The 72,089-nt window shown below is 35.5% G+C and overlaps 1 pseudogene; it reads left to right on the top strand.

Annotated features, from left to right (window-relative positions):
• Positions 1-29,178: 29,178 nt before the first annotated feature.
• LOC123586554 lies at positions 29,179-54,319 on the top strand (annotated as a pseudogene).
• The last annotated feature ends 17,770 nt before the right edge of the window (positions 54,320-72,089 follow it).

Genomic DNA, 72,089 nt, shown 5'->3' with positions numbered 1-72,089 from the left:
CAGATCTTAGAATTTGGGGACAGTGATATTAATCTTTTACCAAGTCACCCTGTTTCCATTCAGAAGTGGGAGTTAGGTGCCAGTCTCACTCTTGGCTGACCTGGCTTTCTAATCCTGCTTATGGGGCATTGTGAGAATGGAATAAAAAACTATGGCAGAGGTGAGGCTGGGCTACAGCAGATTTATTCTCCAAATACATTATTGCAGCTTCTTTAATTGGCTGAACAACTAACCTAGAGAGATGCTTATCGTTTAGCAATAAACTGAGATGATAAAAAGCAGCAAGAAAACCTCAGAGTTTCTTCACCAACCCCATCCATACCACTGTCAGGCATTATTATCCTCAGCTGTGTTTGGGTATTAAAGGGTAATAGAAACAGCCTATGACTAACAACCACCTGGCTTAGAGCCACCTGTGATATGCTCTGAACTGTGTCTGATAGGTCTAATACATGCTTGTGATTTGTCAAAACTAATAAATAGTCATCAAGTTATAACCATCGAATGTAGTCATTAGGTGAATATTCTTTTTTGTTCAAACTTCTCCATAACCCTGCCCCCAACCCCAGCTGTAGTCCACATTGCCTGCCCTGCTGGCATCTCCCTCTGCTTGTAACGCTCGGCTCTTGTGGAGTGTCTCCCATAGAGGGTTTAGTGTCTTGTCCTAACTGCCTAAATCTGCCTGTTTATTAGCTCTACCAAGAAAACTAGGCTCAGGTCTTCCATCGTTTATGAACTATCTTTGTCACTTTATACACTTGGCCTTCGTATCATTTTCAAAGTGTATGAACTCAACTATACAAGTTGTTTCAGATACAAGTTATAGAAAATCAAAATCATGCACTCTTAAACCACAAATATGATTTATAGGAATTGACTGATGCTAAAAAATCAAGCATGAGTTTCACTTGAAGGCACAATTTGATAAGGTAGATATGACACCATCTGATCTCAGTCTCCATGTTTCGCTTTTTGGTTTTGTTTTGTTTTGTTTTGTTTTTACCCCTTCCTCTTCCTCGAGAGAGCTTTTTTTCTATCCAAGCTGAAGGAAACAACTTTTTGAGATTCATTCCAATTGGACAGATTTAGATCATTCCTAACATGACGGCCAAGAGGAAGGAATACATAGGATCAAAAGTTCTGCTCCTTAGGGTGCCTGGGTGGCTCAGTCTGTTAAGGATCAGACTCCTGGTTTTGGCTCAGGTCATGATCTCACAGTTTCAAGAGTCTGAGCCCTGAATTGGGCTCTGTGCTGACAGCAAGGAGCCTTCTTGGGATTCATTCTCTACCTCTCCCTCTCTGCCCCTCCCCTACTCACACTGTCTCTGTCTCTATCAAATAAATAAACTTTAGGGGAAAATAAAAGTTCCTCTCCTTAAATTCAAGGTTCATAGATTCTCCACACAAAAACTCAAATATATATACTTGTGATTTGTGAGATATACACACGCACACACACAGAGATATAAATCTATGTATGTATGTGTGTATGTATACATATATATATGGGAATGTATATGTATAAATATATTCCTATATATATATATTCCTATATTATATATATATAATATATATATTATATATATAATATATATAATAGGAATATAATAATATATATAATAGGAATATATATAATATATATAATAGGAATATAATAATATATTATTATATATATATTAGGAATATATTCCTAATATATATATATAATATAGGAATATATATATTCATATATATATATATATATATATATATAAATTCCTATATCTATATAGGAATGTGTGTGTGTGTGTGTGTGTGTGTGTGTGTGTGTGTGTGTAATACTGTGTTTCTTTTTCTTAGGGCCTAAATTTCCTTTTTCCCATATATATATATATATATATATATATATATATATATACATACACACACACATATATATATGTAAGGTGTTCCCAGTCTTGAAAGAACATGAGTTAGGCATGACAATTTCAAACACATTGATGACAAATAAACAGCATACCTATTATATTATAAATGTGAACACTCACAGATGACAGATTATGGAAATTTATAAGAATTATGCTGTCTACCTAAGCTTTTACTTAAAATGTTTTGAAAATCAATCATAGAACACATGTCACTTTAAATATATGTCACAATTTTGTACTTAACACAATGCATTAAAATATTTTTAGCTATTTATATGGTTCTGAGTCCGTCATAGTGACACATTATTGACAAATTCTGCTCATAGCTTCTCAAACCTATGTTTGTTCTCAAGAGTTTGCTCAGTGAATTAGTTCAATCGCTGACATGATAGCAAATATTAAATATATTTAAAATAAATATTTTATTTAATAAAACATACTACTCAGTCACTAATTACTAAGAACTTTTTGAACTGTACTGTTATGTTTGAAAAACTGTTTAATCTTGTATTTCAATTTTTTATGATTCTTCATTTGTCACACAAGATAAAGTTGAGTCATTTTCACCAGTTTTAAATGAAATCTAGTGGAGAACACATTGTATCTTCATACTGATTTATGATGTTCTGTTGTCTATACTATATTATTTTCAGTTTGTTAAACTCCGAGTAAATGTTATAATATTCATGTAAGCCCTGCACAATTCATGCTAAATTTATTCAAATCTAATTTAAGAATTATGTTCCTTTTGTGAACAGTTGCATTTGTTCATTACATATTCTAACATATATATATGTGTGTGTGTGTGTGTGCATAATATAATACCTAATATATACACACATATATGTACATGTTTATACATATATTTATACATAAAAAATACTAACTTTGTGTTTATATCTGGCTACTTTATTGATATACTATTTTATTGAGGAATTCTAGTCAACTGCTATTAAGAGGTATGAGAATAACAGTGAATTAAACAAAAGATGTCTGCTTCCTCATGCCAAACAAGTCTAGAGATTGGAGTTCAGGGTTGATAAAGTAGCTCAATGGTTTTATCACGAACTAGGCTTCTCTCTTTCTCTTACAGTTCTACGGTTATATCTTCATAGCCCAGGACAAGTTGCTGCGTTCTAGGCATCAGTGTGAGGGTAAACGTGATTGCCCCAGTTGTCTTCCCCTGCCCCCCATTTTATAGAGTCACCTACCAAGTGTCTACCAGGTGCAGTTTATATCTCACGTGCCAGATAACAGTCACATAACCAAACCAAACTGCAGTAGATGTTGAGAAATGTCTTTTACTTAGATACATTGTGTTCTAACGTGGAAGAGTGGCCAGGCAGGCAATCAGGTGACTTTTCCACAAATAAGTTTTCAAGTATTTTTGTGTCACTTCTATATTTAATCTCTAATGTTTACTGATTTATTTTATTTTTAATATTACCAACTTACATATCTTTGTAATTCTAAAGAGATCATAAAAGGGTATTAAGAATGATGAAAAAAATGATAGAAATCATGGTATTTTTTAGTATCTGCCATACTATGATGAGTTATATTCACATTTTAATTTGCTTGATTGTTTTAAGGAACCAACTAGAGAATCTATTTAACAGTTTTCACTTTATATTTAGTGACATGTAATTTGCCACTTAAATCTTTCCAAGTATTATTTTCAACTAACCGCAAATTTTATAATTTCCTTTACTTTCCTTCACTTTGTCTAAAATTAATAATGTTATGCTAGTTTTCATTTTAATCATAAACACTGTGTTGGAACTTTTCTAATCAGTATGATAGCATCCTTTCGTTTGTATTTATTGTCTCCTAATAGCTAAATCTTTTGTAAGTGGAAAATAGATTTTTTCACTCAGCAACTATTTACTGAGGGCCTAGTATATGCCAGGTATGATTCATTCTGTAGTTTCCACTCAGAAGCAACTTCTAATTAAACCTAATGTTACTTTTCTTCTGAGTGGTGACTTAAAAAGTTTTTTTTTAAATAACTTGTATGATTTGTTTCTATTATTTTGTTTTATGCTTTTAGGTTTTTTTTAACTCTTCATTTTCTGATGTGTGTTCTTTGTTACTTTCCACTGATTTGAAAGTAATGCCTCCCATTTTGTAATTGTGCCAGCAATTATTACACTGATCAAAAAAAAAAAAAAAAACAACATGGATTCTACATTTTCTAAGTAACAAATTCAAGAATGAAAGAATAGGATTTTTCTCAGTCAAACCATCCCTTCTGTATTTCTGAATGTGAAAACCAAGGGGCTAAGTAATGATAAGATGCTGTGACGCTACTTAGGTTGAGGACACAGTGGCTTCATATAAAAGGAGCTTCTACCCTCTAGAGAATGCTTTTCCTGGAGATAGGAAAATAAAAGGCACAGATTGAGAACCGAGTCAGAACTAGATAAAGAAGGTAAATGGAAATATCTTCCAAACTTGCTAGTGAAGATTTTTTTTTTTCATTTTTGCTAACCAGTATCTAAACTCCCAACTTGAGGGGAATCTGAAAATTGATGGGAAGCAGAGTGCTCCCTCCCACTAAGGACGGCAAGATGGTCAGAAATCCCCTCTCCCTGTGCCTGTTGCAGAGGTCACACATCAGTCAGGTAGGGCAATATAGCATAATGAGAGGCTGTGCCACTTTCTGGCTATGTGACCTTGGAAAAGTTCCCTATACTTTCTGTCTCAGCTTCCTCAAATCTAAAATGAAAAAAAAAAATGGACATCATAACACTGTCCAGCTTCCTGGGTTAGGATGAGTTTTCAGTGAGTCAAAATACATAAAGAACTTAGCATAGCCAGTAACACGTGGTGAGCATTGTATTTGCCAAATAGATAAAAGCATATGTATTGCAGGACTTTGAATCCTAATGGAGTGATTCAGTGCTGTAGGATCCTTTAGACAACGTAAAATGACACCTTCAGGGTCAAGACAATGACAACATGGACATCCTGGGACAACAGTGCCTGGGCCAGGATGTTGGCCATGTCTTCTCTCCCTTGGTTCCTATTTGAGCCTGGCCCTCCATCTTTCCTGGGACTCTCTGAGCTGCTAGACAATCTTCCAAAAAGATTCCTTTGCTGCTTAAGTTACAATGTTTCTGGTTTTGCAAACAAGAACCCAGAGATTTATATTAAGTACTCTATTACATGCTTCATAATACATTCTGTATACAATCTCAAGTAAAATCTCACGTTTCAAATTCATCAGCTAGATTCTAAACCCAATGAAAGTATCTGCTGCCAGTTATCCCCTCTGTGGTATTGTCAATGTTCACCACGGTGACTGACACACGTTCCCTGCAAGTGCATGTTCAAATAAGTGGGAGAAAGGGACAGGGGAATGAATGAATCTAGGTTTTGTTGGACAAAATGAAGGAAAAACAATCTATCGCCAGTTATCCCCTGTGGAAAATATGGAGAGCTGAGAGTATTTTACCTTTACCGTAATGGTAAACTAGTGGACTTGGTGAAACACTTGAACAGGGCTTCCATTTTTAAAAGATCCTACAAGCATTTCAAAATGCTCACCAGCATACAAAGGAAGCCTGGAAAGTAAAAATGCAAATGAAATGTCACTTAACCTTACCGTATGAATCTGAATGTCCTTTGTGAATTGTGATAGCTTCTCAAAACTGATATTTTAAGAGGACAAATTGCACCCTTTCTGCAGATACCATGAGGGAATACTTTCTACAGCTTGAACACACAGTTGTCTGTGGTGCATTGGGAAATTAATTATTGTCGCACACACACATAAAAAATAAACATAACAATATATGGCCCATGGGATTCCTATTGATTTTAGTTCAATTTTTCAAAATTCAAAAACCCAACCTGAATACAATATCAGAAAGAGAAGTTTGGCTGATGAGTTTATCCTCTGTGCCATTTAGGAGTTCTGCAATTCTTAAAGTGCTTTGAATAGGCCAATGTAATTGAACTATTCGCCTTGACACTGGAGTAAAATGATTGACTCCCATTTTTCTCCAAATCCTTTAAACTCCAAAGGAATCCTTTGAAACCCCCTCCCCCCAAAGAAAGAGAACATAAAGTTAGAAAATTGGTGGGCTTTTACCAAAAATAAGAGTTTTGCTGTACTGCTAAAATAATGTGGTCATTACAATTTCATTCTCAACACGTGGATAGAGCTGAATTTCCATCTTTTTCTTCCCTTGTGGCTGGGTCGGGGGAGGAAGAGGGAAGGTATATTTAGGAACTAATTACTAATTTCCCCTTTTCTCACTTTCCCCCTTTGTTTGTATCTTCAAAGATTCCCTCTTTCTGATGTATCTTCAGTCTTTATTCCTGTTTCTTTCAATTGCTTAACCCTTTTGCCACTCTCCATTGCTTATTAGGCAGGTTTCCCCCCCCCTCATATTACTGTCATAATACATTTCTACAACATCTACTCAAGTTTCATGAATCCATATTACTATAATAAGGTCCCAGAAGTCATTACCTCTGATTGTCTTCAATGGCTTACTAAATGCTAAATCCAAGATCATCTTTTGTGATTTCTTGGTGGTATTTTATTCTCACCCTCATTTCTTAAAAATATTCCTCCGCTTGGATAGTAAGATTGTGTACTATTCTGAGTTTGCTAGTGCTAATATTTTTTCTCTCTTATTTTAATATGTTCCTCCTTCTGCACCCTAAAATGTGATCCTCAATGTGTCAATTTTTGTTGCTGTTTTGTTGTTTTTTTTATTCTTCTATCTCACCTCTGATATGCCAAAATGATAAAAGTATGGATAGATGAATATGTGACACACTTATATTTGACTCTTTTTTTTTTTTTTTAAGGTCTGAATTATCACTTTTCTCTGGCTCCCACTCAATGATAATGATGACCTCTTTGTAACAGGTGCCCATATGCCTGTATTCTCCGAAGTGTCCTGAGGGGTAATACTACATTACAGAGCTTCTTGAATTGGAATAATTAGCTTGAGGCCAACACCTTTCAATCAAGTTCAGCTCTACTCCTATTGGTGTGCCTCACTCCTAAGGCATATACTAAATCATTGGAACGGAGATTTAGAAAAGAAACAAACAAACACACAGACAAAGGGAAGCATCAAGCAAAACAGTAGATTTAAGTTTAACCATCTTAATCATATTAAACACAAAAGTTCTAGAACACACCAATACAAGGAGAATGACAGACATATAAAGTATAAAGTATATAGTATAAAGACATGCATAAGTTAAGAGTAAATAATGGAAAATATAGTTTTTGACTAAGTAAAAGAATTCTGGAGTGACTAAAATATTAGACAAAAAAGAAAAAAAAAGACTTCAGAACAAAGAATAGCAGCAGGGGTAAGAGGAACACTGCATCATAAAAAATTGGTCAACTTTTCCTACCAAAAAACCTCACACTGATAATAATGTCTATGTGTCTTAACAACAAAATTTCAAAATGCATAAAATAAAAAGTCATAGAACTAAAAGGGGGAGTTGGAACAAATCCAAAATTATAGTTGAGGTTTTCAACTTTCTTTTATTAACCAGTACAGAAAGCTTAAAAATTCAGTAAAAGTATGAAATATTTGAAGAACACTAGCCAATGGGAACTAATGGATAACTATAGAGTGAATAGATATTTATAGGACACTCCACCCAATATGAGCAGAAGACAGGCTCTTGGCAAGAACATAAGGAACGTCCATCAAAGTACCATATTCTGGACCACAAACAAGCTTAGGAATATTTAAAAGAATTGAAATCATATGAAGCCTATTTTACAATCATGACTGAATCAGAATAGAAATTAACTCTCTCTCTCCTCTCTCTCCCCCTCTCAAAATATATAAATAAGTTTAAATAAATTTTTTTAAAGAGAATAATTTGTAGAGGTATGTAAACAAAGAAAAGGAACAATTTTGGCAATTTTAATAGATACTTCTAAGCAGTAAGTTATAAAAATAACTGTTCAACCACAGTTTAAGATATGCTTTTCAAATGTTAATTATTTTATCCTCAAATCTGTAGAACTGAAAAGTTTCTTCCACTCCAAAGGTTTATTTACCTTTGGGAAGGTAAATAAATGAAAAATATTTATTAATTTTTGACCAACAACAAAAATATTTCTGGGGTGTATCTGGTTTATATACTTGAGGAAGTTGACTTATCTAGGCATGAACATTAATGTTGCTACAATTAAAAATTAGTATGTTAGTGTGATTTCATATTTAATTAAAATTCATCATAAAGAAATTATAATGTAGATCAGGAGTTCTTATCTCTAAAATCTCTCCCCAAATGCACTGAGCTATTCCCTAAACTTAAAATACATAAAATATATTATATAATATACAATATAATATATATGAAAAAATATATACATATATGATTTTTAAACTATAGGAACTGAAAAATCTATTCTTTTAAATATTTCCCTGGTAAATATTATATAGTATACATATATGCATATATATGTGCATATATATATACACATATAGATATATATCAATAAATTTACTGGGAGAGGGTTCAGAATATTCCTGTTTTTCATAGCATTTTATGACCGAGACATTTTAAGAGACACATCATTTTTGGAAAAAGAAAAAGTGGTTTAAAGGAGAAATGCCGGGGCGCCTGGGTGGTTAAGTCGCGCCTGGGCACGTCAGCTGGTTAAGTGTGCAACTTTGGCTCAGGTCATGATCTCACAGTTCATGGGTTCGAGCCCCGCATCGGGCTCTGTGCTGACAGCTCAGTGCCTGGAGCCTGCTTCGATGATGTGTCTCCCTCTCTCTCTGCCCCTCGCCTGCTCACACTCTGTCTCCCTCTCTCTCAAAAATAAATAAACATAAAAAAATTAAATTAAATTAAAAAAAAGAGAAATGCCTCTCATGTTTTTCACATATAAACATGTAGTGTAAATGCCTGACAATAAGCCTTTTTGATTATAATTTTTAGTGCATGCGACATTAAGCTTTTGATTGCTGAGGCATCCATTTCAAAGACATCCATGTTGAATAGACACATTGTTACCTGTATTACAGGCTACTAGCAAAATAACTAGATAAGGAGCCAGGCCTTTCTTACCCATGAAATTCCCCTTTTAGAACATCCAGGGTGATCTAGATAACTTATAGCTTCAGTGACACACTTTTCCCTTTCCTTGCACTAATTCCTGCTCACATTATTAATTCACCAGTAAAGAGTCAACCCAAGGATCCCCACTCTAGGAACCCCACTCTTGACATCCCAATAAAGGCACGTGGTCTTCGGGCCTACCATGTAGCCTCCAGAATTTGTCAGTAAAAACATTTTTTTTTTCAAAGTTATCAGATGGTTGTTGCTGAGGTGCAACTTGCAATCATAGTAAGAATGACAAGGGCCTGTCCAGACACAGCACCGTCTCTGATTGGAGAAATGTCTATAGGGACTCACCACAAATAATACCTGCTTGAGGGCTTCAGGCATTCCAAGCTGAAAGCATCACTATCAATATGCTGAGACCAACATACAAGGGGATCTCTTTTTTGTAGCTAAATTTCTAGGTTGCATTCTGGGAAAATTTGTCCATTGGGAATGGAAGAGCTGATGTGATAGTGGAAGCTCAATTCTTTGCCACGTGATTACACAGTATAGCACCACCATCATTCTGTTGATTGAATGGAAAAATACATTTACTTTATCATGTTTTTATTAACTATGTTTTTTTTTTTTATTTTTAATGTTTATTTACTTTTGAGAGAGAGATAGAGCACAAGCAGGGAAGGGGCAGAGAGAGAGGGAGACACAGAATCCGAAGCAGGCTCCAGGCTCTGGGCTGTCAGCACAGAGCCCGATGCAGGGCTCGAACTCACGGACCGTGAGGTCATGACCTGAGCCGAAGTTGGATGCTCAACTGACTGAACCACATAGGCACCCCTATGTTTTAAATAACACAAGGATTAAGACTATATATTTAACTTCCCCATATCTCCATATCTGTTTTTTGCACAGTTGATTCATCTTTATCACACGATGTGTTAATTAGCTACTGCCACAATAATGCTTTACAACAAAGCATCAGAAAACACTGTTGTGTGCCTATGGGTCAGACAGTTGAAAGATTTTGAGTCAGACTGGGCTCAGCCTGGCTCCAGGCTTCACATAGTCCTCGGTCTGCTCTAGTCGTCTCTCTGACTCCTTTGGCTGATGGGCAACTTCTCACGGCAGTGTCACAAGTGCAAGAGAGCCATCATGAGCACACAAGTGCATTCAAGCCTCACCACCATCACATCTACTCACTTCCTATTAACGCAAGTCACATGGGTGATAGTATCAGGGAAGTGTACTCCATCCATCAGGTGGCTGTGGCAGATGTATATGAGTAAAAGGAGAACAAAGGGTTGTAACCAGTGATTTCATTTACCATATATAACATGGCCTCGGCATCACTGGGTTTACAGTAACAAGATCCAATTCTAAGTACTGAGTCCGTACATTTCTAATAGGTTATATAGGACAATATTTGTCACCTATGACATGAAAATAATGACTATTTTTAGAAGTTTCATGTGTGCTATGATATAAAGGTAGCGTTTTATAAACTGTAAAGAATAACACAAACATAAGAGAGGTACTTAGAAATATTAGATCATTTGGTGTATGATGAGGACTATGAAAACAAGGTGGATCATGGTCTGAAACGAACAAAAAATCCATATAAAAATCCCTATATTCTACAATATAGGATTTTCCAAATATCCAAATGTATGAGTGATTTCAAAGTCAGAAAGGCATATCAAATTTAAAACCTCTTAGCAAATTGGAAGATTCACTTCCCATTAACCTCAGATGTTTATATAACACACAATTTACACACGGTGTGCTCCCCCCAATTTTTTTTTCTTCATGGCACAGAGAGAAAATAGAATCTTTTAAAGAAGCATCTTCCATTATAAGAAGCTAAAGAAATACATTATGTCAAGATTACTGTTGATGTTTTCTTTCCCTAAAACTCATATATAAGTGATAATAAAAACCATAAGCTAGCTAATGTTCTCATTACCATGTAAAATCAACAACAACAAAAAAGCCACAGATCTTTATTTTACAACAATAAAAGAATTACATGTAAAAATTGACCTATTAGAAAGATGAAAAAAAATCTTCATTTTGAGCCTGGGACAGTTCCCAGAGTAGCCTTTGGAAATATAAAATACTAAATCATTAACAGAAGTCTTAGGAGAAATTGTACTATGGATAGATTGTACAAGTAGTATGAGGTCGATGTAGGTAGTTTATACTATTTATAATAATATATAATATTATTGAATACTTAATTATACAAAGTATCACTCTAAGTACTCATATTAAGCATTATTAATAGTAACAGAAAATAATGAATAAAAATTATGCAAAGAAAACATGATACCAGCAAGTTCATCAGTTATAAACTATTACTGTTAATACATAAGAGAAAATTCAGCGGCTTAAGAGAAATATAGAAAAATGTGGAAATTAATAGAGAATTGAAAGTAACTTGTCCATGATTTCAAATACAGATAAGTGACAGAGTTAGGTGTCAAACACACTAAGTCTGTTATGTGCTTACCTACCACACTATATTTCTGCTTAGTATATATAGTCTTAATATCCTAGTGAAATATAATTGTATTTATACATCCCACCATGCTAGATTCTCCTGGAGAAGTATCAGACAATAACATTTAATATAACATGCTATTTTTAAGTTTGATGATCCTATACTATGCAGATGGTCAATTTAATACATGCTAGATTCTTTTACAAAACTTAGATACAATTGTTTAGAAATTAATATGATGCTGTTTCTGTTTCCAAAGGAGACCATCATAGCAGTGCCTTTTTGATGTGATTTAAATTAATTCATTATAATGAGCAATCCCAAATGAGTACTGTAATTTTCAAAGAAATAGTATTGCTCAAAAAATCAGTTTTAGGAATCTATGTAATTCTGTTTTTTAACTATCAAATAGTAAGTACTACCAAAATTTTTCCAATAATCCCAGTAAGAATCTTGTTCCAGTTCCTAAACATGCCACTAAAATACAAAAATAATCTATAAGGAAAAGAAAGCATCTAAAATTCAAAGGAGCAGATGGATGAAGACGTAAGGTGCGTTTTCACCACGTTACGTCCAAACTCATACTTCACCGTAATTCAGTAATGATATAGCATGACACTATGATTCCTTCTCCATTTGTTTTTAGAGTGAAACCCTTAGTTAAAAATAAATAATGTACTTCTAAGAAGTTAATCATTTATATTTTAGAATGTTTCACTTAATGCAGTTATTTGACAATCTGCCTAAAATGATCATACTACAAATACGTATTTTAATATTCCAATATAATTTGCCTCAGAGAGATACTTTTTATTAGGGGCAGTACAGCCAGCCTATATCCATTTCTTTCATCTTCACATGTCATATATTAGAAACCATTAGTAGGCAAAATGATGCCTTGGAAAAAGCACTATTCTTGAATCAAAGGCCTGGCACTAAGACACCTGCTGTGTGACTCTGGGAACATAATATTTAAAAGCTCTGAGCCTTTTTCCCCCTTCCTAAAGTAGAAAAATAAGATTAATGTACCTTTCGGCATTATTGAACATTTAAACATGGTAATGTAATGATGAAGTGATTGTAAACTCGACATAATATGCCAACATAAAATTCAATTTTATTATTGCCACAGCTCAAAATCTAAAGTTTTGCAGATCCTTGAACACAAAAAGTTAGGATAGTAGAAGAGGTAATTGGCTGTAATATTTAAATGTAATAACACAATTCCACAGAATCTATTCCCATAATGAGAATAATTTTATCAAAACAAATAGGTGAAAAAAAAACATTAAACATGGTATGTTAGTTATCAATTGCTGCATGACAAATTGCCACAAAAATTAGCAGCTTAAAACAAACTTTATCTCATGGTTTCTGTGGGTCAGAATTCTGGGAGTAGCTCTCTGGTGGCCTGAGCTATATTCCTCTGACATGGGATTCTGACAAGGGTGCAGTCAAGATACTGGAGGTGACTGCAAGGGTTTGAAGGCGTGAATGCACTTGAGGATCCACTGCCAAGATGGCTCACTCATACTGCTGTTTGCAGGTGACCTCAGCTCCCTGCCATGTGCATCTTTCTGAAAATGGACTACTTTCTTTCACCATACACAAAAATAAACTCAAAAAGGATTAAAGACCTAAATTTCAGACTGAAACCATAAAACTCCTAAAAGAAAACATAGTACTCTCTTGGACATCAGCCTTAGCAATATTTTTCTGGATCTATCTCTTCAGGCAAGGGAAACAAAAGCAATTGGGACTATATCAAACTAAAAAGTTTTTGCACAGTTAAAGAAACCAACAACAAAATGAAAAGGAAACTCACCGAATAGTAGAAGATATTTGCAAGTGATATCTCCAATAAGGGGTAATATCCAAATATATAAGGAATTTATACAACTCAACATCAAAAAACAAAACAGAATAAAAAACCATCTGATTAAAAAAATGGGCAAAGGACCTATGTTTTTAATTTTCCAAAGAAATAATACAGATAATCAACAGACAAATGAAAAGATGCTCAACATCATTAATCATCGGGGAAATGCAAATCAAATCACAATGAGATAACACTTCACACCTGTCCAAATAGCTAATATCAAAAAGACAAGAAATAACCTGAAATTAATATGACACTGTATGTTAAGTATACTAGAATTCATTTTTTGTGTTTAAAAAATACGTGAAATAAATGTTGGTGAGGATGTGGAGGGAAAAGGAACCTTCATGCACTGTTGTTGTGAATATAAATTGGTGCGGCCGCTACAGAAAACAGTCTGGAGGTTCCTAAAACATTAAAAATAAAAATGCCATACAACCTGGTAATTCTACTTCTTTGTATTTATCTGCAGAATAAAAACAATAATTTGTAAAGATATATTCACAAATATATGTATTCAAATATATACTTGTAAAGAAATATCGAGCCCACACTTAAGAAAAGGATTAGGCTTCACTTCCTGAAGGCAGTAGTAGCAAAAACTTTGTGCACATATTTTATAAGCAGTTCAAAGTTAAGTTTCACTATTGTAATTAAGTAATGAAGTAAGCCTTATTGAATCTGCATCAAGTCATTTATTTTTATTATCATGAATTCTTACTGATGACACTATACAAATGATCATTTATGTCCTGCATTCTCATGAGAGGTATCACCACCAAGGACAATAAATCTGATCTGTGTAGTGGGAATAAATATATATATATATAAATTTATATATTTATAAATAAATATTTTTATAAATTTATGCATAAATAATATATATTTATATATAATATATATTTATATATAATATATAAATATAATATATAAATATATATTATATAAATATAAATATATATAAAAATATATTTTATATATTATAAATATATATAAATATATATAAATATATTTATAAATATAAATTCATAAATAAATTTATAAATTTATATATATATTTATATAAATATATATAAATATATATTTTTTAATTTATAAAGCACAGACATACATAAAATACATAAACAAATATACAGTATATATGTGGTATTAAAATTTCATGGGAGAGTGATTAGGAAAATAACATCTAAAAAAGCTCCTTAGGGGGACAATAAGAGAAAAAAGAATGATTGAGAAGAACTGATTTCTCTTATTTCAATTTTAGCAAGACAGTCAGAATAAAGATTTAATTTTGTCAATACTGATATCTTTTTCTATATATGTCACATAGTTGCTCAACAGTTGTTAAATATATGAGTATATGTATAAATACTTTAAGATTCAATTATCCGATTATCTGGTGAGTTCAACCAATACCTCTTTCACACTTTCACCGATAAATATTATATCAGTGCACACAGACAGACAGATACGCGTAATTACAATGGTATTTAGAGCACAAATTGGATATGCTGTTTCCATATGCATTATCACAATAGACCATCAGAGTCAGTTTGGAGAAACAGAAAAGGCAGAGTAAGCACACTTCTGAGTTACTATTATCTCTACTGCTTTTATTATTAAGTGAAAATCAATAAATATTATATTAAATCATAATCCTAGCATTTCAGTAAAAGGTTTAGGCTTAATGAAAAATATCTATGAGTCCATCCCTGCACAGATCCTGCATTAGCAGATGCTCCTGGCAAAGAAATAAAATAGAGAAAAGGGAGAAACACAAGTTTTAAATTAATCTTAATATTTACACTCTTTCAATTAGTTTAGAAAAATAACAAAAATACATATATAAATAATTTGCTTTATATAAGCTTGGCATTAAAATCCCTAGTTTTGTTCTAATTGTCAAGGGTTCTTCCTCAATAAGTATTATATAAACATAATAACTACTGTGGAGCACCCAGGTGGCTCAGTTGGTTAAGCTTCCGACTCTTGATTTCGGTTCAGGTCATAATCCCACCGTCGTGGGATCAAGCCCCATGTTGGGCTCTGTGCTGACAGCAATGGAGCCTGCTTGGGATTTTCTCTCTCTCTCTCTCTTTCTCTCTCTCTCTGCCCTTCCCCTACGTCTCTCCCTCAAAATAAACAAACATTAAAAAAGTAATTAACAATTGTACCTGTATCTATTTATTTTTGAACTGTCTCTTCAGATTTGTATTTTCAGAATAGAATTTTTAACTTTCCAAATAAAACAATGCTGCATAGTGATATAAAGTACCACTGTGGAGTTAAACAAGGCAAGGTTTCTTAGACCTACCTTTTTCCCTTCCCAGATGTCTGATTTTTATTCACAGACAATACTATTGAGTATCTACTATGGGAAAGGTACTGTTTTAAGAGAAACAATACAACATGAAATAAGATACTGTTCCTACTCTCATGGAGTCTGTGTTTCAATATGCCAAATTATCTAGTATTTCTTTACTTTTCCACCTCTCTATGAAGTGGGGTAAGTAAGTATTGCACTTTAGCATAATATTGTTGCTTGAATTAAATATGATAATTTATATACTGAGCTTAACATATACTTCAGCAGATAGTGTTTACTCAATAAGTTAATTGATATCTCTGATATCTCAATAAATTAATTGATAGGACCCAGGTCATTCATTAATTACCACAGAGGATTTTCTAGAATTTTGACTCTTTATTACCAGCATTATTTTGACCCTTTATTATATCATCATTGTTTCCTTTATAATCTTGAGATGAATTTCACTTTCCTATTTTGATTCATAGATTATTAATGGTAAGCCTGTTAGAAGAAACAACTTTCTTCTCCTTATCTATTACTAACTTCTTTCCTTGAAGCACAAAGTTTAAAACCAACAACAAGAAATGTTTGTTAAGCCAGATAATTAAATAATACATTAATTAATTAAATGTTGAATAAAATTGCAGACAATTGTCACCTTATTACCAGGTTTAGAGCTAGCTCTCTTTAGCCAACAAAATATTCTTCCACAAACTCCATTTTGGGGCACTATTTCAGGCACAGATCTAAAGTAATCTAGAAGGCAGAAAGAGTTGTCAGTTAAGAATGTGGCCTCTGGGTATTTACACAAATATAGAAAAATACAGATTTGAAGGGGTGCAGGCATCCCAATATTTATAGCAGCATTATCAACAAAAGCCAAACTATGGAAGGAGCCCAAATGTCCATCAACTGATGAGTGATAAAGAAGATGTGGTGTATATATACACAATGGAATATTACTCGGCCATCAAAAGAACAAAATCTTGTCATTTGCAACCATTTGGATGGAGCTAGAGAGTATTATGCTAAGTGAAATAAGTCAGAGAAAGATAAATACCATATGATTTCACTCATTTGTGGAATTTAAGAAAAAAAAGAGACAAATATATGGGAATTGGAAAAAGAGAGAGAGGGAAACAAACCATAAAAGACTCTTTAATATAAAGTACAAATTGAGGGTTGCTGGACAGAGGTGGGAGGGGGATGGGCTAAATAGGTCATGAACGTTAAGGAGGGCACTTGTTATGATGAGCACTGGGTATTATCTGCAAATGATGAATCACTAAATTCTACTCCTAAAATGGATATTGTACTATATGTTAACTAACTAGAATTTAAATAAACATTTGGAAAAAAGAAAAGGAATGTGGCCTCTGGGTCAGGCTGGGTAGACTGAAATACCAACAGAACTCAGAAGCCATGTGACCTTGGTAAAAGCCCTTACCCATTCTAGTATTTATTTCTCTCATCAGATAAGGGAGATAACAATATACTCCACAGAGTTGTTGTGAAGGTTAAATGAAAGATTCATATCAGCTCATAAAGAACAAGCAAAGTAAACCTCAGAGAGAATTATGAATATTGGTAGCAGATACTGAATCCCAAAATGTGTACATTAAACAAGTGACTTTGTTATGTAAGGTAAATGAGTCAGGTAGTATGTCTGACAACATATAACAGAAAATCTAGCGACCTAGCCAATGCTTTTTTTATTCTATATAACGTGAAATCCACAGGTAGGTAATACAGGAGGCTCCAGAATGACATAAAAACTACAATCCTTTTTTCTTTTTCCTTCCCTCTTCTCTTCTCTTCTCTTCTCTTCTCTTCTCTTCTCTTCTCTTCTCCTCTCTACTCTACTCTACTCTTAAAATATTTCTACCTAGCCATCCTTAGCTCAAAGCTCCTATACCCAAAGTACTTTAGGGCCCAATATGGCCTCTGAAGCAATAAGCCATAACTTCTAGAAAGTATGTAGGAAAAAAAGGGAAAATAGAAAATCTTGCAGTTCAGTTAGAACCTTTTAAAAAGCTTTCCCAGAAGCCCTACAGACTAGCATACTTTTTATATACACCTCTATAGCAATCTTTACCTGATAAAAAAGCATGGGTATTGCCACCCTCAATAAAAATCAAGTTTCACTGGTTTAAGAGGAAAATAGACATTGCAAAGTTAAGTAGCAGTTCTCTCCTATACAAGGTTTTCTCAGAAAAGGGGATTTAAAGTTTAGCTTAAATAGGCAGTTGACTCAGATAAAACAAAAAACACACATAAGGAAACCCATTTTAAAGTTTAGACTTGCAGACATAGCACATTACACAGCTCAAGTCTTAAATATTATTTTAGAAATAGTTCCACTTCTACTATAAGCTTTGCCAATAATTTATGTAACCACTCATTATGTAGCATGATTCAAAGTCTCTAACTCACACAGGGAGTTAATTTTCATGCCACACAACTGTAACAGTAGGACAACTGTTGCTTAAGTGGTAAAATCAGGTAGCCAATTACTATTTACATTACAGCAAAATGAAGCAAAAAGACCTAAGACATGCTACAAACTCTCCAGCAAGTTGGCATTTATATATTCAAAACTTTAAAACTGTCACCACTTTATGTTATCCTAATAATAAGGAAAAAGATACGGAAAGGTTGGGAAACTACATTTCTCAACCTTTCTGTCTAAAATGACATGGCTCCTTTTTTGAGGCAAATATTAAGTTACCGCTATGATTACCATGGCAACTACATTAAAAATAAAAAGAAAATGTGGAATGTTTTCAAGTGATAAATACATTTAACATGCTTATTGAAGACTCAAATATATCTTGAAGCTTAATACTGCAAGATATGTGTTATGGGATAATCAGTTGTAAACACTAAATGTTCTCATTTTAAAAGAAATAGTTTCAGTACAGGACAAGTTTTGAAAAGTGTTCTTATAATAGGAAAAAAAAAGAGTTCAAATATGCTAATAGTTGGATATCTTTTACTAGAAATGAACAGAAAGGATTATGTCCAAGATGTGAAAATAATCATATAAACTGCAAGTTGTGTAAACATACCCTAATAATCAGTAGGGCATACACAAAACTAGACTACCTCTTTTCTACTTACATGTATTTGTTTCTAGGGGATAATTCTGAATGTATTTGCTCTAGACAAGTCTGACCTCACGGTTTCAATAACAAACACCACTTCTGATGCCTCCAATTCCAGTTTTCCCATCTTGCTTCCTGGTACTATAAATTCCTCCAAATCGGGAGACCCTCATGTGAGCCAACACTGGATGTTCTTCGAAAAAAGAGAATATTCTAAATGATCTTCCTGCTTCTGTTCTTCCCCTCTCAATTAGCTGCAAAGTAGCTTGAGTAATCCGTATAACTTTAAATCATGCCGTTCTTTCTCTCATGGTTTCCTGCTGCACTTAGAATACGATCCGAATTTCTTATTTTGATCTGCAAAATTCTATGTGATCCAGCACTCATCTAGCTTATGGACTTTAGTAACCCTTACTCTTGCCACCTTGATCTGGCAAACTCAGTTTTTTTCTTCCTTTGAGCACCTGAGTGAGTTCCACACATAGACCTTTGCACTGTGGTTCACTCTGACTTGAAAGTTTTCCTCTCTTTCAACTGCTTCTTTTATTATTATTTTTTAATGCTTATTTAATTTTGAGTGAGAGAGAGACAAAGGGCGAGCTAGGGAGGGGCAGAGAGAAAGGGAGACACAATCCGAAGCAGGCCCCAGGCTCTGGTCGTCGGAACAGAGACCAAAGCAGGGCTCAAACTCCGGAACTGCGAGATCATGAACTGAGTCAAAGTCTGACACATAACAGACTGAGCACCCATGCACACCTTCAACTGTTCCTTTTAATGTTTACTTTTCAGTTCAAATTCCTTAGAAGACTTTTCTCTCCTGTCTATAAAAGAACAACTAAACTGTCATTTGGTCCACATTCCTTCTCTGGCTTACGTTCATAATAATCCTTATTACTGTGTGTAAGGATTCTATTTTTTAAATTTTTAATTAATTTGCTTAGTGATATTTGTCTATGCTTCTCTGAATGTAAGGTCTTTGAAAACAGAGACCATATCTGCCTTTTTACTACTGTTTTTCCAATGCTTAATCAGTATCTGGCATTCAATAAGAACTCTATGTATTTTAATTAGATACCCTTTAATAAAAATTTTACAAAAATAAGTATAATTTAAAGAATCCTCCATGAATAAAAAATGTGATTAATACTAATTATAAAGTCATCCAAAAATTCATATCCATTTCAGAAATGTATATTACCTAAAATATGCATTAAAAATGTATATGTCTTTAGGAGGTAGAAATCATATCATTGCTTTTCTTTAACAAATTATTAATAGCAAGTTATGAGTCACCAAACTAAGACAGAACAATATCGAGACAATGGAACATATTTTTAAAGTCATTTTTAAAGAATAATGTTGAAAAAGAGGAGAAGGAATTTAAAATTTCTTATATGTCTGCTCTAGTGAGCCCTCAAAAAAATTAGAGCACTGTGTGTCGGAAGAAGAGTGCTTTAATGAAACATAAATTGATGACAGAGAAGAAAAGAGAAACAGAAAAAAAAAAGACTATAATTTCCTGAAGGCATCATTACTTTCAAACAAATGAATATTTTACTTTAGCCTATCTTCTCTCAATGAAACCCAAAAGTCAATACCAAAACAACAATAACAAAATATCCTAGCAATTTCAGTAGAATTAGTTTTAGAAAGTACAAATATTTACTGAAAGCACACTAGACTTCAAAAATAGGGTCTAATAATGACATGAACTCAAACCCTTCTTCTCCCTCAGGATCAGATTTCCATGCACCATTTTCTTTTTTTTTAATCTATTTTTCCTTTTCCCTTATTCGTCATATTTTTCTTTACTTTCCATAACCATTCTTAAATCAAAGCCTGGGTCAGATTCTAAGCTTTCCTTGACTTAGCTGACAATTTCCTTATGTATAGAAGGGAAATAATGACATCTATTCATATATTTTTCATATATGTCTTAAGTTAGGGTTACTTAAACTTTTTGGTCTTAGGATTCTTTACACAGTAATTTAAATTACACACTAATTTAAAAATTACTAAGTCCCCCCCTTCCTGCCCAGAGATTTTGTTTATATGGATGTATCTCTAATATTTGCCATATTAGAAATTTGAACTGAGAGTATTTAAAAATTATATATGTATTAATTTACTTAAAACAACAATAATACACACGCTACATTTTAATATAAAATGTTTATGAAAAATAACTGTATTTTTCAAAGCCAACAAAAAAATGAGAAGATTGGCATTGAATTACATTTTTGCAAGTTTCCTTAATGTCAAGCTTGCCACAAGAGAGCTGAATTCCTGTATTGTTTCTGCATTTAACATGTTGCAACAGTTTTTAAATTCTTACCTTATAGTATTTTAAGTCATTTCAGATAATCTTAGATAATCTTAGATATATTTCTTTGATACTACACCAAAACTCATTAAGTGATAGTTTCTTAAAGAAGAGAAATAATAAATTGGACTTCATCAAAATTGAAAATTCTCTCCTTCAAAATACACCATTAAGAAGATAAAAAGCTAAGACACAGAGTAAGGGAAAATATTTGAAAATTACACATCTGATTAAGACTTAGAATACATTAAGAGCTCTCAAAACTCAATAAGAAAGTGAACTGCTGAATAAAAAATAGACAAATGATTTAGGCAGCTATTTCCCAAAGAAGATATAAAGATGGCAAACTTGCAGGAATATAGAAAATACAAACTAAATCACAATGAAGCAGATCATTCATTGTCAGAGGATAGGTAGTGAAAGAGGTGGCATGAAAAGGCAGAAAGGAGAGATTGCTCTGGAGCATGGGAAACGTCTGGGGCCGATAGATTTGCTCATTATCCTGATTGTAGCGATGGTTTCACAGATAAAACATACCAAACTGCATGCCCTAAATAGGTGCAGTTGATGGTATGCCAACTAAATCTCAGTGGACATATTAAAAAGAGACATATTCAAGTGTCCAAATTTAATAAAATTCAATAATGTTCATTTTCATTAAAGACGTTCTTTGGTGAAACTTGATTTTTTTTTTTTTTTTTTTTTTTTTTTTGATCCAGTACATGGCAGTGAAGAACAGTGACTACTAATAATGTTTTGGTGTCACTGCCTTGATTTGTGCTATGGCACCAGCAGGTTTACATACCACTGCTTTGGCAACATCAGAGTAAGTGTTAACAGAGTTTTGCTAGAATAAATCAGGAGATTTTTAAAAACATACCTAACATTTGATTATGTCAGAAATTTACCGTTACTGCGTGCGCGCTTGCTTGTGTGCACACACACACACCCCATCAGCAATAACAAGGAACAGAACTAAATAATTAGGAAGGAAGGAGGAAAAAGAGCAAGCCTAGTCACACTTGTAAATCCACCCACTGATCAGATACTAACTTACTTTTTGCAGTTAAACCTGTAATTTAACAAGTTACTGTATTACTGAAGAGTAGCTGTGCCATCATTTATTTGCTTTATGATTTCTCATTTGGCAAGCATTAAGTTATAGCAACTATACAATGCATTAGTGGTGTCACAGCCATGATGTATTCTCTCCAATGAAATATGACAACTTACTCTGTAAGATACTTCTCTGACTTCTTCATTTCCAATTTGAAAAGATATACAATTGTTGACAATTAAGAAATTACCATACCTATATTTATAATTTCTATTTTTTTTTAATTCTGAATGATTAGAATCAACATGGAATGGAAATTTAAGTGGTACCATATACTATTCATCTATATTTTGTTGCATGAGATACAAGTTGGTAAATTAAAAAATACATATGAAGCCCAGAAAAGCTATACTTCTCATAATTTTGTTTTCCATTGGCAATTTTGTACCAGTTCTCCCTTCCATGAGGCAGAGAATTCTTTAAAATATCAGTTTCACTTTTTTTCCAGTATTTTTAGATGTAGGTAGTACACCTTTATATTAAAAAGATGAGTTTTCTCATCTTAAGCTAGTGATCCATCCTTAAATATAAAAAAAGTGTTTTATAAATAAATTCTATTTTATTAAATTATTACTAAATTGTAAAGAAATGAGTTTTACATAAAGGTTTTGAGTTTTTTTAAAGAAAAGTATTAAATTTTTTGTGAAACAGGAAAAGTTTTGGAATTTCAAAATAATCTATTGGATGATAATGATGTTGCAGGAATTACAGCAGATATAACCAGACATATGATTGATAGTACAAAACATTCAGAGAGTATTAATTATTCTTTGAACAAAACACAAAATTTATAACAATTAGTATGGTCACAAATTAGGAAGGAATCTGCCTTCTTAAAAGAATGACTGTCAAAATTATGAAATTCTAGGCAATTATGAACATAATTAATAACAATAATTAATAATGGTTAGGATTTGAGTTTTAAAAGCATCTTTTCAGCAATTATATACATTCAGCCAATGTGTACACATATTTCAGTTACAGAAAATTTCATTTTAAAGATCAGATGTGGTGCTTTGAATCCTGAGCTGGGATAGTTGAAGGGCAGGTAAAATAAAGATTGCTGATTATTGACTATTGACTGGAATGTCTGTAAATGGCCTACTTAGCATGGCACATCAGGGTTCCAAGAGGAAGTAATTCTAGAGAAAGTGCTCCAGCAAATACTGTGAAAGCTGCAGAGTAAAGCTGTATTCAGCTGCCATACTGTTTTTTTGGAACACTCCAATAAACAATACTAGCTGATTCTGTTTCAGGCATCCCAGCAGGAGCCAGATGTGTCAGGGGGGGGAAAAAGCCATCCTAGAATTGAATAACTGAGTCCCAAGTATTTCAACCCCATCTATACAAGTTACCCTTAGCCCACCCTTAGCTGAGGCCCCAGACAATGTGTAAATAAGAAAAACTGTCCCCACTTTCCCTTTCTGAATCTGACTCTCAGAATACTTAAGAATAATAAAATGCTATAGATTATTTGATTTTGGGGTGGCTTGTTACACAGAAACACCAGAAAATAGCCAAATTGAGTGATACCAACCAAAGTAATGTTATATTCTCCATCACAGAATATATACAACTTAGAATTGCATGCACTCCCCATTATTTGCAAATCAAATATTTGCCTATTTAAAATACAATCACCATGTGTTGTCCCTTAACTCTGTATAATAACATTGGTTTAAAATATTAAAATTAGGGGTGCTTGGGTGGCTCAGTTGGTTAAGCAGCCAACTTTGGATCAGGTCATGATCTCACGGTTCATGAACTGGAGCCCTGCATCAGGCTCCCTGATGTCAGTAGAAAGCCTGCTTCAGATCCTCTGTCCCTCTCTCTCTCTCTCTTCCCCTCCCCACCACCCCCCCCCTGCTCATTTTCTCTCCCTCCCTCCCTCTCCCTCTCTCTCTCTCCCCCTTCCTCTCAAAATAAACAAATAACTAAACTTAAAAAATAAAGAAAAAATAAAAATAAAATATTAAAATAATCCTCCAGCCAACAATTTTTCAAAAGTGATCGGTTTATACAGTCATATAAAATTATTCTATTTCACAGTTTATTTTCCCTTTATATTGATTTTCAAGAACTCCCAGATGATAGTTTTTTGATTTAAAGTAAACTTAAGTATTTATTTTCTTTACAAAGTCTATTTTTTTCTTTCTACACAATATCAATTTGAGAGAAAATTTCTGTTATATTTTGATGTTACTTTGCATTTTCTTAAGAAAAATATTTTAAGTAAACTACTTGGCTAAATTATAACATTATCAAAATGCATAAATATACCTGATTTAATAAATCAGTTATTTTATACACATACTTAGTAAGTTCAATTAAAATTAGGGTCATTTCTCTATTGAGTAATCAAATATTTTCATAATTTCAAAAACTGAAAACAAGGGAATAGGATCTATGTGATAATTGTTTGATAATAGTTTATAAATAATATCATTCTGTTCAAATTTAAAGTATATCTTTTTAAAATTGTTTTAATGTTTATTTATTTTTGAAGGGGACAGAGACAGAGTGTGGGAGGGAGAGGGGCAGAGAGAGAGGGGGGAGACACCGAATCCAAAGCAGGCTCCAGGCTCTGAGCTGTCAGCACAGAGCCCCATGCAGGGCTCAAACCCATGAATGCAAGATCATGACCTGAGCTGAAGTCAGACACTTAAGCAACTGAGCCACTCAGGTGCCCCTAGTTTAAAATATATTTAAAAAGGGAATATTAAAAGTACCATAGTTCTTTAGGACAATTTCAATTTAACGATCATTGTTTATGAAGAAGAAACATACTTTTCAAAGTCTATCCTTACAAACATAAATCTATAAAAGTTTCCAAAATCAATTGCTATCTAGGGTGAAATGAAAATCCAAACTAATTTTCCTTCTCATTCTTCTAAATTTTGACAGCCTTGGACATGTGGTTGCTTCAGTCTACAGCTGATATTGGCAAATTAGAACGAAAAGATCTGGATTTGGCAATTCAACGTAGCCTTTCTTTAAAAAGTAAAAATCCATATACATAAAAAAAAAAGTCTCATAAGTCCCCCTAAGGCTTTTTTGAAGCAATAATATTCTGGGAAATGAATATATGTTCAAAGCACATACTAGAGAAATATTATAAAGTACTTAAATAATGTTAAAGATCTCAACAATTCTTTACTAACGAAAACCAAAAGCTAAGTTCTGGCACTCTTAAAAAAATACTTTTAAGCATATAAAAGTTGAAATCTGCATCTAAAAAATTACTTAGAAACTAAATATTTAAATATCGGGTACTTATTTTTATTGAAATTCCCATTAAAGAAACATGCCCAGTGAATAAATAAAGGAAGATGGTTCCCTAGAGCTGTGTTGATATCATTTTTCTGCATATAAATTACTTCCTGGTGAGAGACTCTAGCTCCACATCAAAGAGCATGGAGGCCAGTAACTCAGATCTGTGGAGGTCAGCAACTAGGTCACGCTTCCAGATGGCAGTCAAATTGCTCTAGTTCTAACTTGGAGTTATTCTACTTTTACTCTGAGTTATATGCTTTCTTTATTAAAAGTAAGATCAAGTAAAAAAAAAAAGTAATAATTATCTGTTAAAAAGATAAAAACAAAATGGCAGAAAGCCTAAGCTGAAGTCTAAACGCATAAATGAACTGTGTGTTTTTAATATACTGCATCATTTTTCTGACTCTTATTTCCTCAGTCTCAACTATTCACTCTTATCAATCTATCCCTGTAATATTTTGCAAAATTATTTCCTTATTTTACATGTTTTAAAGTTTTTTCTTTTCAGTAGAGTTTCTCCTATAGTCAGGAATACTGTGTAATTAACTGAGAAAAATTATATGTTACCCTCAGCAGGCTCATGACCCACTAGAAGAACATTTGATCAAATTTAAGTCCATAGCCAGAATACGGTAAAGGCCACAGGAATACCCCTAAAGAAAGGGAAACAGAGAAGAAAAATATAATTGCAAGGCAAACTAGAATAGAATATGTATAAAGTGAAAATAAGATAAAATTGGAGCACAACTGTAGAAACAAGCAAGTAAATACCTATTGCTTTATTATTTTTTTAAATGTTCATTTATTTATTTAGAGAAAAGAGAGAGCATGCAAGCAAGAGAGGACTGGAGAGAGAGGGAGAGAGAAAGAATCCCAAGCAAGTTCCACATTCAGTGTGGAGCCCAATGTGGGGCTTGATCCCACAACTTTGGGATCATGACCTGAGCTGAAATTAAGAGTCGAACTCAACCCACTAGCCACCCACGCACCCACCCCTGCTGCTTCATTATTTACTCCTATTAATGTATCTTATCACAATGGATACTTTATTGAAGCATAATTTATACTCAACAAAATGCTTCAATTTTATTTGTAAATGTCTGGGTTCTGAAAAATACATACACCTGCAATACCCAATTAAAATAAAGATTTCCATCATGCCAGAAAGCTCCCCCAACTAACTTTCATCATGTTGTATTTCAATTTCAAAGTCTCTTTCCCTAATGTAGACAAAAAACTCTTTGAATGAATGAAATGTACCTTGTTGATGACTGTTCCCAAGAACAAAGCATAGCATGTACATCAAAGTAAATGATAAATGCCTATCTGCAGGATTAACGACTAGTACAAGCAAGACTAAACAAAAAATAGATGATGTGGAAGGTGACAGAATGGTGGCTTTTATAGAAAAAATATAAATTGAGATTCAACATATTATATATAAATATATGCCTTTTGCATACCACAAAAGCCATCATTAATTTTTTGGTAATGTGTGGTTATAATTGAACTTTCCTTGTAACAGCCTCTCTAGAATATTTATTTATATCCTGGAATCAATGCTTTAATTAGGGTTTTATATCAATCAAGTATAGTGCTAGTTGCAAGTGACAGAGAAAAAATATTCCTAAGTATGTATAAAAGGAGGATAATCATTAGTAAATATATGTAGACAAAAAAAAAAAGTAACAGAATTTACCAGAACTAATGACTCAAAAGTTAATAGGATTTTCTTTTCTTTCTTTCTTTTTTTAATCTTCTTTTTATTTTCTCCTTTTTTATGTTGTCATCTTCACTCAGGGTGAAAGAGGATGGCTATTTAAGTTTCAGGGATTATATTCTAATGTCTATACTATTAAAAAAATGATTTCTTTATCCTGAGTCAGTTAAAAAATACATTCAAATCATGAGCTAGTATAATAGATTTAAGGAAAAAATCATAATTATGCCATGGGTTTTTTACTAAGAAATCAGGGCAGAAAGAGAAGATTCTTTCAAGCTTACTTCTTCAAAACCATACTCTCCTAAATTAAATTAGGGTTAGTATAAGATTAAATTGTTCAGAAATCTTCCTTTCTAATTACAATATAACTTACTTGAGGAAAGAGCTCATCCACAGTCATCATTATAAGTTAAAGATGACATTGCCTCTTCTTTAGAGAAGAAAGCGCTTTCTCCCTGAGGGGAACAGAAAAAGGATATCAGGACAGGATGGAAGGTGAATGTTCTATAAAGAGAACCTCTGGAAATTCAAGTGGAACCAAAAAATATAAATAATACAGTAATAAGGCAGAAAAAATCCATACCAGACTCTCTGAGATTTAGGAAAAATAATTTTGTTTTTTTTTTTTATTTTTTTTTAACGTTTATTTATTTTTGAGACAGAGAGAGACAGAGCATGAACAGGGGAGGGGCAGAGAGAGAGGGAGACACAGAATCGGAAGCAGGCTCCAGGCTCGGAGCCATCAGCCCAGAGCCCGATGCGGGGCTCGAACTCACAGACCGCGAGATTGAGACCTGAGTCCAAGTCGGACGTTTAACCGACTGAGCCACCCAGGCACCCCAGGAAAAATACTTTTGTAACAGAGATGGCCGTCACGTAGGTAACCAGATGATCCAATGTACCCTGAAAAATGCACACAGCAAACCCAGGCATGGTACCCAAAATTTTAAGTAACTGTGGCATTTGGGGCTTGGGGGAGTCACAGGGTTAGGGTTTTAACCCATAGTTTTAAAATTACAGGACCTATCAACAAACTGAAAGGTGTCAGAGTAATGACACCCAACGAAACTTTCTGTATGTATTACATATATATGCATATACATATGTATATATGTCCTCTGTAGTCACCTCCACATTGATTCTGGGTTTGGCCATGGGGCTTACTTTGTCTAATAGGACAAGAGCAAAAGTAACAAAAGCAGACACACACACACACACACACACACACACACACACACACACATCTCTCACTGGGGCTTCTTGTATTATTTCTAATGTGTGAAGTCCAGGTAATAAGCTGTAGACATGCAGCCCAGATGACAATCAACAGTAACCACCTAATGTTCTGTGAATCCATCCAGCCCCAACTGAATGACCAGTCACACGAGTACCTCCAGTAGAAAACAGTAGTAGAAACATCCAGTTGAATCCAGCCCAAACTGCAGAGCCACAGAATTATGAGAAAAAATATTGTTGGTGTGTTAAGCCTCTGGTTTTTGAGGTGTGTGTGTGTGTGTGTGTGTGTGTGTGTGTGTGTACAATTATAGACTGAATAGAAATAGTGCCTTGAAATGGAGCACTGTCATAACAACAACCTAAAATACTGCTTTGTCTTTGTGACCATCAGCAGCAGGAGAGGCTGGTAATAGAGGAGGAACAGCAGGGAGAGGCCTAATGTCAAGCCCGGAGGAACAGCAAACAAACTGCTACTGTGTCTGTAAACGTGGTGAGGAAACTGCTGTGGAGGATGGGATACTGGGGACCCAAGTGTGTAGAGACAGAACAACTGGCCAACATGAAAGTTCCCGGAAAGACAGTAACTGGACCTAAGGAGCTAGAGTATCTGGCTAAGGACATGTTCTAGCCACATTTGCAAAATAGCTGCTGGCTTCTTTTAGCTGGGTAGGATAAGGTATGAGAACAAAGAGAAGAGATAAAAATGAATCATTCATGTTGCAAGGTCAATTTGGAGGGAAAAAATGGAGGCGTCACGACCAGCTGGTTTGGAAAATAAAGCTTTTCCATCTCAAGTCTCTGGGTCTGGCAAAGATTCTGAAGCAATAAGTGGCCTCAAGGTAAAGATCAAAGCAAAGATATAGTAGCAAAGGCTTTTCTAAAGATCTCAGAGAGATTTAAGCTGTGCCTAATAGATCTTATCAGCTTGACAAAAATGGAATTCAAAAAATCATATGAATATTGTTACATAGTTGCCTGACACCCCTAAGGTAGAGAGAAGTTTGTCATGAAATTAATGTGACTTTTGGGGCAGGGAGTAAGCCTTCCAAAATGTCATAGGAAACTCACAAAGTTATTTAAATAAGGGTACTATTAAAAACCCTTCCAGCTTGGACTGAGAAGCAGGGGCTGAGGAAATTCGAAATTAAATGAGGTCTCTTGGCCCCATTTCTGAAACAGACACCGCAGGAGGGTTGCTTTGCTGCAAACATGAACCATTTCTTTTGAAAAAGGATGGACAGTCTAAAGGGTAGAGCCAAGAACTACAGAGAAAGCCAGGCTAAGAAAGTGCTCCTAGGGAGCAAAACTGGGGCCCAAATCAGAGACCATTCCCTGCTGTTAGGATAAGAAAACCGGAGACATGTGCCTGACTTTCACAATTTCTCTGAACAAGCTCTTCCTCTCTATTGTTTTAAATGGGAGCACACATTCGGTTTCTATTGCTGCATTATAAATTACCACAAACCATCGCCTTAACAGAATGTAAATTTATTATCTCACAATGTCTATGGGTTAGGAGTCTGGGTACCAACAACTTGCCACGCTCCCTGTTCAGAGTCTCACCAGGCTCAATTCCAGGTGTTGAGCAGACCCATCATCTCTTCTGAGACTCAGGTAACTCTTCCAAGATTACTGTTGGCAGAATTCAGTTTCTGGTTGCAGGATGAAGGACCTCAACTACTAGAGAACACTTATCATTCCCTGCCACACGGTTTTCTCTATGAACTGGTAGTGTGTTTCCTTCTAAATCAAAAGAAGCATGTCTCTGATGCTTCACCTTCTTTTAAAAGACTCACCTGTTCAGATCAGGCCCACTCAAGGTAATCACCCCTTTGATTAACTGAAAGTGAAGTGATCAGTAATCTAATCATATGAAAGACCATCATATTCTCTGGTCCCATCCCCACAGAAAGAGAAACAACTATTCAGGGCATGTACACTAGGAGGAGGAATCTGGGGGGCATCTTAGAATTCTGCCTACCACAGAGTGTAACCATTTGGAAACAGTATGCAGGCTGGATAACTTGTCTTTTTGCTTCAGAGAACTTTGAAAGAAGAGGACGTACATCGTGTACATCCAGACTTGATATGCTCACAAAATAATGGATTATGATCCTGAATCCATGATTAGATAAGACTTGGGGGACCTTATAAGTGAGTATACATTAAATGTGAAGGGTTAGGAGTCATTTGGGTCCAGTGACACAATGTGATGGACTGTTAAAGTAATACCCGTACCCATGCATCACTGTTCTCTATATCCATGTACTTATGAGGTTTCCTTTCCATTTACATTGAATTAGTCTTGCTTTCCCCAACATATCAGCAAATATCACACAGACACTTTAAAAGTGTTTGTGCTTCCCGCTAAAAAATCAAAGAACTGTAAACCCATGTTGAACTCTTGATAGTAGGTTCATTTTCCATAGTGATGTGGATTAGTGAGTCTGAATCAAGTACTTCATTTGTATTTGAAGATTAAGCAAATGATAAATGTAGGAAATGGGAGATTTGTTTCTTTCTGTTGGAAAAGGAAATTACAAATATTTTTAAAGAGATGCTAGAAGAACCTTGTGCTAATTAGATTGGAATTGGAGGATTCTAATGTCTGTCCATGGTTTTTAATACCCACATACAGGTAGGTAAGTGGGTGGGTTGATAGATAAGATAGATATAAACACCTGTTTGCTGAGGATACTTAGAAGCAATGACAGCCTGGGAGCAATGAAAATATCAATACCCAGATGTTTTCTAAATACCATACCCTAGTTATAGGAAGCAAAGCTTCTTAGAGAAATTGAAGATCCCAGAGGTGGAGCAGAGAAAGTATAAGATTATCATGGAATATCTTAGTATGAAAGGAATAAAAAACTACCAAAGATTGATGCAGATAGATCTAAAGATTACAGAAGACTGCTTGAATTTCTCATTGTAAAAAAATGGCAAACAGCTATCCTACTTATATCCTATGCTAAAAAACATGAACTCCTGTGACAGAAAAATACCACATGTAAAATACTAATTGGGCAAAGAAAAATAAAGTCTCAACAATATGATTGATCCTCAACATTTCAAAAGGCAAACTCTGATAATGTGGGCTATTACACATGTTTGTTTTCAGCACCTTTTCCAAAATGTATTTTTGGTCATAAGAATAATACATTAAAGAAAGTTTGTTATCTCTTTCAAATAAAATGTGAATGTGAATATATTACCTGTTTTTCTCAGAAATTATTTCAATATATGATCTCCATGATAATAATAACAGTGCTGTTCAAAGCATCTCACATACAATAATTAAACCTCAAAACTTACCCTATTTATTAATATTATTATTTCCTCAACTGTAAAGATAAGGAAAGTGAGACACAGTAACTTTCTCAAAACCATGCAGTTAGTTAATGGTACAGCTGGGATATAAGCCAAGGCAATCTCACTCCTGATGTTAGATTCTTACCCATTACACTGTTCAGCCTTTAATTGTGATAATAATGGAATAATATCTTCCCCAAATACCCATTGCCAGCTACCTTTCCCCTAGATAAGGAAATACTTACACCTTTTAAAAATGAAGTGTACCAGGGAGAGAGGGAAGATGGCGGCGTAGGAGGACGCTGGGCTCACCGCGCGTCCTGCTGATCAATTAGATTCCACCTACACCTGCCTAAATAACCCAGAAAACCGCCAGAGGATTAGCAGAACGGAGTCGCCGGGGCCAAGCGCAGACGAGAGGCCCACGGAAGAGGGTAGGAAGGGCGGCGAGGCGGTGCATGCTCCACGGACTGGCGGGAGGGAGCCGGGGCGGAGGGGCGGCTCGCCGGCCAAGCAGAGCCCCGGAGTCTGGCCTGCAAAAGCGGAGGGGCCTGACGGACTGTGTTCCGACAGCAAGCGCGACTTAGCGTCTGGGAGGTCATAAATTAACAGCTCTGCTCGGAAAGCGGGAAGGCTGGAGGACAAAGGGAGGGAGAGCTGCTGAGCCCCCGGACGACAGAGCTCAGTTTGGTGGGGAACAAAGGCGCTCGCCAGCGCCATCTCCCCCGCCCATCCCCCAGCCAAAATCCCAAAGAGAACCAGTTCCCGCCAGGGAACTTGCTCGCTCCGCGCAAACACCCAACTCTGTGCTTCTGCGGAGCCAAACCTCCGGCAGCGGATCTGACTCCCTCCCGCTGCCACGGGGCCCCTCCGGAAGTGGATTACCTAAGGAGAAGCGAGCTAAGCCTGCCCCTCCTGCCCCTGTGCACCTTGCCTACCCACCCCAGCTAATACGCCAGATCCCCAGCATCACAAGTCTGGCAGTATGCAAGTAGCCCAGACGGGCCATGCCACCCCACAGTGAATCCCGCCCCTAGGAGAGGGGAAGAGAAGACACACACCAGTTTGACTGTGGCCCCAGCGGTGGGCTGGGGGCAGACATCAGGTCGGACTGCGGCCCCGCCCACCAACTCCAGTTATACACCACAGCACAGGGGAAGTGCCCTGCAGGTCCTCACCACGCCAGGGACTATCCAAAATGACCAAGCGGAAGAATTCCCCTCAGAAGAATCTCCAGGAAATAACAACAGCTAATGAGCTGATCAAAAAGGACTTAAATAATATAACAGAAAGTGAATTTAGAATAATAGTCATAAAATTAATCGCCGGGCTTGAAAACAGTATACAGGACAGCAGAGAATCCCTTGCTACAGAGATCAAGGGATTAAGGAACAGTCATGAGGAGCTGAAAAACGCTTTAAATGAAATGCAAAACAAAATGGAAACCACCACAGCTCGGATTGAAGAGGCAGAGGAGAGAATAGGTGAACTAGAAGATAAAGTTATGGAAAAAGAGGAAGCTGAGAGAAAGAGAGAAAAAAAAAATCCAGGAGTATGAGGGGAAAATTAGAGAACTAAGTGATACACTAAAAAGAAATAATATACGCATAATTGGTATCCCAGAGGAGGAAGAGAGAGGGAAAGGTGCTGAAGGGGTACTTGAAGAAATAATAGCTGAGAACTTCCCTGAACTGGGGAAGGAAAAAGGCATTGAAATCCAAGAGGCACAGAGAACTCCCTTCAGACGGAACTTGAATCGATCTTCTGCACGACATATCATAGTGAAACTGGCAAAATACAAGGATAAAGAGAAAATTCTGAAAGCAGCAAGGGGTAAACGTGCCCTCACATATAAAGGGAGACCTATAAGACTCGTGGCTGATCTCTCTTTTGAAACTTGGCAGGCCAGAAAGGATTGGCACGAGATTTTCAGTGTGCTGGACAGAAAAAATATGCAGCCGAGAATCCTTTATCCAGCAAGTCTGTCATTTAGAATAGAAGGAGAGATAAAGGTCTTCCCAAACAAACAAAAACTGAAGGAATTTGTCACCACTAAACCAGCCCTACAAGAGATCCTAAGGGGGACCCTGTGAGACAAAATACCAGAGACATCACTACAAGCATAAAACATACAGACATCACAATGACTCTAAACCCGTATCTTTCTATAATCACACTGAATGTAAATGGATTAAATGCGCCAACCAAAAGACATAGGGTATCAGAATGGATAAAAAAACAAGACCCATCTATTTGCTGTCTACAAGAGACTCATTTTAGACCTGAGGACACCTTTAGATTGAGAGTGAGGGGATGGAGAACTATTTATCATGCTACTGGAAGCCAAAAGAAAGCTGGAGTAGCCATACTTATATCAGACAAACTAGACTTTAAATTAAAGGCTGTAACAAGAGATGAAGAAGGACATTATATAATAGTTACAGGGTCTATCCATCAGGAAGAGCTAACAATTATAAATGTCTATGCGCCGAATACCGGAGCCCCCAAATATATAAAACAACTACTCATAAACATAAGCAACCTTATTGATAAGAATGTGGTAATTGCAGGGGACTTTAACACCCCACTTACAGAAATGGATAGATCATCTAGACACACGATCAATAAAGAAACAAGGGCCCTGAATGAGACATTGGATCAGATGGACTTGACAGATATATTTAGAACTCTGCATCCCAAAGCAACAGAATATACTTTCTTCTCGAGTGCACATGGAACATTCTCCAAGATAGATCATATACTGGGTCACAAAACAGCCCTCCATAAGTTTACCAGAATTGAAATTATACCATGCATACTTTCAGACCACAATGCTATGAAGCTTGAAATCAACCACAGAAAAAAGTCTGGAAAACCTCCAAAAGCATGGAGGTTAAAGAACACCCTACTAACGAATGAGTGGGTCAACCAGGCAATTAGAGAAGAAATTAAAAAATACATGGAAACAAACGAAAATGAAAATACAACAATCCAAACGCTTTGGGACGCAGCGAAGGCAGTCCTGAGAGGAAAATACATTGCAATCCAGGCCTATCTCAAGAAACAAGAAAAATCCCAAATACAAAATCTAACAGCACACCTAAAGGAAATAGAAGCAGAACAGCAAAGACACCCCAAACCCAGCAGAAGAAGAGAAATAATAAAGATCAGAGCAGAAATAAACAATATAGAGTCTAAAAAAACTGTAGAGCAGATCAACGAAACCAAGAGTTGGTTTTTTGAAAAAATAAACAAAATTGACAAACCTCTAGCCAGGCTTCTCAAAAAGAAAAGGGAGATGACCCAAATAGATACAATCATGAATGAAAATGGAATGATTACAACCAATCCCTCAGAGATACAAACAATTATCAGGGAATACTATGAAAAATTATATGCCAACAAATTGGACAACCTGGAAGAAATGGACAAATTCCTGAACACCCACACTCTTCCAAAACTCAATCAGGAGGAAATAGAAAGCTTGAACAGACCCATAACCAGCGAAGAAATTGAATCAGTTATCAAAAATCTCCCAACAAATAAGAGTCCAGGACCAGATGGCTTCCCAGGGGAGTTCTACCAGACGTTTAAAGCAGAGATAATACCTATCCTTCTCAAGCTTTTCCAAGAAATAGAAAGGGAAGGAAAACTTCCAGACTCATTCTATGAAGCCAGTATTACTTTGATTCCTAAACCAGACAGAGACCCAGTAAAAAAAGAGAACTACCGGCCAATATCCCTGATGAATATGGATGCAAAAATTCTCAATAAGATACTAGCAAATCGAATTCAACGGCATATAAAAAGAATTATTCACCATGATCAAGTGGGATTCATTCCTGGGATGCAGGGCTGGTTCAACATTCGCAAATCAATCAACGTGATACATCACATTAACAAAAAAAGAGAGAAGAACCATATGATCCTGTCAATCGATGCAGAAAAGGCCTTTGACAAAATCCAGCACCCTTTCTTAATAAAAACCCTTGAGAAAGTCGGCATAGAAGGAACATACTTAAAGATCATAAAAGCCATTTATGAAAAGCCCACAGCTAACATCATCCTCAACGGGGAAAAACTGAGAGCTTTTTCCCTGAGATCAGGAACACGACAGGGATGCCCACTCTCACCGCTGTTGTTTAACATAGTGCTGGAAGTTCTAGCATCAGCAATCAGACAACAAAAGGAAATCAAAGGCATCAACATTGGCAAAGATGAAGTCAAGCTTTCGCTTTTTGCAGATGACATGATATTATACATGGAAAATCCGATAGACTCCACCAAAAGTCTGCTAGAATTGATACATGAGTTCAGCAAAGTTGCAGGATACAAAATCAATGTACAGAAATCAGTTGCATTCTTATACACTAACAATGAAGCAACAGAAAGACAAATAAAGAAACTGATCCCATTCACAATTGCACCAAGAAGCATAAAATACCTAGGAATAAATCTAACCAAAGATGTAAAGGATCTGTATGCTGAAAACTATAGAAAGCTTACGAAGGAAATTGAAGAAGATTTAAAGAAATGGAAAGACATTCCCTGCTCATGGATTGGAAAAATAAATATTGTCAAAATGTCAATACTACCCAAAGCTATCTACACATTCAATGCAATCCCAATCAAAATTGCACCAGCATTCTTCTCGAAACTAGAACAAACAATCCTAAAATTCATATGGAACCACAAAAGGCCCCGAATAGCCAAAGGAATTTTGAAGAAGAAGACCAAAGCAGGAGGCATCACAATCCCAGACTTTAGCCTCTACTACAAAGCTGTCATTATCAAGACAGCATGGTATTGGCACAAAAACAGACACATAGACCAATGGAATAGAATAGAAACCCCAGAACTAGACCCACAAACGTATGGCCAACTCATCTTTGACAAAGCAGGAAAGAACATCCAATGGAAAAAAGACAGTCTCTTTAACAAATGGTGCTGGGAGAACTGGACAGCAACATGCAGACGGTTGAAACTAGACCACTTTCTCACACCATTCACAAAAATAAACTCAAAATGGATAAAGGACCTGAATGTGAGACAGGAAACCATCAAAACCTTAGAGGAGAAAGCAGGAAAAGACCTCTCTGACCTCAGCCGTAGCAATCTCTTACTCGACACATCCCCAAAGGCAAGGGAATTAAAAGCAAAAGTGAATTACTGGGACCTTATGAAGATAAAAAGCTTCTGCACAGCAAAGGAAACAACCAACAAAACTAAAAGGCAACCAACGGAATGGGAAAAGATATTTGCAAATGACATATCGGACAAAGGGCTAGTATCCAGAATCTATAAAGAGCTCACCAAACTCCACACCCGAAAAACAAATAACCCAGTGAAGAAATGGGCAGAAAACATGAATAGACACTTCTCTCAAGAAGACATCCGGATGGCCAACAGGCACATGAAAAGATGTTCAGCGTCGCTCCTTATCAGGGAAATACAAATCAAAACCACACTCAGGTATCACCTCACGCCAGTCAGAGTGGCCAAAATGAACAAATCAGGAGACTATAGATGCTGGCGAGGATGTGGAGAAACGGGAACCCTCTTGCACTGTTGGTGGGAATGCAAATTGGTGCAGCCACTCTGGAAAGCAGTGTGGAGGTTCCTCAGAAAATTAAAAATAGACCTACCCTATGACCCAGCAATAGCACTGCTAGGAATTTATCCAAGGGATACAGGAGCACTGATGCATAGGGGCACTTGTACCCCAATGTTCATAGCAGCACTCTCAACAATAGCCAAATTATGGAAAGAGCCTAAATGTCCATCAACTGATGAATGGATAAAGAAATTGTGGTTTATATACACAATGGAATACTACGTGGCAATGAGAAAAAATGAAATATGGCCTTTTGTAGCAACGTGGATGGAACTGGAGAGTGTGATGCTAAGTGAAATAAGCCATACAGAGAAAGACAGATACCATATGGTTTCACTCTTATGTGGATCCTGAGAAACGTAACAGGAACCCATGGGGGAGGGGGAGGAAAAAAGAAAAAAAAAAGAGGTTAGAGTGGGAGAGAGCCAAAGCATAAGAGACTGTTAAAAACTGAGAACAAACTGAGGGTTGATGGGGGGTGGGAGGGAGGAGAGGGTGGGTGATGGGTATTGAGGAGGGCACCTTTTGGGATGAGCACTGGGTGTTTTATGGAAACCAATTTGGACAATAAATTTCATATAGTATAAAAAATAAATAAATAAAAAAAAAATAAAAAAAAAAATAAATAAAAATAAAAATGAAGTGTACCAGAATCCTCATTTATTTATCATGACCCGATTTGCTTCTCTGGCTATTATGCATTTGGGGGATCCATTAAAGCTACTCTCTCATCTCAGTAAGTAAGTAACTAAGTCAGTAAATAAATAAATACCTCCTAATAAGAAAAGGTAGCTTCTGTTGTTCATCCATTACATAAACTATTATTAACTGAACTTTTTCATGTCCCAAATCTGATTCTGTCAAGGGATGTTTTCATTAAATGAAATCATCGCCTTGGTAACAATATTTATAAACCCCATACTTCAAAACAAGCTAAATCATATTTTTTAATTGTGTGTTTAATTCCATCAAATGTTGAAACTTCTAAAGACATTTAGAATGCAGAATACAGTTTAAATTTCTCTCAAACAAAAACAGCTTTAAAATAATCCACCTAAACTATTCTGAATACATACTGCTTGATGTTGATGTTCGCATCACAGAAACAGCCACAAGGTATATAGTCATGTATATAATACATGTACATCAACACATATATAAACAGTATATACACAGAGGTAGTATATAACTGTCAGTGTGAGTTAAAATAACAAGTGAACATCAGCCAGCATTGTATATTTAATTTGGAAGCTTTTTAGATATGCACTTAAAGTGATTGAAAGGATTCACAAGATTCTTACATGCTCTCAAATACATTTTTCTAGCAAATAATTATCCTCTGAAAATGTTATCATAGGGTTCAAGCTCATGTATTATTTAAAAAGCAATCTTGTAACTCATTCAACTGTTCATAGGTAAAAATCTATTAGATAACAGTAGCAGAGGCACAGAGTTCTTCCCCCCCCCGCCCAGGAAAACCAAAGATAACCAACATGGTCTTTAGAAGACCATGCTTACTCTAATAATAATAAACACTCTGTTTATGAAAAATAAATGACAGTTATCACTATCCCTAATGTTATAATAATATTTAAATTTATTTTTGATAGATCAAAACAAAATGTTTTTTATCACTAAATACATTTTTGTTATTGAATTATAAAAGAATAATCTAAAAACTCCAAATAGCACCAACACATATCTCATTAATAAATCATATTCCTTTTCAATTTAAGTTTACTTCTGCTGAGGACAGTTTTCCATTTTCATTGTCTGAAATTTTTCAAATTACAGGGACATAACAAAATTAAAATAAAAAATAAGACTACCTATAGATTAAAAGTGAACAGCACTCATTTTTTTAATCATAGTTGACACTTAATGTTACGTTAGTTTCAGGTGTTCAGCATGATGATTCCACAAGTCTATAGGTTATGCTATGCTCAGATGGTAGCTACCATCTGTCTCCATAAACTATTGCAATACCGTTGACTATATTCCTGATGAACAGTAATCATTGTAATAATTGTATATATACGTATACATATATACATATACATATATATACATATATATATATACATATATATATATATATTCAGAGCGTTTGTGTGTGCATGCACGTCTTCAGACCAAGATCTGTAGAATTTATTCTCTTGTTTTTGATATTTAAGAATATATCACCTGGTGGGGTGCCTGGGTGGCTCAGTGGGTTAAGCGTCTGACTTGAGCTCAGGTCATGATCTCACAGTTCATGAGTTCGAGCCCCGTGTCTGGCTCTGTGCTGACAGCTTAGATCGGAAGTTGTAGGTGTGGGCTGGGCGCAGCACTGACAGTTTTACATTAGTTGAACAGAAAAAAAAAAATTAGAGACTTAAAGGCTGAGGACTCTAGTGAAACAAAAATGGAGAACTGAGGTAAAAAATGTACCAGATGTTCTACCAAAATTATTATGGAATTTTCAAGCAGTATAGAGTGGAGACTGAAATGCAAGGCAGAGATTTTCTGTAAATTATCATAGTTTTCTGAAGCCCTGAGGTGTTGAGAAGACAAGTTTTATTCTTATCTTGCCAGGCTGGTGGGTCCCTGATAAATACAACAACTTATGAAACTGCTGGGCGGGTGAGACCACAATGTAAAATGCAAGCAGGAGTAAATAGAAAGTGTCTAAAACTGGAAATTGGGTTAAACTCAGCTCAATCCCTGCATTACCCATTTTGCAAAGAAAAGAGTGATCTCTCTCTAGAGGCATTTACATCATCTAGAATTTTTATAATTTTTTTTGTCACAATGTCTGGCTTTTAATAAAAATTTTGCCAAGCAAACTAAGCACAACACAAATGAGGGTAACAAAAAATGTCAACAGAAGTTTACCTACAGATGATCCATATATTAACATTATCAAAGAGTTTTAAGGTTTTATGCTTAGTAAGTTCTAGTTAACAAAAAATAAGATTGACAAAATAGATAAAAATTTAGAGCACTTCTCCAAAGAATTGGCATCCATAAAAAAGTCAAAGATAATTTCTGGAAGTGAAAAATACAATAACAAAAGTTAAGAATGCAGTAGATGGGTTTTAAATTTTCATCCTAAAGTGCTGACTGTCAATCAAAAGGGTCATATTCCACTAAAATATTTTTCAAAGTCAAGGTAAAATAATATTTTTGAGCACACAAAAACCATGTGAGCATTTGCATTAAAGAACTATTATAATAGCTTGTAATATAAAATATAAAAATAAATAAAAGCAAGATGTGTAATAATCCTACATTGAACACTATAAAACTTAACTGAGAGAAATTAAAGATGACATAATAAATGAAGGGATACCCCGTGAGATAAATTAGTCAGTATTGTAAAGATGTCAATTCACCTCAAACTCTATGTATAGATTCATCAAAATCACAATCGAAAGTACAGTATTTTTAAGTTGAAATGCTATTTTAATGTATATGCCAACATGAATAACCTACGACAGCTAGAACAAACCAGAAGAAGAACCAAACTGGAGAACTTACACTATCGGGTATCATAACATTATAATGTTACACTGGTTAGAATACAGTGATACCGGCAGATAAATAGAACACAGGAAAAAAATAGATAATCTGGAGACAGACTTTTTTCTAAAGATTTTTTTTAAGTTTATTTATTTATTTTGAGAGAGAGAGAGAAAGAGAGAGAGAGAGAGAGACTGAGGAGAGGAGGGGCAGAGAGTGAGGGAGAGAGAATCCCAAGTAGGCTCCACACTGTCAGGGTGGAGCCTTACATGGGGCATGAATTCTCTGTGAGATCATGACCCATATATATATATATATATATATATATATATATATATATATATATATATATATGTCAACTGATTATATATCACATAATATTAACTTTAGATGGATTGTAAATCTAAATGTGAAAGTTAAGACAATGAAGTTTATAAAAGAACACAGAGGAGGGTATATTTATGATCTTAGGAGTAAATAAAGATTTTAAATTAGGAAACAAAAATTACTCAATATAAAGGGTAAAAAAGGAATTGATAAACTGGGCTATAATAAAATAGTTAAATAGTAACATATAATATATATTCCTTACATAGTAATAACAAAAAGACAAACACTATGGAAAAATAGGTGAATGATTTGAATACTCATTTCAAAAAAGAGGATATTTGAATAACAGATAAACATATGGAAAATTGTTCAACTTATTGGTAATCAAGGAAATAGAAATGAAACCATAGCAAAATATTGCTCAAACCAACCAAAATTGCTAAAAAAGCAAAATATGGAGCAAGTATAACCCTTATTTACTGATGGTAAAATTTTAACCTGATACACATCTTTGGAAAATTATTTGGCTATAACTACTGAAACTAAGTAGACAACACATTCCTACACATATACATAACAGAAATACAAAAACTTGTCCAATGAAACACTGAATTTTTATTATCATAAAGACTGAAATATAATAAACATCTGGATGGTTACTAACAGAAAAATGGATGCTTATAACATGATACACAAGAGTACCACAGACCGAGCAATGAGAATGAATGAACCATTGCCATGTAACAGGAATGGATCTCACAAACATAATACTGAGGGGGTAAACAGTTAAGATATGTAAACGTGTCCTGCATTATTTAATTTATTTTAAAAATGCAACACTATCTATGGTGGGTGAGGTAGGGATGTCAGTGTTACTTTGGGGTGAAAGAGTGACGGGGATAGAAGACCAGTTTCTTGGATTCTGCCAATCAATGCATTTTAGATCACATACACCTCCATCTACATTTTAAAATCACATTTTTAATATACAAAACGTTTTTTTTTTTATTTTTTTTTTCAACGTTTATTTATTTTTGGGACAGAGAGAGACAGAGCATGAACGGGGGAGGGGCAGAGAGAGAGGGAGACACAGAATCGGAAACAGGCTCCAGGCTCTGAGCCATCAGCCCAGAGCCCGACGCGGGGCTCGAACTCACGGACCGCGAGATCGTGACCTGGCTGAAGTCGGACGCTTAACCGACTGCGCCACCCAGGCGCCCCCAAAACGTTTTTTAAATGAGGCAAATAGAAACATCATGAATCTATAGACAGATAAACAGAATTTGGTTACAATTGAGTCTTGGTTGTATGAGCATGTTCACTATGTGGAAAATCATACAACTTACGCATTATGACTTACACATTTTTCCGTAAGTAAGTTTTACTAGAATGAATTTCTAAAATAATGTCTTACGCTTATCTTGAAAGGAAGAAGTAATAAATAAAAGGTGCTAGAGTTATTTTCTTGACAGGAAAAAAAATTATATTTTCCTCTTCACATCACAATTTTCTTCAGGATGTACTCCAGATACATTAAAGGAATAAATATAAAATAAAATTATTTAATTAATTAATTTTTTTTGAGAGAGAAAAAGAGAGCGAGCATGAGCGGGGCATGAGACAGAGAAAAAGAGAGACAGAGAATCCCAAGCAAGCTCCGTGCTGTCAGGACTGTCCAGCATAGGGCTCGATCTCACAAACCATGAGTTCATGACTTGAGCTGAAATCAAGAGTTGGACACTTCACCAAGTGAGCCCATAAAACATATTTTTTTAAATGTATGACAGTATTCATAGACCCTTAATATAATATTTCTGTGTGTAAATTTTAAAATGAAATTATCTATGGAAAATAGTAAATATACATATAATTATAAATACTAAAAAGATGTATAATCTGAGGAAAGCAATAGAAGTACAATAAAATATTTGGATTTCAATATATTGATATTCACAGAAAAAATCAATAAAAACCTCTATGAAGTAAAATACTTTTTATCATTCATATTACTCACTGGAAGAATATTTCATGAGGTCACCCGGGTGGCTCAGTCAGTTGAGTGTCTGACTTCGGCTCAGACAGTGCAGAGCGTGCTTTGGATTCTCTGTCTCCCTCACTCTCTGTCCTTCCCCCCTCATGCTCTCTTTCTCTCAAAAATAAACATTAAAAAAGAGTATTTCGTGGATAATGTTACAAAGTAATTATTTAACCATCAAATATTTTTTTAGCACCTAGGTATGGTGGACGCCATGGCATGGATTAGATATAAAGTGATGAGCAATTTATCAAAGAATTTACATTCTAATAAAGACATTAATAATATAAACAGCTAAATAAACACATAACTAACATTGTAAAAATGACTGGAAGGAAAAGGAGGCAACATTTAACAGAGACTTATAGGGTTTACACTGGGCTTCCTGTGGTCTTCTCCTCTCACTCTTTCCTCTGACTCTACTTCCCTTTTAGACCAACTTTTCAATGTGGAGCGTCTTAGGGTTTAGTCCTAGAAATTCTTCTCTTACTATTACACTCAAACTGTGATTTGTCTGGAATCAATGATAATTCTACCACTGGACTAATCCTATGACTTCTAATGGCATATATACCTTGATGACTCCACAATTTTTTCTCTGGTTCAAATATTTCCCCAAACTATATACAGTAAAACCTTGGTTTGTGAGCATAATTTGTTCCAGAAATGTGCTTGTAATCCAAAGCTCTTGTATATCAAAGCAAATTTCCCCATAAGAAATAACGGAAACTCAGATGATTTGTTCCACAACCCAAAAACATTCATATAAAAATGATTACAATACTGTAATATAACACAAAATAATAAAGAAAATACAAAATATAGGGGCACCTGGGTGGCAGTGGCAGTTAAACTTCTGACTCTGGCTCAGGTCATGATCTCGTGGTCTGTGAGTTTAAGCCCCACATCAGCATCTGTGCTGACAGCTCAGAGCCTGGTGCTTGCTTTGGATTCTGTGTGTGTCTCTCTCTCTGCTCCTTCCCCACTCATGCTCTCTCAAAAATAAACATTAAAATTTTTTTAATAAAGAATAAAATAAAAACAAAATACAAAATATAAAGAAAATTAAACAAATTCACCTGCACTAACCTTTGAAAACCTTCGTGGCTAGTGTGAGGGAGACGAGAGAGGAGGGTAATTGTATAGGACGACTTTCACTATCACTAATGGAATCACTGCTATCTATTGGTCCAACGGAATCTTTTTCTTTTTGTGCAACTTTAACAAGGAATCTACCCAATGACATAGAATGAAGCAAAGCATTCCTAAGCTTACTCTTGCATGGAAAAGTAAAGGACTATCCATAGGTGCTTTGAAGCGATAAAAAATACACTAGAGCCATTTGTGGACACATTCCAACGTTCTGAAAAATCATTGGTTTCTGCCAAACACCACAGTCTGAGACTGAGCATTCAAGCATGGGAGATGATCACCCACAATCCTGCAGTGAGTGAGTAAGACAGAGAAGAACCATTGACTCAGTTGTGATCATGTGATGTTTGCTCTCACATACTATTTGTAATGCAAGACACTGCTCATTTATCAAGTTGAAATTTATAGAAATGTTTGCTTATCTTGTAGAATGCTCATAGAACAAATTACTCGCAATCCAAGGCTTTACTGTATATCCTTCCACTAAGTACACATGTCCAAAATGGAAATCTTGATATCCCATACCCAACATGATACATACCCAAATTCTTACTTCATTATATGTCAATCCTATTCATGCAATTGCTTAAGCCAAAAACCCTATAAGCATCCTGGCTGCTCTTTCTCATACTCCAGATAAAAACAGAAGAATATCCTGTGGTGTCTGGGTGGCTCACTTGGCTAAGCATCCAATCAAGCCCCACATCAGGTTCTGCACTGACAGCATGGGGCCTGCTTGGGATTCTCTCTCTCTCCTCTCTCTCTGCCCCTCCTCCCCCCCCCCCCACACTGTCTCTCAAAATAAATAAACGTTAAAAAAAAGAAAAAGAAAAACAGACGAATATCCTGTCCTTCAGGACAAATATATGCCTTCAGAATATATCCCAGGTCTGATCATTTATCAACAACTGTATTGTCGTGTTAATCCAAGCCACCACCATCACATATCCAACTATGCAATAGCCCCCACATTGGTATCCCTTATTTATATTCTATAGTATATTCCCCTTATAATCATTTCTCCATACATCAGTCTGAATAATCATTTCAAAACACACATCTGATGGTGTCTCTTCACTGCTTACAATCCTCCAAAGTTCATACTTCACATAAAATTGGTAATCTTTACTATTTTCCAAAATGCCCCACATGATCTGGCCACAACACTCTTTTCGGGAATCATTTTCTACTGTTTTCTCCCAGACGACCATGTTCCAGCCACACAGGCACCTTGCTCTTGGTACTGAGCATATGTTATCTTTTAACAACAACAATTAATTCCTTCTAGAGAAGGTTTGTATATTTGTATTTGCCTCATTTAGAATAGGTTCTATGTGTAAGCATTCACAAAACATTTCATATTGGTGATGTTGCATGGCACACATTCTTTTGAGTCAGTTCCTGTTTATCCGATATCAGTTTACAAAATTTCTATTTTCCTTCTATATTCAGACAGTATCTTCCCAAAGAGAATAATTAACTCAGACTTCTTTCTGAAAGTTGACAATTTTCTTGAAAGTCTCATATATTCTTTTCCTAAACTATCTCGGATTCTAGAATTCTATTATTAGGAAATGCTTTAGTTAAAAAAAAAGGAGGGGGGAATTGCTGTAGGAGAATAGTCACCCAAATTAATAATATGGAGTTAACTTGTGTACATTCAGAAAGGAAAAAAAAAACAATCACACTTAAGTCCATATTACACACCATGTTTCAGAAAGGCAATGCAGTTAAGAATTCAACAGCCCTCATGACATTAAAAGGAAATGTTCATACAATTACTGACTTTATGGTTCTTAGTTTTTTCCTGAGGGAAAGTCAATAAAGGAATAAAGGAAATATACTTTTAACTATATTGGCTTTATATGAACATTTTGTTTATTTTAATTGCTAATATTGTTTAAACATACATTTCTTTTATCTTAAAGCACCATTATCAGCATCCTATTGTTGATGAAATAATGGATTGGTTCCATTTAATTCTCTCAAATTGGCTAATAAATGAATAATAAATTAAGTTACTGCTCCTTTATAGTTTCCCGCCTTCTCTCATGTATTTTCTTCTGTGGTCTGTATCTACTTTCTTCCACTGATAATATGTTTCAATAAAAAGATTCATAGTCATCATTCTCCCTGATCCTGAGATAGATTCTTCATTGTTAATATATTAAGATTAACATATTAACGTTGGTCTCCTTCTCAATTGTTCACAAATGTGGAACTAACTACTAGATGCCCAATCTTTCTCTCCCTGATCAACAAGATACCATCTGGATAAAAGAATTTTGTATTTGCAAAAGCATAGGGATTAGAGGTAGTGGCTTGTAATCCCTTTTACCTGCCCAATATGCTTCAGCCAGTGTCTGCAGAATACCTCCATCCCTTTTCTTATTCCTGTGTACCTTGTGGGCTACATGTTTTATCCCTCAAAGAGCACTATAGAAACGAGGAAGCTAAAAGAGAAGGAAAGGGTGAAACTATACCTGCAGGCCACAAAGGAAGAAGAAGAGGAGATTAGAGTCAGAAAGAAAAGGAAGGGTACCTGCTTTGTTCTTGCTAGTCTAATATTTGGTAACAGACCTGTGCTCTAGTTCTGTCTTACTCTTTCTCTTCACTTTACAGCAAAATTACTAGAATGTGTTTCTTTGTGTCAGACAAGTTGACTGTTCCCCTCAGTTAATACTGAAGTTTCTCCTTCTTCCTCCAGTTACTGGCCACATCTGAATAACCTCCCCTCCCACCTCCCTAAATCTGATATCAACAAATTCTGGCAAGGAACCAAGTTTATTTGGTATAACTCTATTTGATCTTAGACTCTTATTACCAGGCCCCTCCCTCAGGGGTCTAAACTCAAACTCTATCTCCTGTAATTCCCACTAGTATATAGATAAAGCTCCCACTCCCACATTGTCCTCACTTTGGGTTGTGTTTGTTTACTTATAGGCAAACATAAGATTGGCACTCTCTATCACAAAGCTACTTGGACAACAATGGAGCTGAATATTAAGCTGAATAATGATATTAATTCTCAAACCCACCAAGTCCACTATGAAATGTAAGCATCCTGATCTGGGAGGACTAGGAGACTGAGACATGAGTTTGAGAAAGCCAAGTATATGCACTAAAAAAACCCTTGAAATCCTAGGCCTACTTCATTCACAGGACCTTCAGAAGTAGCCTACTTCTTTATCTTTCAAGACAACATGCTTCACTCAGGTTTGACTCTACCTCACCTCCTAACCATAAGATCAACAATTAGGATTGTCACTACACAACCTGACAAAGAAAGGGCAATGTCAGCTAAAGGAGGAATGATACTATCTCTTCAGTGATCTGGAGGACTTAGTCCACATATACTGATGGGGGAGGAGTGGATCTGGTAAGAATTTGAACAAAAGGTCAGAACACGGAGTTGGCAGATGTTATCAATATGGTAGCAACCTCCTGGGTTTAGAGAGTAACAACATCAACCTACTAATTGACTATAATTTTAGGAAAGTGCCTTAGAGACACTTTCGGTGAGTAGGGTACTGGCATTATTAGGAAAAAAGTGGTAGATGTTTTTGGTATGTCAGAGCTGATGGTAGGATACATTATCATAAATTTGACCATTTGAGCAGCACAGGGCATGACATAAAGGAGACAATAATGATGTTTAACTATCAGAGGCAAATTGTTTGCAATTATTATAAAGAATATCAATATCTGAGTAGCAAACAGGTGAACGAATCCTTAGAAATCCTTGGGGATGGTCAAGAGACCATGAATTCCCTTGAGATAAAACATATAAGTAACCAAAAAAGGTACTGTTTAATCTACACAAAAGAATAGAGCCTGGACAATTCATAGCTACCTTGGTTTAAAGTCACAAACTATGCCAATTCAGATCTGAACCAGTTTTCACAACTTAAACGACTGACTAAAGAAGTAACCAGGAGTCCAGGAGAAGGAACTGACAAAATTATGGCAATTATACACTGTAATGTATCCCTCAGTTCTCCCCCCAAGGACTTATGGCTATTTGCTAGAATGACTTTCCTCACAAAATGGGACCCCCAAACTTTTCAAAGAATTTTGGCTTTGACAATATAAAGACTCTGGTCCCTACAAAATAAAGCTTCCATGAAGTAGTACAACAACTGTGCAAAAAAACATAAAAAGCCATAACTGCTGCCCCAATCACTTTTTTCTCTTTGTTCAAGGAATCACCAATCTGATTCTCAGAAATTAATGCTTTGGTTACAAAATGAGGGAAGGGAGGCAAGAACTGTGGAGATTTTTACCTTGCTTATAAAACAAGGAGTTATCCTGACACAGTTTCATAGATGTTAGCAAGAAACATTAGACTTCTGAGTCAGAGACAAAGAACTCTGTTACTCAAGGCACAATAGATACCTTAACCTTCCTGTTACCATCAGTTCCTTCCACCTACCATCCCCCCAGGCAATATGAAAAGGCCCATCTGATGTCCTGAACGTAGAGGTTTTGGATTATATCTGAGGAACCTCAAGCTTAGAAAGCTCCAATCTCTTAAACTGGGGTGTTTGCAAGCCGGCCTAACTATTGCCATGGAAAGACAAATTATATAGTAAAGAAATCCTTGTGCGCTCTGCCCTGGAGTGAGATACTATCTCTGTCTTCCAATGATGTTTGCTGTATAAATATCCTTGAAAAGACAGTTCAAACAACACAACTTAATAGAAGTCATTCAAGTATGAAACAGATCTAGGGAGAATTATCTCCTAATAATAACCAACCCTCATTTCTATATCAAATCACTAGAATTTTCCCATACATGTATACTGTCTGCCACTCTGATTCTGATTTGACTGACAGGGCTGAAACCAAATCAGTTTGAAATGTTTTATGTGGCATTTAACTAAAGCTACTACCAATACGACCTTAACAGCAAAATGATAACAACTTGTACTATTGATTCAACCTTGTAGCCCACACTCTCAGCTGAATATACCCTATAAAGCATCAGCATTTAGCTTAGAAAGCCAGGTGGCATTCTCCCTAAGTGTCTGTATTGACCTTTCTACTTGGTCCGAAACATCAATTCAGAAACAGCAGGCTGTATTAAAGATCTCCAGACTCCACCTTGGACAAAAAGTAAGACAATTCAACCAACTGAGCCTGACCTGTCTGGATGTCTTCCATGATTTTAAATACTTGAAGGATTCTTATGACTAACCCTAAGGTGCAAATCACTATTTTTTCAGGAGGATGAAATTTAATGCCTAGTTCCCCATACAAGAAATACAATCTCAATGATACACAAAATGATACACAAGGTACTTCTGGAAAGAAAGGGGTACTTACCAAGTTGTGGACCCCCCAAGTGGGACTACTTTCATTCTCAGTCATTTCATGGAGTGGAAATGTCACCTTGCTATTGGCATGAACAAACAGGACAGACTAGAATGACTTTCTTCGAGAAGTTTCTCCAAAAACAGATGAGACTCAACAATTCCAAGTGAACTAGGAAGAAACCATATGGTCTACCAGTTGGCTGGGGTGCACTTTGGACACACTATCAACCTGTGCCCTGCAGGTCAAACTTGAGGAACCCCAAAGAAAACTTTTGGGTTTTGTTGGAGTTATTGCAATGTTACCATTCCCATAGGAGAGTAAAACATTTTTATTTCTAAAATAATTATAAAAGGTTAATCCTTAGAAACTTGTAGCTTTTAAATATAACTGAAGTGCTAAACATACTTTTTATGTCTCTATCACATGTAGCAAAATGGCAGTAGACTACCAAAAATTCACATACGAATTAGTCTGTTTATAAAGTAATATTTTACAATTAACATAAATACTTATTTTTCTACATATATTAGGGAGTAATTAAAATGACAACTTGGGCAATATTAGAGCTCTGACTTAATTGAGGGATGTTTGGCTGATTACAAACAGTGTATTCATTTTATAAAAATGAAATTCTAATTAGTGTTGGCTTCCTGTCAAAATCAGTAATTAACAAAGTTGTCAAAGTCAATCCTATTATTCATCTTGATAATGAAATTATTTAAACATCAAACATGAATGTTCTATTAGCTTGAGGAGTATAATTGTTGTTAACATTGCTCATAGGGCTTAATAAACATATCACATCAGCTACACTATCTACCTAAATACCTGTACACAGATGCTTATGATTAAGAACTTGTGAAGCTTTGTAAGATTAAGTATGTGACTGAGATTGTGTTACAAATAATATTTTTCTTGAGTTGGTACATGTGACATGAGAAAACATGGCTCTATTTTTCTGAAAGTGAACCAGAATGTGTTTTTATGATCTGCAAAACTAACCTGCATTTATTTAAACTGTTCAATTTTATGACTTTGGCATATCCATGAAACCATTATTCATTACTAAACATACCCATCAATGCTGAAAGGTTCCTCCTGCATATTTAATTCCTCCTTCCAGCCCTTCCCCATCTAAACCCTATTTCCAGGCAACCACTAATCTGTTTTTATTTCTTATCATATATTTGATTTAATTTAATATGAATTCAAACACAGAGTATGATTTTTGTCAGGATTCTTTCACAATAATTATTTTGAGATTCACCCATATTGTGTTTTATACTAGTAAATAATTATTTTTTGTTGCTAAGTAGTATTCCAATGTATAGCTATATCATAGTTTGTTGATGCGTTCAACTTTTTTTTGGACATTTGGGTTATTTTAAGGTTTTACTATTACAAAGATACTATGAATGGTAATGCACAAGTCTGTGTATTGGGACATATGTTTTTATTTGGTTTGGATAAATACCTAGAAATACACAGATGATGGTAGATCTATCTATATTTTACATTAATTTTTTTTCAAACTTCTAAACTTTTTTCCTAAATGAGAAAACTTGTACCATTTTACATTCCTACCCACAGGATATAAAAGTTTCAGTTCCTGCATATCATTGCAAATGGTTGGTATGATCAGGTTTTTTTTTTGTCCACTTAAAAAAATAATTTTTAATGTTTATTCATTTTTGACAGAGAGAGACAGACAGAGTGTGCGAGCAGGGAACGGGCAGAGAGAGAGGAAGACACAGAATCCGAAGCAGGCTCCAAGCTCTGAGCTGTCAGCATAGAGCCTGACATGGGGCTTGAACCCACAAACTGTGAGATCATGACCTGAGCCGAAGTCAGTTGTTCAACTGACTGAGCCACCCAGGCACTCCAATTTTTCTATTTTTACTACTCGAATGTGTAGGTAGTGGTATTATATTGTAGTTTTAATTTACATTCCCCTAATGACTAATGATTTTGAACACTTTTCATGGACTTGTTTGCCATCTGTGATTTTCTTTGGTGAGTTATCTGCTAGAAATATTTTGTTCATTTTTTTATTGACACACCATTTTTTATTATTGAGTTTGAGAATTATAATTTTGTATAGAAGTCTTTTATCAGATATGTGATTTTCTTTTTTTTTTTTTTTTTCAAAATTTTTTTTTTTTTTTTTTTTTGTTGTTGTTTTTGTTTTTCAACGTTTATTTATTTTTGGGACAGAGAGAGACAGAGCATGAACGGGGGAGGGTCAGAGAGAGAGGGAGACACAGAATCGGAAACAAGCTCCAGGCTCTGAGCCATCAGCCCAGAGCCCGACGCGGGGCTCGAACTCACGGACCGCGAGATCGTGACCTGGCTGAAGTCGGACGCTTAACCGACTGCGCCACCCAGGCGCCCAGATATGTGATTTTCAAATATTTTCTCCCAGTCTTTATCTTTTAATTCCCTTAATAGTATCTTTTTAAAGACATTCTTATTTTTTAATAAGTTCAATATATATATATGTATATATTTATATATATAATAAATCATACTTTGGCATACACATAGGATACATAGTTTTTCTCTAATTTTTATTTTTAGAAATCTAAAAATGTGTAGCTTATTTTCATGTTGATGATACATTTTGAGTTATTTTTATTATACTGTTCAATGTATGCATTTAAGACTCTTTTTATGCATACTGATATATAAATGTCCCAACACTTTTGTTTTAAAAGATTATTCTTCCTATATATTCTTTCTCTATGTACATTATCTCTCTCTCTCTGTATATAAACATATACATATATACACACACATCTCTGAACTGTCTGCTTTCTTTCATTCATCTGTTAATCTTTTTATCTATCTTTATGTTAGTTCCACATTGACATGGGATATAGAGGTTTATAACGAGTCTTAAAATCAGACATTGTGCATTCTCAAAATTTTTGTTTGCAAAGTCTTTTAGCCTACATTAGGATATCTGAATTTTCAAATAATATTTGAAATCAACTTACCACACTTTCTTTCTATTGTAAATGGTTTATTTTAAATTTTGAGGGTACTAATTGTTAACTATATTGTTTTTAAATCGAGAAACCGTATTCTCAACTACAAGTTCTAGTACTTTTTTTCTTGTTGTTAAATTCCATTGAAGTTTTTACTTAGCCAAGGGTGTATTCTGTAAATAAAAACTATTTTACTTCTTACTTTATTCTTAGCCAGAATGCCTTTATTTTTATTTTTTTCTTACTGCATTTGCTAGCCCTTCCAATTCAGTATGAAATACAAGCGATGAAAGCAGACATTCTTCCTTTTTCCCTGACCTTTAAAGTATTTAGTCTTAATCATTACACATGATATTAGCATTAAGTTTTTCACAGAAGCCCTTTGTCAAACTTCCTTTAAGAAGTTCCCTTGTATTTCTATTTGTTGAGAGTTATTAGGAATGGCTTTTAGATTTGCCTATTTTCTATGTTGTTGGACTTACACTCATAAAATTGCTAATTACAGCCCCCTTATTAACATTTCACTCTCTGTACAACCTGTAGTGATGTAACCTTCTCATTTCTCGTATTTGTCATGCGTGTTTTCCTTCTCATCAGTCTTGCCAGAGATCTGTCAATATTACTGATCCCCTGAAAGAACCAACTTTTCTCTTCCGCTATTTTAGAGCCAGCAGCATCCCAGGCTCCACCCCCGCTGCTGCTGCCACTGGGACTGCACACCAGCACCCTGGCGGACAGCGCCGCCTCAGTGCAGGACGTGAAAAAGTATAGCAACATAGAGAAAAACAAAATCAACGTGCAAAAATCAGCAGGATGAAAGTAAAATGTTTACTGGAGGTTTGAACTGGGATAGAAGCAAGAAAGATCTATCTTTCCTCAATCTGAGGATGTTGTAGGCTGTACAATTAAAACAGACCCAGTGACTGGAAGGTCAAGATTTGGATATGTGCTTTTCAAAGATGCTGCTAGCATTGATAAGGTTTTGGCACTGAAGGACCACAAACTGGATGACAGACCAGTTTGATAGACATCCAAAATGCCAAAGCTTTAAAAGGAAAAGAACCCCCACCCATCAGCGTTTTTGTGAGTGGATTGAGCCCAGATACTTCTGAAGAACAAATTAAAGAATATTTTGAAGCCTTTAGAGAGACTGAAAATATTGAATTCCCATGGATACAAAAACACATGAGACAAGACGATTTTGTTTTATCGTGTGTACAGAGTCAGTAAAGACATCATTAGAAAGCAGAGACCATCAAATTGGTTCTGGGAAGTGGATCAAAGTTGCACAACCCAAAGAGGTATATAGGCAGCAACAACAACAAAAAGGAGGAAGTGGTGTGGCAGCTGGAGTTGCACCTGCAGGAGGAGTGGTACCAGGCATCATGGATGAGGTAAGCACCACAACTGGAACCAAGGATTTAGTAACTATTATGATCAAGGATATGGAAATTACAATAGTGCCTATGGTGGTGATCAAATCTATTGTGGCTATGGCAGCCATGCTTATACTGGATATAACTATGACAACTATGGACATGAATGGACAGGGATATGCAGACCACAGTGGCCAACAGAGCACATATGGCAAGGCCTCTGGACGGCATGGCAATCACCAAGATGATTACCATCCATAGTAAAGGAGGACATTGAAGAAAATGGCAGGGGGTTGCTAAAGTTAACCCATCTTATAAGACAGCATTGAAGATTGGCCATCTGTTGATCTGAGATCAGTTGTACAAGACACAACTGTGTCCAAATATATACAGCCACCAATTAGTTTTCTTTGTTTATACGTTGTCTTTTGCTATCTGTTATAACTGGATGTAGATTTGTGTTTATATGAATTTTATTTGTAGGATTTCATGTTAAACCTCAAGTAAATGCTTCCTTATGTGAAATAAATAAAAATAAAAGAACCAACATCTGGTTACTGTAATTTTTCCTATTACTTTTCTGCTTTCGGTTTAATAATTTCCATGCTCATTTTTATTATTGTATTTCTCCTCCTTTCTTTGGGTTTAATTTATTCTTCATTTTCTAGGTTGTTTTTGTTTTTGTTTTTATTTAAATGAATGTTGTGGTTCTTGATTTGAGACCTTTCTTCTTTTCTTATATAGGTGCTTACTGTTATAAATCATCTCCTAAATATTGTTTTAGTGGAATCCCACAAATTTGGATAAATAGCGTTTTCAGTTTTATACAGTTAAACATCCAATTTAATTTCATTTCCTCCTCAATGTCTAGATTTTATTTTTTTTAATTTAATATTCAAAAATTTGGGAATATTCAAGATTAATTTTAAATTGAATTCTATTATATTCAAAGAATATACTTTGTATAGCATAATTCTTTTAAAATTTTATTAAACATGTTTTATTGTTCAGACTATGGAAGGAAAGTCCTGTTAAATATTTGATGTGGACTTTAAAAGAATGTAGCTTCTTTTATTGGTGGAATGTGTACAAATTTCAATTCATTAAAATGCTGGTGAGTCTGCTACATCCTCAGTGATTTTTAGTCTATTTGGTCTATCAAATACTGAGAGTGGTATAAAAATATTTAACTGTAACTGTAGATTTGTCTTCTTCTCCCTGGAGGTGTATCATTGTTTGTTCTCTGTATTTTGAAGCACTGTTATTAAGTGTACAAAAATATTAGGGTATTTTTATGACCTACATTTTGTTTCATATCTTGTTTTTAAGATATGTTAGGCAGGTCTAGGGTAGCATTTAATCTGTATCTTTTTTTTCCAATATATGCACGACATAGCATTTAGTCTATATCTAAGCATCTTCCACTCCTAAGCAAGAGTTTTTTATGTACTATACCCACAACTCCATAATACATGGTAAAAACAGGCCCAGTTTTTGGTCTTATGTGAGTACTGAGTACTGTTTCCTTTAATCCTTTCTTGTGGCTCTTTTCCCATTCTCAAGGAGTGTCTTCACTACTTCAAGTGTGATCTCATCATTACTGAAGGGGACCTTCTGCAAATATTTGGAGTTCTCTATGAATCCCTCTCCTTTCCATTCCCTGCCCTGTAAACTTTATCTTTAATGACTTCCCTAAAATCTTAGCTACATCACTTCAACCTAGAGAGTCAGCCAGGCTCTCCCCAGGTACCTGTTCCCTGCACCACAGACTGGAAAGTTTGTCAAGGTGGTAGCTGGAGAATTTCCCCCCTAACCTTGTTTGTTTCCTGTGTTTAAGGATCACTCTTCTATATTACCTAATATTCAATGGCTTGAAAAACATTACTTCATACATTTTGATTTATTTTTTAATTATTTCACTCAGAAGGATAAATTGGTTCCTATTTCCCTATCTTGGCTGGAAGGAGAATTCCTCAAAATGCTTCCTACTAATAGTATTGTAAGATTATTTTGCAGCTCACAATAAGACCTGCATATTTTGTTTTTAGGTACAGAAAGAAAAGATACCTTTTTTATGCTGCTTCCTTTAAATACTAATGTTTTTTTTTTTTTTTTCAGGAATTCAGTTCCTTCTAAAAATAAGACCTATAGGGGAGCCTGGGTGGCGCAGTCGGTTAGGCGTCCGACTTCAGCCAGGTCACGATCTCGCGGTCCGTGAGTTCGAGCCCCGCGTCGGGCTCTGGGCTGATGGCTCAGAGCCTGGAGCCTGTTTCCGATTCTGTGTCTCCCTCTCTCTCTGCCCCTCCCCCATTCATGCTCTGTCTCTCTCTGTCCCAAAAATAAATAAACGTTGAAAAATTAAAAAAAAAAAAATAAATAAATAAATAAATAAAAATAAGACCTATAGTATATAATGATGAACTTGTATCCTGTAATAAGGAATATACACAGGGGGGCTTCTATACCTTTTTAAATCAATATCAGATGACAGAAGTTCTTAGATGTATATAACTATACTTTAGATTAAACTTGAACAATAATAAGCATGACTCTAAAAAAGATACAAGAAAATATAATCATGAAATATAATTCTCTTAGGTTAGCAAATAACTCCCCATTTTTATAAACATATCCGTTGAGATACACATATGTCCAAGAATAGGTTGTATTGTCACACTAGAAAATATGCAAGTCTCTCCAGTAACTAGCTCAGTCATGCTACCGTCAAAAATAGGCATAACACTGGCATAAGCAAAAACACTAATAATACTAAACATGCTACCCTCGCAAAGTTTATGTCTTATTTATTTTATCTGTGGGGAATGGACAGCAGTAGTGTCACCCATGACCTTATTAAACACACACACACACACACACACACACACACACACACACACACAGGAGATTTAATTACTTCTATGTGAAGAAAAGAAACACCCAATTATGTGTGCTTTTCTCACAAAAGAGTCTATGTAAAGCCAAGAAAAGAGAATGGTATCGGGACTGAGTCTAATTAGACTTTTAATCCTTGCTCTTCTGTTTACTAGCTAAGTAAATTGAGAAAGTTACATTTCTAAGCCTAAATTTTCCTCAATTGTAAAATGAAGACATAATAAATTTATAAAAGGTAAATGAGATACGATAAACTAGACACTAAACACAGAACTGATTTATGAAGATGTTAAACAAATATGTAATTTTAATGACAGGCAGAGATCAACTGAAATTCTGTAAGAATTAACTAGAAATAATAAACATGTTTTTAATGATAATAATTAAATAAAAAATGTCTGGTCTGAAAAGATGATGTTGACCTTTACCCCCTGCTCTATCCTGCTAAATCACAGTTACAAACGCTGGAAATGACATGAGACAAAACTAAGAAGAAATTCTTAACAGTGGCAAGAAGCAGGCGAACTGTTTTGCAGCCTCAGGACTGAAGAAACGCCTTGGTGTCAGGCCAACTTGTTATCCCTTCAACTAAGAGATCCCTTCTTCCCTTCAGACTTCCCTTCTTCCCATTCTTGACCAGCAACAGAAGGCAGCTAGGAAAGTTTATGCCTCTGTCAGATTGGATGAGAATCTTTCTGAAAACCTCAGAAGAACCCAACACTACTAGGAAGGGAAGATGTACTGGGAACCCAAAAATAAGTGGCCAAGGGAAGCACTCTCTTTTGCTGCCAGGGGTGAGCCTTCACTTTTTAGCTAAGAGATTCTAGAGTCTGTAGGTAATACTTACAAAAGAGACCCAGCTACAGGAAGCATCCCAGTCAATAAGCATCTCCTTCCAGGAAAAGGTTCTCCTCCCCACTCAAGGGTATTGGGGAAGGCCCGTGGAACAAGAAAAAGTGATCCAGTCATAGCAAGAGGCCTTTTCCTAGAAGCCTGTTAGTCCTATGTGCTCAAGATTCTCCTGGTCTTCCCAGATATACCTGACAAGTGAGCAGAACAGGCAGAAGGGACCCAACCACAACAAACACCATGATCCAGACAACCACTTTGTTTTCACAAGCCCAAGAGTCTTTTCATCTGCTCGGGAACATAGGGCAGCCAGAAGACTTGGATGGCAGCCTCCAGACTCTCCAACCCCCCTACTTAGAAGGCAAGCAACCTGTTTCGGCTCTGTTGCATAGTGCCAGCAGGGTCCACTGGGAGCAACAGTAGCAGTAGATAAACCAAGCAGACCAAAAGGCTGAATACAAAGAAAAAATCTTTAAAATAGCCAAAAAGATGATTTACGCATAAGAAAATTCCAGTTAAAATGGCAGTAAATTCTCATCTGTGACCATGGAGGCCTTAAGAAAGTGGCACGGTATTTTTCAAGAGCTAAGAAAATAAAAAATAATAATAAATAATTTTAAAAAGATGTCATTGGTAAATTCTACAACCAGTGAAATTATACTTCAGAAATGAAGAGAAAATAAAAACATTATCAGGTGAAAGAAAACTAAATCAATCTATCACTAGCAGACCCACCCCTAAAGATTGTTTTTCAAACAAAAGATATGTGATAAGGAAGTTAACTTAGATCATCGAAAAGGAAAAAGAGACCATGGAAAGAACAGAAAGATGAGTACATACAACAGACTATTCTTTCTTCATGCATTTTATAATCATATTTGATGACTGAAACAAAGATGTTTAATCCCACCTGATACTTAAGACAATGATACTTAAACATGGAAAAGATAAAGGTATCTAACTGGAGTATTTCCCCCATTTCACTTGAAGTGGTAAATACTGTTACCAATCGACTCCTATAAGTATACATGTTATACTATACATATGTTTTATGTAATACCCAAAGCAATCATGCTAAAATGTATGTAAAGAGATACACTAAATAATACTCAATAAATAAGTTCGGATGGACTCCCCAAAATGTTCAAGTAACCCACAGGAAGGAAAGAAAGAAAAAAAGAGAAATGAAAACAAGATGGTCCAGATGCAACAATTTCTCCTTCACCCCAGAAAGAATGTACCTCCACATGCCCCACACCACTGTATCCCTAGACATTTTTCTGAAGGTAGAAGGCCTCTGAGTGTGTGTCGGAATTATTTCTCACTACCTTACATGCAAATATCTTAACCATAAATCCATAATAGTTGCTAGTTCTTGCTCACCAGGTCCAATCAGCATAATCTTATCAGTACAATGGGCAAGTATGATATCTTAAGGAAGAGAAATGTAGTCAAGTTCTCTGTTTACTAAATTATGATACAGACCTAGAAAGTTGATCTACCACAGAGATAGGATAGTGAGGATGTATTCGTAGCAATAAAGATAAACACAATACAGCAGCTGCAATTGGAGCTGGTTAAATTTATAATAATTCACTGTCATTGTCTAATATCCATATGTTTTCTGCCCAGGACGAATAGGTGAGTTAAATGAGGATTCAGTGGGAATCACTATCTCTGCATCACTCAAGTCCCAGATGGTGGCACTAGTCTCTACAATCCCTCTCGCAATGTGGCGTTGCTTTTGGTTTACTCTTTCAAGACAGTGGTTCCTACCTGGCTTTTTTTTACCAAAATTTCCCTCATTCGGATTAGGGAATCACTATGAGGATTCTGCTAACTACCAAGTATGTCTATTCCAATTATGCATTCTGAAATCAGGGATATGACCAAACTATGGGTCTGGAGACCCACTTGACCCACTGTGAAGCTACTACTTTGACTAATGGATCAAAGTGATATTTGGACCTCCAGGAATTAGTGTCAATTCAGAGATAGTATCTATTAACCCTTGTAAAGTCTGATTATTTCCTTTTCCCCAAGTGCACATTCACTGTGGTAATAAGCCATAGGTCCTTTTGGGGAAGGTTGGAAGACAGATTAAAGCAGAAATATTTCGCAGTGTAGTGGGTCTTCCTCAAGGAAACCTGCTTCACCTTCATTCACAGAGTGTGGGTCTGGAAACGGACTTGAGTCTAGAAATTGACTGAACGACTGTAACTCTTTTTTGATTCAAATTGGACTTCTGCTCACTGGATCTAGAAGTCTTCCCTTTATAAAGCCAAACAAGAATTTAGTAGATGACTATCTATTTCACTTCTTGGGAATCCATGATCAACTAGTCAACAAAATAAGTCTCTGAGTTACACTATTCTGAGTAGTGCTTTGACTCTGCTGTCCATTACAACAACCATGATGACCTTACCTTTGGAAAACAGGTCACCTCTTGGCCCCTGCCTCCTGATATCCAGTTATCCCCAGTGCAGCAGTTTTTAATCCAGGGCAGTAGCTTCCACTCTAATTTGTGACCTGCAGGGTAGAGTAACTAATTTGCGACCTGCTAGGGCTCCTCTCACAAATTCCTTTCTTACGGTCATGGTGAAATAGTGGGTGAACTGGTCTTAAACAATAAATCCCTTCCTAAAGTTCCAATCTCTAAACCTTTGGATACCTTCCTCTACAATATATACCAAATCATTTCTGGATTTTAGCCCCCTTTGAGTGTAGGCAACCGTTTTAGCCAAATAACCAAACAAAATATTAGAGCCCTTTCTAAGCCCTTGAACTACAACAATGAATCAAGAATCTCGACTTAGTGGGTCCGCAACAATAAATTTGTCTTGATATAACTTTAGTTTCTTCCATCATTGCCCCATACCCTTAATATTCATTCCTACACTATTATCCAGTATTCTGTCCATATAAATTAGAAAATCTCATACAATTATTTTGGAGTGTGGTACAACTCCTTATGGGTTACATTTTGTACCTCTCCCTTCAAATTCTTCTGGATATGAGTCTAGTTACCGGCTTAAATGCAAAGAGGGTAGAGGTAGGTCCTGAGGAGAATCAGCTGTCTTCCTAGGCAACTATTACAAACTTTTCAGGAAAAGCAGGGTTAACACTCTCAGACAGGAGTGAAAGGGCTGCTTCTATTGGCAAAAGAGACTCAGAAAAATTTAGGCGTTCAATGTCCTCAGCTTCATCAGCACATATGCCCTCATTCTAAATTTCAGGATCCTATTCCTTCCCCATCAGTGTCCTTAACAGAAGACATCCTGAGAGAATGGGATCCAATACTAGTCACAATGCAACATTCCAACCTACCATTTTGGGACAGGAAGAAAGTTGACAAATGTTAATGGGAGGGTTGTGATGAGACACAAAATCAAAAACTGTAATCTGTAATGTATTTTATAGAAATCAGTATGCTGCTGAAGTTTTAAAGCTGTGGAAGAATCAGATGGTCACTCTTGTGTTTTACAAACACAACTCAAGTTGTAGCATCTTTATATGGAAAGACAGGCTACAAAATAGGAAGAAAACCTAGATATAGTGCCAATATTTACCTCTGGAATGTTTCATCTTACATTTATGGTCAACTTCTGTTTATTTTTCAAGATGCAGATCAAAGTTCTCCAGGGAAGATTAACAAAAGTTCCCTAAGGAAAGTTAATCACTCACTGTTTACTGCCTCATCCAAAATATTTTGTATCCTCTGAAAAATACATGTTAAAAAAAAATTAAAGGGGTGCCTAGGTGGCTCAGTCAGTTGAGTGTCCGACTTCGGCTCAGGTCATGATCTCATAGTTCGTGGGTTCGAGCCCCACATTGGGCTCTGTGCTGATGGCTCAGAGCCTAGAGTGTGCTTCAGATTCTGTGTCTCCCTCTCTCTGCTCCTCCCCTGCTTGTGCTTTGTCTTTCTCTGTCTCTCAAAAATAAATAAATGTTTAAAAATTAAAAAAAAATATTTTGTATCCTTATGACAACATTTTATTATTTTTTTGTACATTTAAAAAATATATGAGGTACATTTAAAAAATATGGGGACTGAGCTCATTGTACTTTAGAATTCAAGGAAAATTATAAAAAATACTGTAATATTTCTTATTTTATTAAAATGTCTTATGTATTTATTCTGCATTACTTCCATTCATTTTTCCTGTTTCCTCCATGGCTCCAAAGACAATAATTCTAATGACTTTAATAATTTGCTTTTTTATTTATAAGTATTCTTTCTGGGACATGTTAAATTTTAAATTTGTGTATATATATATATATATATATATATATATATATATATATAATTTAAATATATATATCACATTTTAACTCAAATTCCTATGCTTCATCCATGTTATATGAGCACATTGAATCTGTTTATTCTAACCGCTTCATTTTTCACAGATCTATAAATAACTGATGTACTCTCCTAATATGGACAGATTGACTTCAATTTTCCAATGTCACAAGAATGCCACATTGAATATCCTTTAATGTGTCCTTTTATGCACCAGTGTTAGAATTTATTTGAAATATATACTGAGGAATGGAATAAATCATGCACATTCTTAACTTGACTAAATACTGCCAGATTGCTTTCCAGGATGGCTGTTCCAAACTACACTCTCACCAGCAGTGCATGAAGGTTCTGATACACATACTTCCTTCTCTACATTTCTAATCTTATAAGCATAAAGTATTATCCATCATTATTTTATTTTGTTCCTCTGATTATAAATGAATTTCGGTATTTATATGATTTTTAGCTTTCTGGGATACCTCTTTAAAAACTGCTTGTCGGGGCGCCTGGGTGGCGCAGTCGGTTAAGCGTCCAACTTCAGCCAGGTCACGATCTCGCGGTCCGTGAGTTCGAGCCCCGCATCGGGCTCTGGGCCGGTGGCTCAGAGCCTGGAGCCTGTTTCCGATTCTGGGTCTCCCTCTCTCTCTGCCCCTCCCCCGTTCATGCTCTGTCTCTCTCTGTCCCAAAAAAATAAACGTTGAAAAAAAAAATTTAAAAAAAAAACAAAAACCAAAAACTGCTTGTCTATTGGGGTTCTAGTCTTTTCTATGATTTTTAGGAGTTCCTTATATATTCTAATCCTTTCTCAGGTTTAGACAGTAAGAACATTTTCTCAAAGTGTTACTATCTAATAATTATTTTTAAGATGTGCTTTATTTTACTGAATAGAAATTCTCAATTTTGATGTATTCAAATTCATTGTATTCAAAATCAAATTAATTTGGTCATTAGTTTATGCCTTGTGCTTTTCATGTATATAGCAATATTTTCCCACCCTATGATGCATTGATATCCCACACTATCCATACTCTTTGCAGTTTCACAGATCATATTTTGATCTTATTTCATCTGGAGGTCACCCTCTTATAATGCACTCACTAGAAGTTTGGTCTTATTTTTTTCCATTTTGTTTCCCAACTGCCACTGAACCCAAATGTTCTTATGTTCTAGTTAGTATTGCTGGTCTATGCAAATTCTATTGTATTGGATACATTAATCTTGTGGTTGGCAATCTTACCAGGCAAGATGGGGTGAGATCCCTATAGCCTATCTCCCCTGATCATTACACTATAAAAATTCAGGACTTAGTAACACAAACAGCAACTACATATAACAGAGGATGATGAAAAGTTAACAGCAGCAGGTCGATCACAGAGGAACCCATAGTCCAACCATTATGATCCTCAAGTGGTTGAATTTCACAGTTGTCTTCCCCACCTTTTTCTCCCTGTTTTGACATGGTAGAGCTGGGTCTTGGACTGAACCATGAGCAAACATGGCAAAAATTCCAAAAGAAATCCTCCTCTTTTTAGCCAAAAGATTGTAAAGGGGCCACATGAGGAAGAGAATATGGGAGAAATCACACCCTTTCCTTTTTCTTGCTTTCTCTTCTGGTTTTCTTTTTTGTTTCTGCCTTCTGAGGTCATCCCATTACAGTAGCTTCACAGCGGTGTTCAGGTTTTTGATCTACTGTTGGCACTGCTCTTTGTACTTTTCTTTTCTTGGATGATTTAAGTACACATTCAATGATCCCTCAGAGTTCAAAATATGGATCAAATTATGGATCACTGGTTGTACCCTGATCACCAAATTTCAAACTCTTTCTCTCTGGCTAAACATATTCTATCTAATAATGGGCATTATGTCCTCACAGTCTAATTCCAGATGCCTCAAAATATATCCTACATCTTCCACACACAACAGCCAATAATAATAACCAAAATACAAAGATGACCCAAGTAACTTTACTCTTGCCACTAAAATTGTATAGCTGTATGTGTTTCAGTAAGGAAATCGGGAGGGAAAGGAGTGTGGATGTAACAGAGAAATTAGATGGGAATTCAGAGGAAAACTCCCCAAAAGGGATTTCTTTTATAGAATGTGATATTTTGAACTTTAATGGTAACAGTCCTGCTTCAAAGAGAAAAAAATACAAAGGAGTTTAAAGGAACATTGGTCCTAATTTGTGCCGGATTATTTGCAACCAATTTCCGTGAATTACAGATCCTTTATACTCTTCTCAAACATGGTTCAGACTAAACAACAGTTGCTCTGCTGATTTTTGGCATCTCTATTTCAACACCAGCTGTAATAACTACATAATTATAAAGCATTCTGAAATTCATTAACCTTCTTCTGAATTCTTATAGAAATATCTAGGAGTGTATTTTTTTGACTTCTAATATGTCAGCCCTTAAGATTCAAGAGCTAAATCAGATTTTCAATATGGCAATAGGATCTATAACAGCAGATGAGAGGAAGCAATTGTAAGAAGGGTAAGTAAAGTGGCAGACACAGATTGAGTGTGAAGAGTTGGGAATGTATAACATGTTCATTCATATTTCTCAGAAGCTCTATGTTGGCAATTGATGCCCATATCTCATGGTCACAGCCAGGACTATTTTCTTCTTGGACTGGTTTCCAAGGTTGATAATTATCATTCTGCCTACCCACCGCTTAACAGAATGGTAATCTAGAACTATTATGTAAGTAAATACATATTCAAAACTGATAATGTCGAACACAGCACAAGGGGCGGATAAAGACAAATATAAAGATAAAACAGAGAAGTAACTGAAAGTGAGAACAAAGGTGCCTATGTGAGATCTGGTGTCCAAAATTCAATCATACAGAAAATATTCATGGAGTATATAGCATCAGTAAAAGGTAGCAAATAAAAACCACATGGGAAGGAGTTGTAAAGTCTAGGAATTATTCATTCCTGAATGCTATTTTGTCCAATTACATAGATAATAGATTGGGCCATTAAAAATATTTCCTGGGAGTTACGTTAGGTTTGGAAATGATACTATTGTGGACAGTGGATGACTGTGAAAGTTAAAATGGCCAGATATTCATAGACCTTCACTCTCAGTTCAGTTCAAGAGCAAGAAGTATAAGTAGAATTATCAACAGGATAAAATTTGTAACAACGTAAGTAATATATAGAGATCCAAAATTATATGTAACATCAAGTTTGGTTCATCTGTGCTACAGATAGGATTAACAGGCAGTATGGTAAAAGAAGACAGAGGAGTATTCAAAGCAAACACCTAAGCTGCTTCTTATGGAATAACAGAGAAGCCCATTGCTTAACACTGGGGCCTCACATTGAATTATAATTTATGTAGGAAGATGACTACATACCAGAATTTACCATTGTAAATATCCAAAAATATTTGTTATATAGCATGTTAGTAGATGTTATAAAAACGTTCCTAATTATCTGTTAGTAATATGAAGAAGAGAAAATGTCCCAACCTGCACTACCCCAGATTTTGTTCTCTGCCTCCTCGGCTCAGCAGGTCCAACAGCCCCGCTCATATCCCATCTCTCCGCAGTTTTCCACAGGCAGAGAATAGGGCACTCGTGGGCCTCACTTTGTGAGTTTGTCTTCTCTGAGGAACTGTAGTCCTGTGGTGCCTGAATAAAAATTATATTGTATCCAGTTTTTTTTTTTTTTTTTTTTTTTTTGCCAAGAACTCTATTATTACATGTCAATTCAATTATTCCTTGGAGTCATTTTTTCACTTAATTCAAGACTATATAAGAACTATTCCTGTATACTGTGTCTAGAAGCACTGTCAACATTTCTACAAAGACACTATAATAAAACATTCTTGAAGGTATGAACAGTATTCACTTGACGCTATGTAGGTGACAAAAATTATGTTTCAATAAATGGACATAAAAATATTCAGGGGCGCCTGGGTGGCTCAGTCGGTTGAGCGGCCGACTTCGGCTCAGGTCATGATCTCGCGGTTCACGAGTTGGAGCCCTGCGTCGAGCTCTGTGCTGACAGCTCAGAGCCTGGAGCCTGTTTCGGATTGTGTCTCCTTCTTTCTCTGCTCCTCCCCCACTCGTTCTCTCTCTCTCTCTCTCTCTCAAAAAGAAAGAAAGAAAGAAAGAAAGAAAGAAAGAAAGAAAGAAAGAAAGAAAGAAAGAAAGAAAGAAAGAAAGAAAAAAATAGGGGCGCCTGGGTGGATCAGTCAGTTAAGCGCCTTACTTCGGCTCAGATCATGATCTCACAGTTCGTGGGTTTGAGCCCCACATCCAGCTCTGTGCTGACATCCCAGAGTCTGGAGCCTGCTTCAGATTCTGTGTCTCCCTCTCTCACTGCCTCTCCCCCAGTCCTGCTCTGTGTCTCTCAAAAATAAACATTAAAAAATTTAAAACACACACATGCATACACACACACACACACACACACACACACACACACACACACAACCTCTACCACTTGAAACATGCATGTCTATGAAATACTTTGTATTTAAAATGCTCTGGGTTATATGGTTGAATTGATGGGCTGTTCAGATTTTTTCCCCCTACTTTTCTGTAATTCTGCTGTTTTCTTCAAATGGATATTCACCCTTACATGAAGCTGTTTGCTGACTTTAATGACATTTCTCAGAATGATGAAGAATTTCCTTCAGGAACTAACACTTTTTTTCATAGAAAATGGTATTATATCAGAAGCACTTATTCCTGTAGGAGCTATGGAAATAATGCATTTACACAGAAAACACACTTAGCTTGCCTTGTGCAACATTGTATTATAGTCCTATCTGATTAGGCTTACTATTTGTCCACTTTGATATTGCCTCAGGAACTGCGGGTTGTAAAGTATGGGAATGACTAGAAATGGGAGTTACATACTAGCTGTTAGAAACATTAGGCTCAGCATTTGCTCTAAGAAGAAATAGAAAAAAAAAAAACATAATACTGTTAGATTTTTTGCTGGAAAAAATATTTAATGACACTTCACATTATTTCCAATTTATCATTCATACATCTTCCAAAATCAATTTTAAATCCTCTTACAGCATTTTTTGTGAAGTTTTGGGGGCAGTAATTTCTTCCTCAACTGGCATTCAGTTCTCAGATATCAAAAAGAAATAAAATATACCTTCAAGTTACATATTATATAAGTACCATTTTACATTTGAACTATTTACTTGAATTATTTCCAAAATGATCCTTACTCACCATAAACTTATTTCAATCCAAATCAGAAGTGGAAAAACATGGAAGTACCTTACTATTTAAGCCTGAGACAATGCAATTGCATTGTACTACTGTACTACGTTTTTCAAAAGTGTTCTATTAGTATCAAAGAAAGATGTGTGACTCCTGAAAACAATTGCAACAATTGTAGGTAATGTTTGTCTAAAGAATATCTTGTAATTGAAATTGCTCTAAAAAAATATATACACTTCCCCTTGATACAAATTCTGGTTTACTAATTGAAGATTTCTAATTAAAAATATTAAACTCAATTATCCTCTTCCAAACAGGAACCTTCTGTCTTCAGGATGAGTAAGAGTTACAGCAGTTGTTTTGATTGCTGAGTGTCCAAAGACTGAATTCTTAAGTCACTTTTTGTACTTAAGCGTTTAAATAATAAGCCACAGTTCTACCAGAAATGCAGTCTTATGGGAAAAATGAGGACAGATCAATTTACTCAGGGGTCGGCATTAGGACTCAGGTGGCCATAGATATCCACTGTTATGCCTATCAGAACCAATCATTTGTTTATTCTCCTCCTTTTCACCCCACGTATTTAGATGTGTTTTCACAATCTTCATCATAAAAATCACTTTAGGTATTTGAAAACACACACACATACACATTCAAGTTGTTGGAGCCACCCAAACCAGAATGAGACTGATTAGGGGAGAAACCATGCCATGGAAGTTAAACGAGATCTGTAAGCATTCTTACATTCACCTAAATTTGAAAAGAATAAATAAAACCAGTAGTTCTGAGAATGTGGTCCCTGGACCAGAAGCATTAGCATCATCTGGGAAGTTAGAATAGTCAAATTCTAGGTTCCCATCCTAAAACTACTGAATCCAAAACTCTAGGGTTAGGGCCTAGAATTCTGGGTTTCAATTAGCCTTCCAAGTGATTATGATGTATATTAAGATCTGAGAACCATTGATACAGACCAAACTTTCAAAATGTGAACCACACTGAACATACTTTCATATAATGACATAATCTGTTTCTCTAGCAATATGCCTTGAATTAGTTGATAGCTTCCATTGTCCCCCAAGTGATTTTCCAACTTCCTGAACTACATAAAGGTCTTTGCTTCGCTTTAAAATCAGTCAGCCTCATGCAACTAACTGATTTCCTTATTTTACTTTATCTCTTAAGAGAGATAATGATGCCCTTCGTTTATAGAGTCAAGATACTTCACAAAATGAATTCAGCTCAAGGACTTATGGTATTTTTCACAATAACTCAGAATATTAAATAATATTACTGTAATTACTTATTAAAAATCCAACATGAGGGGTGCCAGCATGGCTCAGTCTGTTAAACATCTGACTCTTAGTTTCTGCTCAGGTCATGATCTCATGGTTCATCAGATCCAGCCCTGATTCAGGCTTCATACTAATAGCATGGAGCCTGTTTGGGATTTTCTCTCTCCTTCTTTCTCTGAGTGTCTGTCTGTCTCTCCGTCTCTCTCTCCTCCCCCTCCCCAAATAAATAAATAAACTTTAAAAAAATAAAAATCCAACATGTATTAATTCATATATTTGTGAAACATTGTGTGTGTGTTTCAACAATGTCACTAAGTCATTAATTTTTGTCATAATAATTTTTTTGTTATCGACAGGCACAGCTGAAAATCATTGCTCTTTCACTGTCCCCTGACATATTCTGATTACTTATTGTACAACTCATGGTTCAGGGGCATCTGACAGACGGGATATCAGCCACTGAAGCCTTTATAGCTTTACATTTGGGGAGAGAAGTGATACTGGAGGTTTGTTTAGGATTCGGTTTAAAGTTTTCTCTAGGAATTTATTTACAACTTGAGTTAGGGTGAATGTCAAGATCAGTATCAGGGTTCCATCTCAGGGATAGAAGTTCTTGCTTTCAGATTAATCCTTTTTCTGATTTCACTCCCTCAAAGCAACATTTACTCGGTATGAAAAAAAAAATCGAATAGCATCAAGAATAACTTGTTCCTTAGTTCCAGGGGTAGCCAATGTCTATGTAGGGAAGATCTGGGGTCGTGCTGCTTGTAAGTCACACAGAATGCCAGTACTTTCCCTATAGTACTGGCTACAGCCTAATTTTGTGTCAGTTCCCATGGCCAGAAACACCTGTTAAAAAGATAAAATGAGGCATATTAAATTTTTAAGAGTTTGGCCAAAAATCAATTCAAATTGGGTGAAGCCAAGGTAGGAGTGGTTATTAGCCCTCCACCAACCAGAGCTGAAGACAAGACTTTTATAGAAAAAAGGCAGAAACAAAACAAGGAAATGATTTGGCCATAGCTTAAGCATTTGCTTTACTTGAGAAAACCTAGTCGACTGTGATTGATTGTCCTTAAGTTTTGACTTCTTAACCTTGAAGCACTTACATGCTTAGGTTTTGGTTTTTGCTTATGTAGGCCGCTAAGGTATTAGAACCATCTCTGTCTAATGGCCCTGTTTAATCAATTTAACATCCATGTAAAGACATCTTGGTGCTTATATTGCTATGACAATTGCTGCTGACATAGATTCATTCTCTCACAAATGCAGCTTCAGGTAGCAGCAGTCCTGGTTTGCTAGGACTAGGGTGAGGGTCTGGTTTAGATTACTTCCTTACATACGTTGCCTGTTTACTGGGTACCATGTTATATCACAGGAAATGGATCTGGTCATCCTTAGGATGGTTCCCGCCACTGAATTAAGACTGAGGATACATAATGATTCCAGTGAGGTGAATTAATTGCTTTCTGGTCAAATATCTACAGTTAGCTATGTCTAGATGCACTGTGGTTGTCTAGAGTAGTATACAATTAGGCATTTGACCTAATGAAAAAATGTCTACACAGGGAGAATTTGTTTAGTAAGTATCAGTCCAACCTCAGGGTTCAAATCCTTGATCCACCATTTAAGAGCTGGTCGAATTGGGCAAGTTATATTATCTCTAACCTCTTATCCTTGTAAGTATAATTATTTAAAAGGAGTATTTCTGTAGAGTAATTTTTTATGATGTCCTTACACATTTTTAATACAATTATACAAAATAAATTATATTCTGTATCTACATAAAATAAATATTTTAACATTATGTATTCGTTACAATTACTTATATAAATTTTCCTTTAACCATCTCTCCATATGACTCTATTCACTCTTCTTTACATCTCATACACTTGGGCTTCTTTCTTTTCTGTTACCTTTCTGGGTAAAGACGCTAAACACTTTCTTAATATTCCTTCGTTCTTTAATTAGCCCCTGCTCTACAAGGCAGAGTTTTGAATCTCTCCTTGTTTGGCTTTTGGTTGAATCATTTCACTCAGATTCTAGATGTGGTGTTTCTGCATTCTGAACTGATGTTTTAATCATATAGAATCAGTGTGTGGTCTATTTCTACACAGATTTTCATTATGTTTTTTTCTTGTTTTTAAAGACTGGTTCTCATGTTTTACACCTGAAACTTATAAAAGTGTCTTAAAATGTTTGTACAGTTTTTCTCCCATTCCAAATACTCAGACTCTGGCAAGATGTATAGGATCTGTCAACTCAAAGCAGACAACGCAGATTTACATCTTTCGGCAAGCAGGGTGGGACTCGAGTGACGTGACTGCCCTATTCTGATTATTGGTACTATTAAGTTTCTTTGGCCTTTGAACAACAAAGCATGAGAAGGCCATTCATTTAAGTGATTAACAGGTGAAAGGAAGTAACAAGTATGAAGCACCTATTCAAAGAAGGCTACATGCACCAGGGGTATACAAAGTTGTCTAAAAAGCCAGTCCTCCTCAAAAGACATAGAAAGCTATAGAGTGATACATAAATAACTATAATATACTAAGAAACTGCAGAACACCAGTTTAGGGCAAGATATTTTAAGCTGAGGCATCTAAGCACAAGTCGCAACTGCATCATTTACTAGTTGAGCTTCTGAAACCCTCATTTTCTCATCTAGCACAAGAACATAAATAATGACTGCCAGATTTTCCATATATTTGGCTATTAATAAAAAGTGCCGCCAAAAGGAAAATTGTCACACAAGTTCTATTAACACATAAAAGGCAAAAATACACAAATAAATAAACTCTGAAGGAGAATTGAAATAACATGTTTCAAACTTATTTCAAATTGTGGCAAAGATCGAAAAATATCAATAAAGAAAGGTTTGGGAACTATTATAGATTTTTAAAGACATGGATATTTGCTAAAATATGCAAAATACTATATGTTGTCTAGTTAAAATTTACGTAAATATGTATAGAAATGCACAGTAATAATAAAGCACCAAGTATCTTGATGGGGGTTATCTCTCAGAAAGAGAAGGAAATATTATCATGATTTCCTAAAGTGAACAGTAAATAACTGGATGTTTTTCTTATTCACTTATGTGTTATATGAAATATTTAACATTAAAAATAGTAAATTGTAATTTTAAAAATTAAATTGTTAGTGAAAGACAACTATGAATTTCACATTGACAATGAAGGGTATCAGAACCAAGTATCTAAATATAGTAACAGAGACATGTATCCCCTGATTAGTTCAATGTGTTATATGCTAACAACTTTGTTTTTAAAGATTTTATTTAAATTCCAGTTAGTTTAACATATAGTGTAATATTAGGTTTAGGTGTACAATACAGTGATTCAACACTCCCATACAACACTCAGTGCTCATCAGGACAAGGGCACTCCTTAATCTCCATCACCTATTTCACCCATCCCCCAGCCCTTCCCTCTGGTAACCATCAGTTTGTTCTCTATATTTAAGAGTCTGTTTCTTG

Source organism: Leopardus geoffroyi, chromosome C3 (genome assembly GCF_018350155.1).
Source record: "Leopardus geoffroyi isolate Oge1 chromosome C3, O.geoffroyi_Oge1_pat1.0, whole genome shotgun sequence".
In the NCBI taxonomy this organism is placed as follows: Eukaryota; Metazoa; Chordata; class Mammalia; order Carnivora; family Felidae; genus Leopardus; species Leopardus geoffroyi.
This window is presented reverse-complemented; position numbering and strand designations above follow the sequence as displayed.